Source organism: Garra rufa, chromosome 4 (assembly GCF_049309525.1).
Source record: "Garra rufa chromosome 4, GarRuf1.0, whole genome shotgun sequence".
NCBI classification, from domain to species: domain Eukaryota; kingdom Metazoa; phylum Chordata; class Actinopteri; order Cypriniformes; family Cyprinidae; genus Garra; species Garra rufa.
Window position 1 is genome coordinate 15,223,077 of NC_133364.1, and position 72,089 is coordinate 15,295,165.

The 72,089-nt window shown below is 40.0% G+C and overlaps 3 protein-coding genes across 3 annotated transcripts in view; all 3 read left to right on the forward strand.

The window, feature by feature from the left end:
• Positions 1 to 17,248: 17,248 nt before the first annotated feature.
• Positions 17,249 to 34,304, forward strand: cand1 (cullin-associated and neddylation-dissociated 1). Its single transcript, XM_073838720.1, has 15 exons — positions 17,249 to 17,541; positions 19,574 to 19,717; positions 22,382 to 22,536; positions 22,715 to 22,838; positions 24,169 to 24,425; positions 25,599 to 25,704; positions 26,578 to 26,723; positions 27,893 to 28,185; positions 29,164 to 29,305; positions 29,504 to 30,997; positions 31,080 to 31,175; positions 31,255 to 31,424; positions 31,506 to 31,670; positions 32,106 to 32,213; positions 32,850 to 34,304. The coding sequence occupies exons 1-15, from the start codon at positions 17,474 to 17,476 to the stop codon at positions 33,072 to 33,074; spliced, it is 3,693 nt and encodes a 1,230-aa protein (XP_073694821.1). The 5' UTR covers positions 17,249 to 17,473; the 3' UTR covers positions 33,075 to 34,304.
• A 3,358-nt stretch (positions 34,305 to 37,662) lies between these two features.
• LOC141332789 (uncharacterized) lies at positions 37,663 to 50,588 on the forward strand. The gene is made up of 5 exons (XM_073837748.1): positions 37,663 to 37,709; positions 38,301 to 38,403; positions 39,281 to 39,477; positions 40,332 to 40,454; positions 48,846 to 50,588. The coding sequence occupies exons 1-5, from the start codon at positions 37,663 to 37,665 to the stop codon at positions 49,432 to 49,434; spliced, it is 1,059 nt and encodes a 352-aa protein (XP_073693849.1). The 3' UTR covers positions 49,435 to 50,588.
• An 11,453-nt stretch (positions 50,589 to 62,041) lies between these two features.
• dyrk2 (dual-specificity tyrosine-(Y)-phosphorylation regulated kinase 2) overlaps positions 62,042 to 72,089 on the forward strand; it is a 25,755-nt gene continuing 15,707 nt past the window's right edge. The window contains exons 1-2 of the mRNA XM_073838724.1: positions 62,042 to 62,272; positions 63,555 to 63,709. The gene's annotated coding sequence lies outside the window, so the exon portion shown is untranslated. The remainder of the gene's footprint in view (positions 62,273 to 63,554; positions 63,710 to 72,089) is intronic.

A 72,089-nucleotide genomic window follows, 5' to 3' on the forward strand; every position in this document is an offset into this window, starting at 1 on the left:
ACAGCTCTAGAGGAGCAAACAGTGTTAAAACAATTATTAGTGTTATATTTTTAAAGTGTTCAGTTTTACCGAAAAACAATTTCTGCCATATTATGCGTTCTTGTAGTTAACCCTGCTGTGTTGGTGGTCTGCAATAAAGCAACATGGCACTCCATGCTTCCTCCATTATGTATACACATCCACTAAGAAAAAGCGTCTAGATAAATGTAGGTTAGGTGACGCTGCTTCTTAGTGGGCATTGTGACACATCACCGGCCTACTTTTTCCTCAGCCCCTGCTGTTTTTTTTTATTCCTTATGTGTTCCCTCCCCTTTCTCATCCCCTGTCTATCCATCCGCCGGGGTGCCCTGGCGGCTTCACGCGCACTGAAGCGTAGACTACGGGGGAAGGCCAGTCTGTAATGAGTCGGGTCGGGCAGAGCTCATCCTCATTCTGAGGCCTTTCTTCCATCCTTCTATTTTGCCATCCATCCATCCATTCGTCCCTCGGGCTGCATACAGAGTAGCACATCATCCACTGAGATGATACAGCAGACAGGAAGTGGAAAAGGGAAGGGGGGTTAGCATGAGGGAATACAGTGCCCTTACTTAGTGGTTTCCAAGTCCTAATGGTTTTTACTGGTAGGTGTAGAGGTCAAGATGTTTAGAGGCAGGATAGAAGTGGGAATGGAATTGTATTACACTTGGGAGGGATACTTGGAAATACAGGTGCAACCCATGCTTGATGTTCTTTATAGTTAATAGGTATTAATAGGAACTATAAGGGTTAAGCACATTGTGCCATAGGATGATGACTCAAGGCTGCGTATAAAATGCGGTTTTGTGACCTCAATTATTAAGGGGTGGTGAGGGGAGTCCAGAAAACTACTTTAGAGGTCTTCTCAAGGCCATTCTTTGTTTTCATTTTTGCACTATTACAGCACTTGAACAAAAATGTAAGATTTTTTTAGTCTTCACTGTCCCAGCTAACAGGGAATGTTCCCTCAACTTTCATTAAAGTTTTTTCAAAGGTATTTAAAGGTTAGGACAAAACATTCATAAAATAGTGTTTATAGGATGTTCTAATTATGTTATAAGTGATTGATTTACATTTCCTTTCCGCAACATTAAGAGAAAACATTCTTATAACAGCATTCTCCGAATATTCTTTAAATGTCATTTGTACACGACTGAGGTTCTCGTAAGGGTAAGTGAAAACAGTCTTAGAGCGACATTCTCGGAATGTTCTATTGATGTTATTTACACGATTGAGGTTTTTGTAAAGTTAAGAGAAAACGGTCTTAGAACAACATTCTTGGAACCTTTTTTTGATGTTATTTGTACAGGATTGAGGTTCTCATAATGGTAAGTGAAAACGGTCTTAGAACAACATTCTCGTAACGTTTTTGTGATGTTATTTGTACACGATTAAGGTTCTCATCATGGTAAGCAAAAACAATCTTAGAACAACATTTTTGGGAACGTTCTTTTGATGTTATTTGTACACAATTAAGGTTCTCATAATGGTAAGTGAAATCAGTCTTAGAACAACATTTTTGGGAACATTCTTTTGATGTTATTTGTACACGACTGTGGTTCTTGTAATGGTAAGTGAAATAAGCTTAAAACAACATTCTCTGAACATTCTTTTGATGTTATTTGTACACAACTGAGGTTCTTGTAATGGTAAGCGAAAAAAGCTTAAAACAACATTCTTTGAACATTCTTTTGATGTTATTTGTACACAATTGAAGTTCACATAATGGTAAAAGAAAACAATTCTTAGAACAACATTCGGAATGTTCTTTTGATGTTACACAGTTGAGGTTCTTGTAATGTTCAAAGAAAACATTCTTATAACAACATTCTCAGAACATTCTTTTGATGTTATTTGTACACAATTGTGGTTCTTGTAATGGTAAAAACAGTCTTAGAACAACATTCTTGGAATGTTCTTTTTATGAAATTTGTATCTCTGAATGTCATTTTGTTTATTTTTTCGCATCTATGACTATGGCGAGAACAAGTTAATCTATACACAAGTTAATCCACACAAGCTGATCTACACATGAACACACATGCTGGGGAAGGGCAATTTCATATCTTCAATTAACCTCACCTGCATGTTTTTTTTGGACTGTGGGAGGAAACCAGAGTAAACCCACGCTAACACGGGGAGAACATGCAAACTTTACATAGAAAGACCTCCTGAGCCAGTCTCAAAGGGACCTTCTCAGAACATCCTTGTAATGTAATTTGTACTTGATTGTTCTCGTCATGTTAAAAGGAAACTGTTTGTTTTGCTGCTTGATCGCACATGGGTGTGTCTTACCATATTACTAAATGAGATTATCTTAATTATGAACACAGTGATATGTAGTGCAAACAGTTTTACCGTTTACTTCACATTGTTATTCTCCTCATTATTTCTTTTTTGGTGTGCCTCCTCAAATGCCTCCTCAAGACAAAATAGAGAGTAAAGGTATTTCTGGATAAAATGGATGGTTTGTTTTCAAGTCCATCCCTTGTTTAGATTGGACAATCACTCCTAATCTCTTCTGTTAATGAAGCATGATGCTAAATGTGGCCTTTGTGGGCTTTCATATGGTGGCTATATAAAATTGCTGAGGCGTAGCAATTATTTGACCCATCCTATCTCTCATTACAAACCAGTTTTCATTATAATTTGGGACAAAACCCCAAAATTATTATCAAGTTCAATAACATAGCAGTTCATAACAAGATACAGTTTTATGCATTGAATCTTAGTCTCTCAATTGCTATTTTATATTAGAATAGTAATAATGAGAAAGTCATAACTGGAAAGGGAATAGCTGTTCTCTTTATAGAAATAGCTTCATAATTGAAAAGTGTTTCTCATTCTGCTGCTGAATAACAATTTCCCAAAAGTTGCAAACATTTCACAGTTTTTCCATCATGGTCCAAACGTTCCAGCTTTTACCTTCCAGGCAATTGAACTTGTCATCCACCTTGTCCATAATATGCTTTCATTTAACCGCAGAGGAAGACAGCAACACAATTATTGTCACATTTTGATGGATATTAATGCGAACGTGTTTCTGAGAGACTTTGATGTGATAAATCACAGAGCTGCTATTCAGCTGTGACGAAGGATGCTTGACGCATGCAAGTGTGTATTTTAAATAAACTTTCACCATTCAACCTGTTTAGCAATGATTAGAACGCTCTGTAATTATCATGCACTTGTTATGAAATAACAATCAGCGGGCATTGATCGTCACGTCTCGTCTAAGTATTGGCGTGCTTGCATACCGAATGATGGACTGCCTCATTTGAAGGTGTAATCAAAAGACAAGCAAACCACCATTACTGCTCTTAACTGTCAATGCTAATAACAGTCATTCACCCAACTGTGATTCATGAGATGACCTTTCAGGCAGGACACACGGTTATACCCAACTCTAAATACACACCCAGCATGCCTTGAGCTGAATTCCCATTCACTCTCAGCAGTGCTGGAGATAGCAGTTGGCACCACCTGGGTTCAAGGCCAGTGAAGCTCTCTGTACTGTACGTCTGTGGAGTCGAGCAGATGGAGTCTAAAGAGAGGGAGCATAAATAAAGAATACAGGAGAGATGGTGAATGTACAGATGGAAAGAAAGCGAATTTCTTTGCTCCCGAGGAGGTACCCGAAGGTCTGTCGAGGGAGCTAAAAACGCAAATTCGCATGCAGGTCTTGCAGTAGAGACCAACTCCCACCACTGCTGAGAAAGGCCAGGCTTCGCACCACGTCTGCCTGTGCACAATGTAATCACGGCCCCATGGCAGCGCTTCAAGTCTCACGGGGCAATCAAAGGCAATATGATTTCTGCTTCAATCAGAGCGCTTTAGTGCCCATTACACTTCTTGTATGCATGGCCAAATAAAAATCCAGTGGCGGTGTACTTCCTCTTAGCAGCCAATAAGCTGCCAAGGGACAGATATTGAAAAGCCAAGATGAAGCCAAGGAGAAAATCAGGAAAATGTGAAAACCAACAAAAGGGATATGTTCACAACAAAGTATTCAAAAGAAATTCAGGATCACCATGGCTAGACGAGGCTATTGACTTTCTATGACGGTCCTTGGAGTTTATGAACAATACTGCAGCTCTTGGAAGACGTCCCTGAATCATGCACCGTTCTGCCTTAGTAGGAACAAAAGCATATAGAGGACATCCTCTGTCCTACAAACTGTGGATTCTGAAGCACTTTTGATCAAGGTGAAGCTTGTATGCTGAGTTTTTATAGCATAGACCCTTTCTTTTGGGCAAGCAAGAAGATAATAATTGTAAATTATGACGTTATCTTAAAGAACAAGTCATATGTGACCTAGGACTACATTTTTGAAATTAAGGTTAATATACATAATACATATACATAACAATGAGCTTTCCATTGATATATGGTTTGTTAGGATAGGACCGTATTTAGCCGAGATACAACTATTTGAAAATGTGGAATCTGAGAGTGCAAAAAATCTAAATATTGAGAAAATTGTTGTCCAAATGAGGCTCTTATCAATGCATATTACTAATAAAAACGTTTTGATATATTTACGTTAGGAAATATCTTCATGGAACATGATTTTTACTTAATATCCTAATGATTTTTGGCATAAAAGAAAAAATTATCATTTTGACCCATACAATGCTACTTAATACTTGTTTTGTGGTCCAGGGTCACATATGGGTTTTCGAAAAATATTTTTTTTGCAGATGGTACCATAGCAATCCTTCAATGTAAACAGCCTGGAAAGTTGTAAATGCAAAAGTGCATGATAAATCAAGATATTGTCTCTTAAAAGAAAGAGTCGACTCTTAAGCACCATAACTAGTCGGCATATTTTCGAGTCTTCTTCCTGTTACTTACTGTATATACATCACTCGGTAACACATTAGCATAATTACAAGAAATACATACACTTCCGCAAGTTAGTGTGTTTACATCATGTCGAGAAGATGCTGCGTTCTGGACTGTGAAAGCAAGTTTGTTTTGTTTTCATTGCCGAGCGATTATAATGTGAAGAATCAGTGGTTAAATTTTTTTTTTTTTTCCACAATACCACAGCAATACAACTCAAACCTTTTGTTATGTGCTTGTCATTTTACTGAGGACTGCTTTTCTAATCTTAGCGAGTGCAACGCGGGATTCGCTAAACACTTGTCAATGAAAGATAAGTCCTTCTTTGTTTGGACCAACAAGTGTCTCCAAACCACAACCTATAAGTAAGATTAATATGTTATCTGTACATTTTCAATTGAGTGCAAAATATCACGGTTTTTTTGTGCTAATATATGATGTACTCACTCTTAAAAACAAAGGTGCTTCACGATGCCATAGAAGAACCTTTATTGTCTAAAAATTGGTTTCATAAAGAACCTTTAACATCTGAAGAACCATACAAGGTTCTTTATGGCAAAAGAAGGTTCTTCAGATTATAAAAAGGTAAAAAAGAGATGGTTCTTTAAAGAACCTTTGACTGAATGGTTCTTTGTGGAACCAAAAGTGGTTCTTCTATGGCACTGCTGTGAAGAACCTTTTAAAGCACTTTTATTTTTAAGAGTGTACCTAGTGCAGCTTTAGGTTTCCAGGTAAACCACGATATTACTGTCTTACTGAAATAGTTCTGAAAATTCGCTGTGAACCCACTATTTCCTAAGAATGTGTTAATGAATGTAGACTGTCGTTGTTCTAATTACTAAAAACTGTATTGTTTAATGATAATTGTTTTGTAAAGTGTTTACAGTTTAGCAGCTCAACTTTAGCTGTGGGCACGATTTGCTTGCATTGTATATGGAAAGACCAATCACAACAGACTTGTCCAGCTGACCAATCAGAGCAGAGCAGGCTTATGGAAGGGAGGAGTTTACAGACCTTAGGCTCAGAAATCATTGCAAAATGACTCTAATATCTAAATGTATATTCTGCAAATTGTTTGACTTTAGATGCATTTAAATCTGTTGTAGGGGAATCTTAGGGCACTTTAAAATACCATATGACCTGCTCTTTATAAAAAAAAATCCTAGAGAAGACACTCAAACACTGTCAAATTTTGTAATGAGAGTAGTTCTGTCAACAGTGACAACAGTGTTCACAAAGATAAATAAAACAGTCAGTATTTTCACTCTTGTTTGGCACTGCTGGAGTGTAGAGAACAGTCCCTGTGAGACCCACCGCTCTAGACAGTGTAGTCACGCATCCTCTGCTGTGTCAGAAATGGCCGGCAATAATTTTGTCTTTATTTGGCTTCCCCGTCTAAGGCTTGTCAAGTACCCTGATGCTCAATGAATCAAAATGACAACTAGCGGCAACTGCAAAACTTGGAGGCACAGCAGGGTTTTGTGCTGCGTTCTGCTGTAAGGCCTAGAAACATCCACTGCAGAGTCAGCCAGTAATCCAAACCCATCATGACAACTCATGACATCCCTGTGTGCTTCTGTACCTTTTAGCCTCTGAAAGTTTTAAATGCGCTGTCGGCGATGACTCAAAGTAATCTCCCAAAGGCCTTGGATCCATTAATGAACGCTCCATGTGAATCATGTTTGGTAGGATGAAATCACCTGAAAATGAAATTCTGTCATCATTTACTCATCCTCTTTTCGTTCCAAGCCTGTATGGCTTTTGTAAAATACAAAATGAGAAATTTTGTTAGTCTTTTTCATGCAATTATATGAAATTGGACTAAAGCTTTAAAACCTTAAAGGCACAGTTTAGGCAAAAATGTCATTAATTACTCACCATCATGACCTTCGTTCATCTTTGGAATACAAATTAAGATATTTTGGATGAAATTCAAGAGTGTTCTGGCCCTGTTTGGAATGTGGTAGTTGCGTTGCTGTCTATGCAGGGTCAGAAAGCTCTTGGATTTCATCAAAAATATCTTCATTTGTGTTCCGAAGATGAACGAAGGTCTTGCGGGTTTGGAACGACATGAGGGTGAGTTATTATTGACAGGATTTTAATTTTGGGGTAAACTAATGCTTTAAAATAGGATGTAAAAACTCATATGTGTCATTCACATGTCTTATGATAGCTTTGGGTGAAGAACAGACAAAAATCTTAAGAGTCACTGAGTTAAGAATGAAAGTAGATCAGTGGAATAATCGAATCATTCTGACAGGTCTTGTGAACTGATTCATTGAAATAATCTAATTTGAGAATGATTCATACATTATTCCCATGAACTTGGGCATGAAATGCGAAAACTGTTGATGACTAAAATTTAAGTCGGTTTGTCACACAAGCCTATTGCACAACATGGAATACAGCACTTAAGTCATACGGACACTTTTATGACGTGATGGAGCTTGTATTATTTTAAAACTGAGTGTCCATGATGTTCAATAACTCACCTGAAGTTATTATAAGAATCATACGTTTAGAAACAAGACTCCTTGCAATGTTTGCTTCTGTGCTGAAATGGACAATGGAGTAAAGAACACAAAGGCCCCAAGCATCTGAATCAATAAATGTATCAGTAGAACCTCTGATAGAGAGGAGACAAAGGCCTGATGTTATGCAAGAACAGTGCAGCAATTCGTTCAGTGAATAAGCAATTGTTGAGAAAAAAAATTATTGTTTAGAAAGTTTAAAAAAAAAGAAAAAATCAAAAACATTATGTGCTAAAACTGCCTTAGTAACAGCCAGTAAATTCTAATCAAGGCAACTGATCAATTATCAATGCATTTATCATTTCACTCTCTTATGGTTTCTTATTATTCTTTTTATTAATTAAACTCATTAAAACTCATTGCCTTTTGATCTTTATGGCTTCGTTATGCATTAGATAATTCAGTAACCTTTATTTTAGAACTTACTGCTCACACGAAAACCCAGAGCTCTCTTTGATATTCTTTATAGATGAATCCTTTGTGGATCCTTTACATGCTCTGTGTGACTTTGTGCAAGTATGTGATTGTTTTAGCAAACAAGGGATGCAGAGAGAGCACTTTTTAATAAGACACAGTTGTTATGCAAGTGCTACAAACATCAATTCTCAGAAGACCACCTGAATACAAAATGGTTGTTTGTGTCCCTGTGACAAACAGAGAACAGTGCTGTGCTTTAAAATAAGGAAAGTGTTAAACAGTACAGTCACATATTGCTTTGATTCTTAGATATTCATTGAGACTTAGTCTGCATTTTTTAGCTTAGAATCTGCTTCAAATACAGAATAAATATTCACTTCAACATATTTTTCCTCAAAATAGCTGTCAGCCAGAGGCATTGCTATCAGTTTTGAAAACACTAAAGACCAAATTATGAAATAAAATATGATCACACATGGCCTGTGGTCCTTAAATTTCAAACCCAATTAAATCACCAGCTTTGGAAAACAGCTTTCTCTGAGGTCTTGCTGTCAACATTAAGGCTTCATTGGGTGCTTGGTTAATCAAATGTGAATTAGATTAAGCTCTTTAATTAGCTAAATGTGTTGAGAATAAGAGTGGGTTGGCCAAGAATGAGTCTAATTAGGCAAGGCCAAAATCTGCTGGAAAGGACATGACAATGTCAAGTGATGAATTACAGAGAACATGACTTTCTCCCACCTCTGTTTATAGCGTGACGCTAAATTCGTGGCGGCATCTTGAATCTGAAAGCATAAATTATTAAAGCAGATGTTTTGTTCACTTCTCAATTATGTTTAAATTAGTGGTCTCTATTTAGCCATTATTTAGCCATCCACTAAGCCATTGCTCTATGGTTTAACAGAAAGTCTCATAACTAAAAACTGGTCAGTTACCCGGATGCGCAGCCATATTGCCAATACTCGAAAGTAAACAACAGCATGGATTGCAAATGTTGTCAAAATTGTTGCCCTCGAAATCCTGGTTCAGTATGGCCAACCACAAACGCCTTTTGTTCCTCAGACAGTTTTTTTGCACTCTTGTCCTTGATTTGTTCTAACTTTTGGCGGAAGTGCTCCTAATCTCAGCTTGTTACCTGTATAAAACACACCTGTCCACAGAAGCAATCAATCAATCAGATTCCAAACTCTCCACCATGGCCAAGACCAAAGAGCTGTCCAAGGATGTCAGGGACAAGATTGTAGACCTACACAAGGCTGGAATGAGCTACAAGACTATCGTCAAGCTACTTGGTGAGAAGGTGACAACAGTTGGAAGAAACACAAAATAACTGTCAATCTCCCTCGTTCTGGGGCTCCATGCAAGATCTAACCTTGTGGAGTTTCAGTAATCATGAGAACGGTGAGGAATCATCCCAGAACTACATGGGAGGATCTTGTCAATGATCTCAAGGCAGCTCTGACCATAGTCACCAAGAAAACAATTGGTAACACACTACGCCATGAAGGACTGAAATCCTGCAATTAGGACTGAAATCAATCAATTAGATTCCAAACTCTCCACCATGGCCAAGACCAAAGAGCTGTCCAAGGATGTCAGGGACAAAATTGTAGACCTTCACAAGGCTGGTGACAACAAATGGAAGAAACACAAAATAACTGTCAGTCTCCCTCGGTCTGGGGCTCCATGCAAGATCTAACCTCGTGGAGTTTCAATAATCATGAAAACGGTGAGGAATCAGCCCAGAACTACACAGGAGGATCTTGTCAATGATCTCAAGGCAGCTCGGACCATAGTCACCAAGAAAACAATTGGTAACACACTACGCCATGAAGGACTGAAATCCTGCAATTAGATTCCAAACTCTCCACCATGGCCAAGACCAAAGAGCTGTCCAAGGATGTCAGGGACAAAATTGAAGACCTTCACAAGGCTGGTGACAACAAATGGAAGAAACACAAAATAACTGTCAGTCTCCCTCGGTCTGGGGCTCCATGCAAGATCTAACCTCGTGGAGTTTCAATAATCATGAAAACGGTGAGGAATCAGCCCAGAACTACACAGGAGGATCCTCGGACCATAGTCACCAAGAAAACAATTGGTAACATACCGTACGCCATGAAGGACTGAAATCTTGCAGTGTCCGCAAGGTCTGAAGCACATGTACCCGTCTGAAGTTTGCCAGTGAACATCTGAATGATTCAGAGGAGAACTGGGTGAACGTTTTGTGGTCAGATGAGACCAAAGTCAAGCTCTTTGGCATAAACTCAACTCGCCATGTTTGGAGGAGGAGGAATTCTGCCTATGACCCCAAGAACACCATCCCAACCATCAAACATGGAGGTGGAAACATTATGCTTTGGGAGTGTTTTTTCTGCTAAGGGGACAGGACAACTGCACCTCATCAAATCTTGGGTGAGAACTTCCCTCAGCCAGGGCATTGAAAATGGATGGGTATTCCAGCATGATAATCACCCAAAACACATGGCCAAGGCAACAAAGGAGTGGCTCAAGAAGAAGCACATTAAGGTCCTGGAGTGGCCAAGCCAGTCTCCACTCTCCAGACCTTAGTTCCATAGAAAATCTGTGGAGGGAGCTGAAGGTTCGAGTTGCCAAACATCAGCTTCAAAACCTTAATAACTTGGAGAGGATCGGCAAAGAGGAGTGGGACAAAATCCCTCCTGAGATGTGACCTCTGTGATTGCCAACAAGGGTTTTGCCACCAAGTCTTAAGTCATGTTTTGCGAAGGGGTCAAATACCTATTTCACTCATTAAAATGCAAATTAATTTATAACTTTTTTGGAAAAGTTATATTTTCTGGATTTTTTTGTTGTTATTCTGTCTCTCACTGTTCAAATAAACCTACCATCAAAATTATAGACCGATAATTTCTATGTCAGTGGGCAAATGTATAAAATCAGCAGAGGATCAAATAATTTTTTCCCTCACTGTTTATTTAGCTATCTTACCCCATTCAGGGCTCTGTACTTTTTGAGAATCGTTAATCAGTGACATGTATATGTTCTCTATCAACTTGAGGTCTCGGAGCAGGTGGTGAGGTCAAAGAGGTTGTGCTGGAAGGTGCTTTATACCTTGCATTACATCCCCTTTGGGAGCCTTTGGGTTATTCCGCTGTGCTCTGTGTTTACGGCATTGATTAATCAGAGAGCACACACACTCATACACCTATACCCTCGCACTCACTCCTGCGGGCAACCTCCCTTGAGGGCTCTGAGCTATTTCTCACTGTGAATCAGGAGGCGGAGAGAGAGAGAGCGCACCAGTGATGAAGAGCTAGATCAGACATTGTGATAGACAGACTCAAGGAGGATGATGGAGAAGTGTCTAAGAATACATGACCTTGTTTAAACGCCCTTTGCAGTTCATTTAGCTGCTGTTGACCAATCAGGAATTGAGTGGCTCTTGACAAGTACATGGTGATGGGTCAAATATTAAGGACATATACGCCACATGTAGTGGCCTTGTAAAAGTAAATATAAACGGGATGAGCGTTTTAGGTCACTGCCGTATATCAGTTTGATTAATGCTGCTGTAACAATGACTCTAATAATGGTAGTAATTCAGACGTGGATATAAAATACTTTGACTAAGCAGCTGTCGGAAGCAACATGGTGTCCATATTAAAAAGCTGAGTTTGAGGCTGTGGAGGAAATATGAAGACAAACACTTCCGATGAGTCATTGTAGCACAGTATGAATTGTCTCTCGCTCCAGTTATCTGTCTTTCCTTCATAAAGTCAGCTGAGGTAAACAGTTTCATAAAGGTGAAGTGTGCAATAATGAGAATGTTATATATTCTCTTTAGTCCAGCTTAAATGAATATTTAAAGAAAAAAAATGATGAAAATAACTTTTCTGAAATGTGAAAGCACACTTCACATTTAATAAACCAGAATGAGCGGTGATGAAATGAGCCATGTTGCTATTTCACAGTCACCCGTGTGCTTTTTTGATAGTGAGAATGAAGTAGAAGATAATGTTTGAATGTACAGAAGCCTGTAGTAATGAAGTGCTCTCCTGAGAGTTTGCCTTGAAGCTCTTTATATTGAGCAAATAACGTCTTGCCATTGCCATGTATTCACGGCTGACATCCATTGTGGTCCATGAATTCCAATGTGTTTTTTTTTTTTACGTTAATGCATCTGTTACTTGACTAGCAATTTATGTGGAGTGTTGGGCCAGGAAATTAAATTTAATTTTAATGTTAAGTGCAACAAGGGGTGGCCATTGCTTGAGTAGAACGCAATTACCTCAATTCAATAAGTCATTAATGCTCCATAGATTGCAGCACTTTCAAAACAAGAGGTCATTTGTAATTTTCAAACTGCACGTAGCAGAAAATTGGGGGAAAAGTTTGAGAAAGCAATTGAGAGCGGAAAAGGGGAGAGGATTTATGTTGTAGAACAGAATGCTGGCTGACTTTTTAATACCGAAAATAAAAAGAACAAAAAGGACAATTTGATAATCGATTACGGCTCCCCTGGGTTCATTGTAAACAGAAGGTTCATCATTAAATTCCCTTTATGCCTATTCAGCCTTGTTGGCATTCAACTCCACAGCGCCATCGCTGCCTGTGTAATTAAATGATTTTTGAGCTTCAAATTGCAATTAACCCAATTTAAAGGACATATTTTATCGAACCTTACATTTTTTAAATCATAATTGGAGTTTTTTGTGTTTTTTAGTCTACAAGTGTTAGCTTTCATGAAATCTTTTTTGCAAAAAGTGAGAAATCCGTGAGAAATACTGATGACTTTCATCCTCAGGTCATCAACCAGTTTTGAGGTAAAGTTACTTTTCAAAAGTGATGCTTTATAATATTGCATTACTCAGAAAAATTATTTTTTATAGAAAGTAATCCATTATGATACTTTGATACTTTTGTGTTACTTACTTTTGAGTTACAAAAACCCTAAAGTTATTATTTTTGCCACCTGTAGAGGCCCTTTCACACCAAAAGGGAAATTAATGACTCTGAAAGAAAGAAAAGAAGTAAAGAAGTACCTCAATCCCAATATCTCTCAGCACTAGGACAGGAGAGGTGTTAACAAACGGTAAAAGAAAGTAACTTGGATTACTTATTTGAAAAAGAAACTCAGATAATTTGTCATAAATTTGAAAGCAATCCATTACTTTAGTAGTTACTTGCAATGCTTTACTTCTAACACTGCTACAAACAACAAGTAAATATTATAGTGGCTGTGCCTTGGCTATTTACAGTTAAAGTCAAAAGTTTACATAAACCTTGCAGTATCTAAATCTGTGTGCATTTTTTTTTTTTTTTATTCTGTCTAAATATCATACTTTTTTTAAATTTAGTACTACCCTTCAGAAGCTACAGAAGATACTTACATGTTTCCCAGATTACAAAATAAGTTACATTTACCCTGATCTGTCACATTTTCATTAACCTATTTGCTTTATGTAATGCATTTTATGTCACAACAGAAACTTTTTTCAGGTACAGACTAGGAAATGAGGCCACAACAGTCTTTTCTTCCCCTTGCCCCTGTTTTGCTTGGAGCATCTGAGCGTTAATGCCTACAGAAGGAGGCATGCCATTATAGGAAAGCTATGGGCATGCTTTTCTGCTTCCATCACACATCAATGCCTCCATGAGGTAACATAATTGGGACATCATTTCCAGAAAAAGCCTTGGATAATCTTAGGCAATAGCATCAAGGTTTATTTCAGGGCAAGGAGATGTTTCTCCGCAATGACAGGACGTCTTTCTCTATCATTTCAGTTCAATGTCTTCTCAAAGCACACACACACAAACACACATGCTAATGCCCCCACTCTCATGACACCTACTGGAGCCATGTCCCACTACAACAGAGATCAATCAAACGGCAGTTGAATCCAGTACATACTCCAAAAAATGACATCTTATAACACTTAAAGAAAATTTAATATCTTTCTAAAAGAATTCAGTTTTCTGCATAATAATTATGTATCACTGACATGTTTAAAATCTCAATCTGTGTGCTATATAAAAGAAATGGAAAAGAAATGTACTCCCTTAATGAGTCTGGAATGAAATTGCTTTATTTCGCCTCTCATCTGTGCTTTTGCATGCAGACACACACTTGCTATCTCTTTTTTATTTCCTGTCTATGCCTTAGCCACCTGGTGTCCATCCAAGAGCCATTTTCCACACAGCTGTTGAGGGTATTCTGAGAAATCATAACTGATTTCATGGTGAATTGATTTGCCGTTGTGCTTCAAAATAAACTGAGAGATCGACAAGCATGAAATCGAAGCCAGATTTATATATACATTACTTTTAGTCTGTGAAAATGCAAACCTATTTTAAGTTTTATGTATACTGTTATGTTTGAATGATACACATTAATTATTTCTAGCGCTTTTTTAATCTTTGGTTATTCTGTGATTCATATATTTGCACGCATGTGGAGGCGCAAGGGTGCATTTCACTGCATGACCGCGCTTTGCACCGCCAACAGTGCGATGATTGTAATCCTAATTATATTTGACCTCCTGTCTACTACTGAGTCAAAAACAATGTGTAGTGCATCTAACCATACCACATTCGATCTCGGAGACAAATTAAAAAAGACATTGCAATGCTGAATGTGGATTTTAGGACTGTGAGAGTGGGTCAGACAATGCTGGAAGGTCTTCTGCAAAGACGTCAGAAGACAGAAAAACACATACTGTATCTTTATATGGCATCCAGCCCCTTACATAATCCAAGAACTACCAGTCTTCTAAGTCTAGAATTTTAAATCACTATGTGAAATATAATATGCATTTCTATCTTATAGAAAAGGTGTAAAATACAAAAAACATGGAAAGAAGAGTACTGCATGGGGTCAAAATGATGACAACTGCATAAATCTCTCTATCTATTCCTTTCTATTTCACGGTCTTACTAAGAGCATTTCAGAGGAGAAAATGAGGGAGGTGTGCTGCATTTCCTCTTTGGGAACAGGGAAGGCTTTGAACAGAGACTTTGAATGAAGACACATTGAAGGACAGGATGAATGTATCATAGGGTTCACCTAACCGTGGGTCCAGAAGTCAAATCTGTCTTAGAGAATACAGAGTAAAGGATAATTGCTAGCGTTTTCTCTCTTGTTCTCTTTCCCTCTCTTTTATGCACCAGGTCATTTCAGAGATTGAAATGAAATAATAGACACCCATTTATTTAATGTGTCACTAGAGGTTGTAGACAATATATCATTTTCAAGCGACCTCTCATTACTGAGCCAAATAGTCAGGATGGATCTGATCTTAATAGTTTCTGTGAAGTATTGACTGTAATTTATGTATAAATATATATATATATATATATACATACTGATTCTAATAAAAAAGGTTGTTTAATAAAAAAAACACAGTTTCATAAAAAGGTCCTTGCAGAACCTGCAAAAAGTTAATTATTTTACCAGAATAAGAGGGATCATACAAAATGCATGTTACTGACCTGAAAAAATATTTCACATAAAAGACGTTTACATATAGTCCACAAGAGAGTTGAAATTATAAAAATGAACCTGTTCAAATGTTTACATACAACTGATTCTTAATAGTGTGTTGATACCTGAATGATCCATAGCTGTGTTTTTTGTGTTTAGTGATAGTTGGTCATTAGTCCCTTGTTTGTCCTTAACAGTTAAACTGCTGGCTGTTCTTCAGAAAAGTCCTTCAGGTCCCACCGGTTCTTTGGTTTTTCAACATTTTTGTATATTTGAACCATTTCCAACAATGACTGTATTATTTTGAGATCCATCTTTTCACACTGACAACAACTGAGGGACTCATATGCAACTATTACAGAAGGTTCAAACCCTCACTGATGCTTCAGAAGGAAAAACGATGCATTAAGAGCTGGGGGGTGAAAACTTTTGAACAGAATGAAGATGTGTAAATTTTTCTTATTTTGACGAAAGATCTTTTTTTTTTCATTTAGTACTGCCCTTCAGAAGCTACAAAATATTCTTACATGTTCCCCAGATGACAAAATAAGTTAGATTTACCCTGATCCTCAGTGTGAAAAGATCTCAAAATCATACAGTCATTGTTGGAAAGGGTTCAACTACACAAAAATGCTTACAAACCAAATAATCTGTGGAACCTAAAGGATTTTTCTAATAAACAGTGGGCAGTTTAACTGTTCAGGACAAACAAGGGACTCATGAACAACTATGACTAAAAAAAAAAAAAAAGCTGTGGATCAATCAGGTAACAACACAGTATTAAGAATCAAGTGTATGTAAACTTTTGAACAGGGTCATTTTTATAAATTCAACTATTATTTTCTCTTGTGGACTATTATGTAAGCATATTTTATGTGAAATATCTTATTTAGGTGAGCATTAAATAAAAAAACAGTTACATGCATTTTGCATGATCCCTCTTATTTTGGTAAAATAATTAACATTTAGCAGATTCTGAAAACTGTATGTAAACTTTTGACTTCAACAGTGGAGATCAAAATTAGCGAACAACCTTTAATTTTAAGGTCACTGCTTAGACACATTTTAAGTTAGCCTAGCAGTTTAAGCATATTTGTTAAATTAATTGTATTTTGACACACAGTATGCAAAACTTAAATAAGATATTTGAAAAATAAAGAACTGGGCTGCGTTTCCCAAAAGCATCGTAAGCTTAAGTACATCGTAGACACATTGAAACCAATGGAGCTACGATCAACTTAAGCTTACGATGCTTTTGGGAAACGCAGCCCTGATCGAAATTAGAGAACACTTACATTTGTGCCCAAATTAGTTTTAATCTGGCACCTGGTGCTAATTTCTTAAATTATATGACGAATCCTATTTAACTGGCACCATTTCTCCAATTTTCACTGAGATTGCAAGATGGCGAGCTGCTTTAAGGTGACTGAAGCCCTGCGACAGGAGGTTGTCAAGATGAAGGCCAAAAGAATGACCCTTTTAGCCATTGCAAGATAATTTAGTCATTCCAAATCTGTGATTTCTCAAATATTGCAGGTTTACAATGACACTAATTCATTCAAGTTTCCCAAAAAGGCTGGTCATCCATGTAAGACAAATGCACGGGAAGACAGGATAATGCAGACACTCTTAATGGGGAATTGGTTCAGCACTGCAGCCGGAATTGCTTGCCAGTTCAGCCCTGAACAGGTAAGAATCTGTCTCAGCATGTTTATAAGAAGTCAAACTGAAAGTGACAATTTTGGGACAGATAACAGCACATGTATTAATTCTGAGCACAAAACAATAAAGGATGGTGTTCAATTATTTGAGTACAATCAAATAACATTCATAAGAATACCTTTACCTGTCAACACCACAAAAATGATACCCAAAAGACAGATTATAATGCTATCCAACTAGAAAGCTAACTAGGTTTTGCAACACAGCCTCACTCTCACTCTTGTTTTCTCATAGACGGCAGTGTCTGTCTAGCCTGAGCTCCTCCCTCCTGCAGAAGCGAGCAGCACCTCCATTCAAACCCATCCAAACTCAAGGCATGAGCGTCTGCTCTTCCCCGCACAGCTGCTGCTGATCACCTACCTGCACAACAAACTCTGGATATTCGTCTTGTACTTTACAACCCCTTCGAACCCCCGGAAAGAGGCGAACTAAATCATTCTGGCCCTAAACGTACACACAAGTGGTTTTCCAGACTGCAAACATGGCGAGTGCCTCGTACCACATCTCTAATCTTTTGGAGAAAATGACATCCAGCGACAAGGATTTCAGGTCAGTCTTAGTGCACATGACTAGATCGAGTGTTAAAGAGCATGCATGTGTATTTCCACCGCTTGTGATGGCGTTTAAATGTCTTTGTAAATAACGAAGCGATCGCAGAAAGTTTTAGGCCGCGAATAGCGCGACTGTTGTTGTTTAGATAGCAGCTTAGCTTAGCATGTCAAACTCATACTAGGTGATTTCTGCTATGCACAATTATGTCTGGGTCATATATTCACGATTAAAACTGACAATTTGAATTGTTACTTTGACATCGCTTGTTGGAATCGAAGCTGTCAAAAGAGTTGGTTTTAGTATGGATGTTAGCCAGCTAGCCGCTAGTATTAGCCGATTAGCTTTAGCATATCTTTTAGGTGCCACCGCACTCGAACTGTCATCATTTGTAACGAGTAACAGTCATTTACAACAAAGCATGGGCGCAATGTGCAGAACATTGATGAGTCAATGCAATATCTCGTATTTGATGTAATTTATTCCACTTGGGTTTATATAAGTTGGCTAACGTTAGCACGTCCATGATATGTGCATAGAATGAAACTAACTTACCTAGAGCTAACTGTACTTTTCAGAGAAGTTTATGTAGTGTGCAATGGATATTTCACATTTTTCTTTCTAGCACGTTATCTGCATTCATGTCTTTTCTAAATTTAAATAACAATACTCTGACAGGTTTGACAGGTCATGCTTTTATTATTTTAATCTCTTATTCACTTATATTTGCTCATATGTGCTTATACATAAAGGCATTTGTTGACTTTTGTCCTTTATAAGTCACACCCTGCGGAGAATTGATTCATTTAAATGATTAAGGCATTTGGAAAAGAATCAATACTTTAAAATTATACTTACAATGTTATACTTGCAAGCAAAAACTGCATGGCTGTTCCTCATAGTCGATGCTGTCAAGGTCAGAAGCATGTAAACATGTTGATAACAATTGAAAAGCATACTGATTAGCATAAGTTTGTAGTCTAAACGGACTACACAGTTAAGATTTGTATTTTAGGCTGTCATGCTGTTCTTGCTTTTGGGGATTCCCTGTTAATGATGTTAGTATATTCAGCAGTGGCCACCAGGAGGTTAATGGTTTGTGAGTTTAATACATATCCGATAGGAGTTCTCAAATAAATGCTAATGCAGTCATCGGATCATATTCTCAGTCTTTCCCGCCTGTCATCCCCGTCAAGCCGTTTGCTGTTCTCATTCCGGCTCTTTCAGAATTTCACAAGATTTCACCCCCTGGGAACATTTTGCTTACACACCATTCTAGGTCTCCTCTGTTGGTGCGTGCTGGCGTTCCCTCACTCGCCCCACTGCTGGAGTGTGTGCGCCTCATGCATTATTCATTCTTACTTAGGCTCTCTAGAGTAAGAGATTCCATGCCATCAAATATATGCCAAAGCAGACGCACTTGGGTCTTTGTGTGTGTCTGTGTGCGCGAGAGATGGCATGTAATAGGCTATGCAGAAGGTTTTCGCATCACATATGAGGTTCTGTGCCGAGGCTTTGATGTTGGCACCCAAAGACAAGATTTCATTTTAATCCACTCCGGTTTCAGCTCAGAAGTGGATTATGAATTTAGCAAACCATGACAAGTGAGATGAAAAGGTGAAAATGCTTCAGTCAGCCCCTTTGCTTTGACATAACGCCAGGAGCCTTGCCATACAGGTGGCTCTCACCTCACAGCCATGGATGACTTTACATTAACCAATCTGTTAGTGTCGAAGTCACATGAAACCCTCTAAGTGTGTCAGTGTGTCTGAACCATTGGGAACACCTCTGGAAATAAAGCTTTGCAGCTGCTTGGGTAAAATGTTGGATTTTTTTTTTTTGAGTAAAACAGGATATGCGATTGTCCATTGGGAATTTTTGTGAAGACATTGGATGGTAGGGATTGCTAACATCAAAGTCGTTTCAAGGCAGTATATTTTATGAAATTTTGATGGAAGAAACCTCTTTTCTTTTTCTTTTTTTTTTTATAAGAGAATAAAGTGTACTGACAAGTCCTTGTTTATTCCCTCAGGTTCATGGCCACCAATGATTTGATGTCCGAACTGCAGAAGGATTCGATAAAGCTGGATGATGATAGTGAACGGAAGGTGGTCAAAATGATCTTGAAGCTCCTGGAGGACAAGAACGGAGAAGTTCAGAATCTAGCTGTAAAATGGTAAGAATTTAGTAGCTGTTAAAGGGATACTTCACTCAAAACTGAAAATTCTGTCGTCAATTTCTCACCCTCATGTTGTTCCAAGCTTTTAAGACCTTTGTTTATCTTCAGAACACAAATTAAGATATTTTGGATGGAATCCAAGAGCTTTCTGACCCTGAATAGACTGCAAGGGTTCGTCCACGTTCAGAAAGGTAGTAAGGGCATCATTAAAATTAAGAATTTATGAATAAAGTTTTTATTTTTGTTTTATTTGTGCACAAAAAGTATTCTCGTAGCTTCATAAAATTACATTTGAACCACGTCACATGGACTTAAACGTGGAAGGACCCTTGTTGTCTATGGAGGGTCAGAAAGCTCTTGGATTTCTTGAAATATATCTTAATTTGTCTTTCGAAGATGAACAAAGGTCTTACAGGTTTGTAACGACATGAGGATAAATAATTAATGACAGAATTACATTTTTTGGTGAACTATTCCTTTAATTCCTTCCAGTTAGTGTTGGGCGATATGTGACCCTGGACCACAAAACCAGTCTTAAGTCGCTGGGGTATATTTGTAGCAATAGCCAAAAATACATTGTATGGGTCAAAATTCTAGATTTTTCTTTTATGCCAAAAATCATTAGGATATTAAGTAAAGATCATGTTCCATGAAGATTTTTTTGTAAAATTCCTACTATAAATATATCAAAATGTGATTTTTGATTAGTAATATGCATTAAGAACTTAATTTGGAGAACTTTAAAGGTGATTTTTTTTTTTTTTTGTCAGTATTTTGATTTTTTTGCACCCTCAGATTCCAGATTTTCAAATAGATGTATCTCGGCCAAATATTGTCATCCTAACAAACCATACATCAATAGAAAGCTCATTTATTAAGCTTTCATATGTTGTATACATCTCAGTTTTGTAAAATTTAACCTTATGACTGGTTTTGTGGTCCAGGGTCACATATGCTCAATTTTCATATCGTCAGCCTTTGAGATCGCCGATATACGATACTATCGTGCTAATTTATTTAATATGTAAATGTGTCAATATGTAATAAATTGCTTATTCGTTTTGTGAGGGTAGTGCATGTGACTTGTGACACAGTTGTGCGTGTACAGAGCGCTGACGGTAGTTCTGTCGGAGATGTTCAAGTTTACTTTCGGTTTCATTCTCTGCTATCTTCAGGGAGCGGTAAATGTGTGTGCCTGAATGTAAATGAATGTATCTTTCTATACCCGTCATATTGCGATAATGCTACCGCTATATGTCTGATCTTTGTCATCAGCTCATGTTGTAGTTCAGTTCATATTGATTGTGAAGAAGCGATGTGCGTGTAATTCACATGCATATGTTTAGCGCCATTTTATCGCATCGTAATTCTAGTTAACGCATATAGATGTTACTGAGGTGAATGTTTATGTTTACTATATACAGATGGATTCTGATATATCACATTTATTTCAGCCTAAACCACATTTTACTACCTCTGTTATCCTAATGACTGTCTACACTTAATCTATGTACACTGTAGGATGAATAAATCTCTTACCCATTTTCACTGCACACATCTGCGGTGCTATCTACTCTATGCGTGTTTATACCGCGGCAAGTTTCTGGGGCATCCTAGAACCGACTCTCCGCGCTGCATCGCTAAAGTTAGGTGCCTTTTTGACGGATAATAATAATAATCGTCTTACTATCGTCAAAGGCATCAGCAACAGGCGATATCTCTGACTATCGTCGAAACACGATTCTATCGTCTATCGGCACAACCCTACTTCCAGTCCCTCTACGCTTAAAAGATGATTTTAAAAGCTTCTCTTGGTTGGGTATTTTCCATTTGTCCTTCATGAATTGGCTTCGGGTTGTCCTCTGAAGATGTTTTAATGTGAAATTGATTTGTGCCACAGTGATTTAGGGAGAAGTATTGCAGGTTTTTACATCGATTTTTCTCGGTTATTAGCCTCTTAAGATTCGCCTTAATTTTTTTTCCCCTAGATATTTTTGAAGGGATTGCATAAATCTCTCCATTTTATTTTGGTCTTTGTGTTTAGCAGTACAAGCTTGTTTACAAAGACATTTTTAAACTCTAGGAAAGATAAAGCAGTCTTGCAGGGTTAGTTCAGCCAAAAATTACTCTCCCTTATGTCCTTCCAAACCTGCGAGACCTTTGTTCATCTTCGGAACACAAATTAAGGTATTTTTGATGAAATCCGAGAGCTCCATAGACAGCAAGGGTCCTTCCACGTTTAATGTCCAACAAGGGTTAAGAATATTGTTAAAACAGTCCATGTGAAATCAGTGGTTTAATTGCACTTTCCTCGCTTGTAAATAACACACGCTGTTGACAGAATTGAGTTATTTTAGTTTTCTTTGCACACAAAAAGTATTCTCATAGCTTCGTGAAATTACGATTGAACCACTGTTGTCACATTAAAACGTCTGTTTTAACAAAGTTGTTATTACTTTTTTGGACATTGAATGTGGAAGGACCCTTGCTGAATGAACGAAGGTCTTACAGGTTTGGAATGAGGGTGAGAAATTGACAGAATTTTCATTTTTGGGTAAACTGTTCCTTTAATACTGACTTGAATGTTGAATAGAATCAATTTGCAATGTATTTTTCATAGCATTTCAGACGTCGCACTAAAAGTCCTTGTGTTTTTTGCAGTTTGGGCCCACTTGTCAGCAAAGTGAAGGAGTACCAGGTCGAAACCATTGTTGATACATTGTGTACAAACATGTTATCAGATAAGGAGCAGCTTCGAGATATTTCCAGCATCGGCCTCAAGACGGTGATTGGAGAGCTCCCGCCAGCGTCCAGCGGTAAAACGAGTTTATCCTGCGTAATGCTATAAATGCAGTTGCTTCCAGAGTATTCGACGACTGCTTTTCCTCTCTATCATGTGCTAAAAGGATAGAGAATTCATTCACATGTCTTCATCTATATTTAGTTGTTTTCCTGCACTGTCTTGCCTGCTAAGTCCATTTCCCTTTGCTTTAGGCTCGGCTCTTGCTGCTAGCGTTTGCAAAAAGATTACAGGCCGCCTCACAAGTGCCATTGCCAAGCAGGAGGACGTCTCAGTTCAGCTGGAAGCATTGGACATCATGGCAGACATGCTGTGCAGGTATGTCAGATGAGCCATGTGATGGCTGCTGCTTTTGTTTAGGCCAATTGTGCTTTTGAGTGCACATAGGCTCCTGCCAGGTAATTTCTGGAGGTGTTTGTCCACATGTGTCTCCCCTCTGACAGTTCTCAGTTATCTTTTTCCACAGTTCAGTGAGCTGAATATACTTGTAGATCTTTCAGTTTAGAGGCAGACTCTCAGCTCTGTTGTAGCACACTTTGAATTTGTCTTGGGTGATTGCATTTTGCATTTATACATTCATGCATTAGGCAGAAGCTTTTATCCTGCTTGTGTGTTCCATGGGAATTTGAATCCACAAGCGTGGCATTGCTAAGGTTATTCACTACTAGAATTATTTAAGCACAAAACATGCATTTCCCACAATTAAAGCCTTAGAATGGAAACTATAATAACCATATTAGTATCAACATTAATGGAAAGCAACATTGGTTTGACTTGGGTCTTAAATGTTAGATATAATCCACAGTAAAACTTGTTGTTTTACAAAAAGTTCACCCAAAACTTAAATTTTAATTCTGTCATTTAATTACTCACCCTCATGTCGTTCCAAACCCAGACCTAAGACCTTCATTATTTTTTGGAACAAAAATTAAGATATTTTTGATGAAATCCAAGAGGTTTTTGCCATGCATAGACAGCAACGTAACTGACACATTTAAGGTAGTAAGGACTTTGTTAAAATAGTTCATGTGACATCAGTGGTTCAACCGTAATTTTATGAAGCTATTAGAATTTTGGTGCGCAAGGAAAACAAAAATAACAGTCTTTGACGTGCCCTCACGGGAGTACCAAGAAGTATAATAAGAGTATGGATAAGGGTATTTTTTTAATGTGTAATTGTGATTTACACATTATCTGAACGCTGAATAAATAAGCTTTCCATTATTGATGCATGGTTTGTTAGGATAATATTTGATAGAGATACAACTATTAGAAAATAGTAGTCTAAATATTGAGAAGTTGTGCAAATGAATATCTTGAATGCATATTACTTATCAAAAATTAAGTTTTGATATATTTACAGTAGGAAATTTACAAAAGAGTTTCATAGAACATGGTCTTTACTTAATATCCTAATGATTATAAAAGAAAAGAATAGAAAAAGAAAAAGAAAAAGAAAAATCGATCATTTTGACCCATGCAGTTTATTTTTGGCTATTGCTACAAATATACCCATGCTACTTATGACTGGGTTACATATATGCTATATTTTCAGTCTAATAAAGAGGCAAAATTAGTGGTCGTTATGTATTTTCTACAACAAATTCTTCTTTTAAATGTCTTGCATTGTTTGTGTTCATTCATCCAGACAAGGAGGCCTCTTAGTGAATTTCCACCCTTCCATTCTGAGCTGTCTGCTGCCTCAATTGACGAGCCCTCGCCTGGCAGTGAGAAAGAGGACCATCATAGCCCTGGGACACCTGGTCATGAGCTGCGGAAACCTGGTCTTCGTGGACCTCATCGAGCACTTATTATCCGAGCTCTCACGCAACGAGTCCATGTCAACCACGCGCACTTACATCCAGTGTATTGCTGCCATCAGCAGACAAGCTGGCCACAGAATCGGTGAGCCTCCCCCGTTGTTGCAGACCTCAGTTAACTTAATGTCTTCGGGGTTCAAGACCTCATCTCAGTTACTCTTTAAGTGCTGAAAGCAATTTTAGTGTGCACTTATTGAAGCCATCAACTGTGATCTTCTCACACAGCTATTAGTTTCAAAACTGATGCTGTAATTTAGCCTTTTGCTGGAATGAGTCTAAAGCAGACCAACGCTGAAGATCTTTAAAATGATCTAATTATTACAATAGCTGCCTTTTTGCAGAAAGCATGGTGTAAATATGCTTTCATTTGTGGCATGATCTCCTCCCCTTCTAGTTTTTTTTTTTTGTACTGCAGTTCTGCATGGCTTGATCTTGAAGTCCAGAGTCCTTTCTTATGATGGAAAATGTTTCACTCAAGATTGAGGTCACCAGCATTGACACTGAATCTTGATTACATTTCACTTTATGATTGCTCAGGTTGATGAGCAGTAGTCTTTCCCCTCCGTTGGTTTTGCATTGACAAGACAGATTTTGACGTCATTCACGGATGTTTTCCAGTTCTGTTTTCCACAAACTGATAAAACAATAGAATGTTAAAGTCCTTAATTATTCAAAAGTTTGACTGATTTATACAATTCCAACCTCAGTGCGCTATTATATAGAGAGTATGAGCTTGAAGGCAACTCTCCTTGGAATTTGACCGAACAAATTGCCAGAGTGTTATTTTGTGACAAGCGATGGAACAATCTCCAGTATGGTCGTTATTACCCGTCACCTTGTCATCAACATTGTTCCATTGGTGTGCAGCTAAGGCAGGCCATTTGGCACAAATGAAATGAAGTGAAAAGTCATTTAGGTTTGCTGCTGTGGTGCGCCATTCCCCCATCAGCCAATTACCGCCTACGTTTGATGAAACAAAGACAGCTGCGATTAAGATGCGCAAGATTACTTCAGTGGGATGCACTCAAAGTTGTTTTGTAGCTATCTCTTGCGCTACTGTTTTAATTAAGTCTTTTTGTCATCCTCAGATTGTTTCTTTGATTGTGCTGAACACAGCAAGACCTTTATCTTGCAGCTCTCTCAACTCATTTATATTTCTCAATGAATTATTGCAGTTTGATGTTAAGTGCAGCCCAACAAATCTGACTGATGTATGTTTAATGATGGTAAATGTCAACATGTTGGGTTTATTTTGCAGGTGAGTACTTAGAGAAGATCATCCCATTGGTGGTAAAGTTCTGCAATGTTGATGACGATGAACTGAGGGAATATTGCATACAAGCTTTCGAGTCTTTTGTAAGGAGGTAAGTCTACATCTCCTTCCAAGTATCTTTGTGAACACTGTAATTTACATCTTAAATGAAAGCAAACAGCTGAGAAGGAAAACAACAAAGACTGTATTAATATGAGGTCCATCTTTTCACACTGTGGACAACTGAGGTACTCATATGCAACTATCCCACATAAGGTTTAAATGCTTCATAAGTAAACGTGATGCATTAAGAGTTTTTGGAATTTGAAGATTTTTGTGTTTTGGGAAACTAATTATCTTTTTTAGCTTCTGAAGGGCAGTACTAAATGACAAAAATATGACATTTAGGAAAATGTAAAAAAAAAATGTACACATCCTCATTCTGTTCAAAAGTTTACACCCTGGCTCTTAAGCCATAGTTTTTCCTTCTGGAGCATCAGTGAGTGTTTGAACCTTCTGTAATAGTTTCTTATGAGTCCTTCAGTTGTCCTCAGTGTGAACAAATGGATCTCAAAATCTTACAGTTATTGTTGGAAAGGGATCAAAAGCACAAAAAAATGCTGAAAAACCAAAGAATTTGTGGAGCCTGAAGGATTTTTTCTGAAGCACAGCAGGCAGTTTAACTGTTCAGAACAAACAAGGGATTTATGAACAACTATCACTAAACAAAAAAACTGCTGTGGGTCATTCAGGTAACAACACAGCATTAAGAGTCAAGTGTATGTAAACTTTGAAAAGTGGTCATTTTTATAAATTCAACTATTGTTTTCTCTTATGGACTTCATGTAAACGTCTTTTATGTGAAATATCTTATTCAGGTCCGTATTAAAAAAAAAAATAACGTACACTCTGTATGATCCCTCTTATTTTGATAAAATAATTAATTTGTGAAATAAAAAAAACTCTAATTGCCTTTGATTCCCAGGTGTCCAAAGGAAGTCTACCCACATGTCCCAACAGTCATTAGCATCTGTCTTAAGTATCTGACCTACGATCCCAACTACAACTATGACGACGAGGATGAAGATGAGAATGCAATGGATGCTGATGGTGTAGACGAAGATTATCAAGGTACGAGGCGGGGCTCATTTCTCCTCTCTGTCTGAGGGAAGAAGGATTTATTCTCTCTCCTGAACCAAAAGTCTGTTTAGCTGTAAGTTACCAGCTCAGTTTGTTGGTTCTGGTGTGTGTTAGCCTCTGCTGGCCGCATAACAATTATAAAAACCCTAGGGTTTAATTCTCCACACCATTGATAACACAACAGTCAGAGAGGCATTCTGTCCATGTATGAGGACTGAAAAGTTGGACATCTGCAGAGACTGTTTGCCAGGCCATCAGAAATCAGCTTGTTATGGGCATGAATGGTCAATGGCGACTTGTCCGATCTAGCAGCTTTGAATAATGCTTAAGCCTTTACAGCCGATGAAATTGGCTCTGAGATTGGTTTGGGGGGGTGGGGGGGGTACTGATTGTCCTGTAATGTCCAGACAGGCTTAAACGTTTGCCACCATTTCTCTGTTGCCTTAGAGATTGTGAAGCAAATGTTTACCCTCCTAAATGCATGTGCTCAGCATGTCATGCCACTTTCTCTGACAGAGGCTTGCATTTTTGAAATGAAAATGCTTTTTAACCTTTAGTGCTCTGAAGCACAACTGAGTTTGGATGTGCTCGGTGTTGCATGTTGGAATGAAGTGTTTCATGTGGAAGTATGGTTGAAGAAATGCCAGTTGCTACACTCCAAAATTTGACAGGAGCCGGCCGTAACGACAAGCCCCTGTCCAAAAGCTTGAGTTAGACATTCACTGCCTTCATGAATGCCTTTGGTCTCCTTGATCTTTTCTGGCATCAATGATTTTTATTCTCAGCCCCTACTGGAATGCTGTTTTCATCTATAAATCATATTCGTACCTATTTGTTGTTTTCTATTCAATAATTGATTGTGCTGACTGCGCACTAGCTTGTAAGCAGCCTTGGGAGGCACATACAGTTTGGCAGCAGATTTGAGGGTACGTTTGTTTTCTTCTCAGGAGCCCAGGCTTCAGAATTCCACGCGCTTTGGAATGAAACAGAGGGTTCAGGGGACAAACTTGTTGCCCTGTATGTTCAACAGTGTCTGAGTGTTCAAAGAAATTATTTTTGGGGCTGCCATCTGTTGTGAACAATATGGATTGTAGTAAGATGTGATTATTCAAATAAGCGACTGTGATTATGATATCATCCAACTCTTGTGATCCCAACAGGAAGTGATGATGAGTACAGCGATGATGATGACATGAGTTGGAAAGTAAGGAGAGCGGCAGCAAAGTGCTTGGACGCCGTGGTGAGCACACGACATGAGATGTTACCGGAGTTCTACCGCACTGTTTCTCCAGCGCTCATTGCACGCTTTAAAGAGCGGGAAGAAAACGTCAAGGCGGATGTGTTCCATGCCTACCTGTCCTTACTCAAGCAAACACGGCCTGCCCAGAGCTGGCTCTGTGACCCGGATGCCATGGAACAGGGAGAAACTCCTCTTACAATGCTTCAAAGTCAGGTAGGGAAAGTACACTATATTGCCAAAAATATTGGGATACCTTCTTCTAATAAAGGGGTTTGATTACTTTAATTTCCATGAGTACAAATCTTAATGTTTAAGCATATAATGATATTCTAGGGGATTGTGTGCTTCTAATTTTAAGGCAATATAGTGTATGTCTAGTTTATATAGATACATAAATAACATTCTTCCTATTATTACTATATAATGCGAAACGTACAACATTACATCATACTCTTAAGGTGCGTTCACACCGGACGCGAATGAAGCGGCAAGCGCGAGTGATTTACATGTTAAGTCAATGCAAAGACGCGAATAGCCATCCTGCGGCGCGAAACGCGCGGCGCGCATTGAGCGTTCAAGCGATTGCCGCGCCATTCGCGCGAAACGCGCGAGTTCAAAAATCTGAACTTCGGCGGAATTCCGCGCCGCGGTAACCAATCAGGAGCTTGCTCTAGTAGTGACGGAGGCAGAAATCCGAAACAACAATGGCGGACAAAATCACCGTTGCTGTCTGTGGTTCCTCGGAGCTGTACGATACATCTTTGGACTTTTGTAGAAACAGGAATAAAAGGGATCTTGCTAAGAATAAAGTGAGTGAAGAGGTCGGACAATCTGGTTAGTTTTAAAAAACGCTCTTTACTCAATTTAACCTACATATACATACATATTGAGACTACAAGCAAGCTAAAGCTGGCAAATTGAGCTCATTCACCTATTTTACAACTACTTTCCCGCTGACGAGTGGCAGAAGCCCCTCCCTTGACGCGAATTCGCGTCTGTTGTGAAGAAAATGTCACGCGCGAATGACGCGAATTTTACCGCGCGAATGGCGCGAGTAAACTCAAATGTTCAAGCGTTCAACTACGCGCGAATAGCGCGTTTTTTCCGCGCAAGTCGCGTCCGGTGTGAACGCACCATTAGGCTTTCTAACTATTTGTTTATTTATAAGGGTGACATTGTTTGACTTTGCAGGTGTCCATGATAGTAAAAGCACTGCACAAACAGATGAAGGAGAAGAGTGTTAAGACCCGGCAGTGCTGCTTCAACATGCTGACAGAACTAGTAAACGTGCTGCCAGGGGCCCTGACGCAGCATATTCCTGTTCTCATCCCAGGTATGTGCCGCAGGCAAGCTCAGACATGTTAAAGAGAGTAGAGTCATTCCTTCCATGATCATATGCTTAATTCTTGACAAGTTTGATCAGCATTTCTAAAAGCTCTTTAGGGTAAACCTTGAAATGTTTTTTTTTTAGCAATTTCTTTTTTTTTTTTTTTGTATTTGTAGTGACGTTTCTCTATTTTGTTCCATCTAGGAATCATATTTTCTCTCAATGATAAATCAAGCTCTTCAAATCTGAAGATAGATGCCCTGTCTTGCTTGTATGTGATTCTGTGCAACCATCAGCCTCAAGTCTTCCACCCCCATGTTCAGGCTATAGTGCCTCCTGTAGTTGCTTGTGTGGGTGATCCCTTTTATAAGATCACCTCTGAAGCACTGCTGGTCACCCAGCAGTTGGTCAAAGTCATTAGGCCCCTGGATCAAACTGATGCTTTTGATGCCTCACCCTACATTTCTGACCTTTTCGCTTGCACCATTAAAAGGCTGAAGGCAGCAGATATCGACCAGGAAGTCAAAGAGCGAGCTATTTCTTGTATGGGGCAAATTATCTGCAACCTTGGTGATAGCCTTGGTGCGGACCTGCCGGGCACTCTCCACATCTTCCTAGAGCGACTAAAGAACGAGATAACAAGGCTGACCACCGTTAAAGCTCTTACGCTGATCGCAGGGTCGCCGCTGAAGATCAACCTGAGGCCCATCTTGGGTGAGGCTGTTCCCATTCTTGCCTCCTTCCTACGTAAGAACCAACGAGCGTTGAAACTAAGCACACTGGCTGCACTGGACATTCTGGTCAAGAACTACAGCGATAGTGTAACACCGGCCATGATTGACGCTGTGCTGGCTGAGCTGCCGTCTCTTATCAATGAAAGCGATATGCATGTCTCCCAGATGGCTATCAGCTTCCTCACCACGCTTGCACGAGTCCACCCTGACTCGCTGTCTAAGATAAGTGGCTCGATTTTAGCTGAACTCATAGCTTTGGTTCGCTCCCCGTTGCTGCAAGGTGGGGCTCTTAGCGCCATGCTGGAATTCTTCCAGGCTCTTGTAGCTACGGGAACTGCCAGCTTGGGCTACATGGACCTGCTACGTATGCTAACAGGTCCTGTGTATGCCCAGAGTGCAGCGCTCACCCATAAGCAATCCTACTACTCCATCGCCAAGTGCGTGGCCGCTCTTACCCGAGCTTGTCCTAAAGAGGGCCCTGCAGTGGTGGGACAGTTCATTCAAGATGTGAAGAACTCACGCTCCACTGACTCCATCCGATTGCTGGCTCTGCTTTCCCTTGGAGAGGTCGGCCATCATGTTGATCTGAGCGGTCAGCCCGAGCTGAAAACGGTCATTTTGGATGCCTTCTCCTCAGCCAGCGAAGAGGTCAAATCAGCAGCTTCATACGCGTTAGGAAGCATCAGCGTGGGGAACCTCCCGGAGTACCTGCCCTTTGTCCTTCAAGAGATCTCTGGCCAACCCAAGCGACAGTACCTGCTGTTGCACTCTCTCAAGGAAATCATCAGCTCTGCCTCTGTGGCAGGGCTTAAACCATATGTCGAAAGTGTGTGGGCGCTGTTGCTGAAACACTGCGAGTGTACAGAAGAGGGCACAAGGAATGTGGTAGCTGAATGTCTGGGGAAGTTAACACTCATCGACCCAGAGACTCTTCTGCCCAGGCTAAAAGGCTATCTCTTATCGGGTAATTGTTAAACTCTGGCTGTTAATTCTCTTTTAGAAGATTTTGTTGAATTGTTTGATTGAATTTTTCTCTTTCTCCCCAGGATCATCTTATGCTAGGAGCTCCGTCGTCACAGCTGTTAAATTCACGATTTCTGATCACCCACAGACAATTGACCCCCTTCTTAAAAACTGCATAGGCAAGTGCTAATAACAGTTTTGAATTTTGTCCAGAACACATTTTAGAACTGGTTTTAATTGTAGTTTTTTCACTTCTAGGTGATTTCTTGAAAACATTGGAAGATCCTGACCTCAATGTACGAAGAGTGGCTCTAGTTACCTTTAACTCTGCAGCTCATAACAAACCTTCTCTTATTCGAGATCTATTGGATACAGTTCTCCCTCATTTGTACAATGAGACCAAAGTGCGCAAGGATTTAATCAGAGAGGTAACCCATCCTTTTTTCTAGAGCTTTTGCTTAACTCTCTTTTAAAAACCTCAAAGCTCAATGACACCTGTCTCTTTTTAGGTTGAGATGGGTCCTTTCAAACACACAGTGGACGATGGTCTGGACATCCGGAAGGCTGCGTTTGAATGCATGTACACTCTGTTAGACAGTTGCCTTGATAGACTTGACATCTTTGAATTCTTAAACCATGTTGAAGACGGGCTTAAGGACCATTACGATATCAAGGTAAGCCATCGGACTCGACTCCATGAATCTTTCATGAGACACAGGCCTTTTGCCATGCAGATCATTTAGTGACCACAGAAGATGAAAGAGTGAATTGATTAGCAAAGATTCAGTGTGCGGTCATCAAAGGCATAAATGCATAATGCATTGACGACAGACGTGGTCCAACTTTATTTTAAATGTCCTTATTACCAGGTGCACTTTTGCTTCATAATTAGGCAGGAGGGTTAAGTACTATTTTAATTTTATTGAGTGCTTTGTACTAGAACGTGTAGTTTTTATCTTTCAGTTGTTTACCTACACACTTTAAATGGGAATTATGAAATTAATTATATACAGTATTTACTTGGCGTGCTCTACTAGGATGCTAGAAACTTTGTGGGACCAAAAATATAAAGGTTTATAGCTCTTTTTGCTCTGTTAATGTGTTTACAGATGCTGACATTCCTCATGCTGGCCAGATTGTCTAGCCTGTGTCCCAGTGCAGTGTTACAGAGGTTGGACAGACTTGTAGAGCCACTTAGGGCAACATGTACCACAAAGGTAAGCAAAATATTCAGCAAAATCAGAAAAATAGAGAAAATCTGAATTAAGCTGCATCTAGCACATAAGCTCGAACCATAGGGAGCGAAAGTTTGAATTGAAACGAGTGATGGAAATGCCAAATTTTGACAAAATCCCTTAATTCGCAAAAAAAGTTTGAAAACTCACTTGAGGTGGTTTTTGAATTACCGAAAGTCATGACTTCGTGCTATGGGATGATATAACCTGACTAACCAGTGGACGGATCTCATTGCACAGCATCTGAAATGTTACGGTCATTTTTAAATGCCCATGCAAAGCCTTTGTGTTATTGTCACAACTGCATTCCCAAGCAGCAGGCATCCAGCCCCGAAAGCAATGGCCACATATATTGCTTCGTCTGAGGCGCAAGTCATTTAATATATATGAAAATTATTATATTCAGTGGCTTCTCCTACTTTTAGTGATTTATGGAGCCAGTTTATCTGGGAGTGACTATTTTGTTCTCATCGTTGGATGTAAGCGGTGCTTATTCGCAAATGTTTTATGCGAGTTAAAAGTTAAATTCACAACTTTGGATGAAAACGCAGCTACAGACTACTGGAAAGGTCATGAAAAAGTGAGAGCCCTTTGATTTCTACTTATGTTCTTCCTCAGGTAAAAGCCAACTCTGTGAAGCAGGAGTTTGAAAAGCAAGACGAGCTCAAACGATCTGCCATGCGGGCCGTAGTGGCCCTGCTGACCATCCCAGAGGCCGAGAAGAGCCCCCTAATGAGCGAGTTCCAATCTCAGATCAGCTCCAACCCTGAGCTGGCCGCCATCTTTGACAGCATCCAGAGGGACTCCTCCAGCGCCAACATGGAATCCATGGACACCAGTTAAACGACTGAGACGGCGTACCCGTTTCCGTCGCTCCCGAGAAAATCCACAAAGAAAACCAACCCTGGGGGACCCTTGTATTGTTCCATGCATTGCACTGAATCAAAAAATAGGAGGAAAACAAAATCTAAAATTAAGAAAAGAAAAAAAACTAATGAAAGACAAGACATTCGTTCTCTTAAGCTTCAAAGCTTATTACCACATTCTTTGTTTTTCTATAAACAACAGGAAGTTGCTTCAGTTGTTCATTGTTCTCCATTCTTCTTAATTTTTTTTTCTTGTTCATTTTCATAATTCCTGAGGTTCTGTAGATGCCTCCACTCACAGAGGTGCAGAGGGACTTACTAGGTTACCTGAAAATGAATTGACCACAGTATTTGTGTTACCATGGGAGATTTGTTCTTTACATTCTAGGCTGCTGACGACTTAAATCGGGATCTACAGGGGTAAACGATAGCGCTCAGCGAGTTTGAATCATTTCAGGACCATATATTTTTTCCCCCTCATGTTTCTTATCAGACAAGTTTTATTAGGTTTTTGTACGATTTGAATGTCATCTCTCCTCTTTTTACTGTTGACAACTTAAGTACAGAGCGAGATAAGTCTTAGAAATATTATCCCGAAGAGGTGTGGCATAGTTAGGGTATTTCATTGGATGAGTGACTGCTTATTTTTCCTTCACTGCATTTCATTACATTCCCACTGTCTGCAGGATTGCGAGTCATCAGCATGTGTCACACATCCAGAGAAATGAGCATTCAGCTGCACACGTTTTGCATAATAGTTTTCTTTTTCTATTTGACGACAGTTTTGTTTGGCTCCAGCATATAGGTGAAATATGACATCAACCATTGTTATGAGAAAATATTGCCCTGTATGGAACGCACATATGTGAATAAAATGCGTGAAGAATATTCTCTCAGGTGCTCGACTGTATTCTGAAACCATAAGGGTCTTCTTACGGTTTATTTCCACAATTTTTTTTCTCCTGCTGAGCTGGTTTAATTTACCACAATACTCTCTTAGATCTCTTTTTCAGGATGTCTGTATGTTCTGGGAAAGAAAGACCATCTGAAGTTTAAATCAGATGCCCTGGAAACCACAGTGTGTAGAAAACACACTCTAGGTTTATTTGTGTGGACATGTATGCACTGCATTCTACATCCATTGAAGTATGACAGTATGGCAATTTTCCTCCATAAGAAATCAATAAAAGGTCCATTGCTGCCTGCATCCAAATGTCATTTTATGGTCCTTCAAGTGTAGTTAGAACTATTGCAAAAATCAGAAGATCAGTTGTCAGTCCACCTGGAACTAAAGGTTCAGTGAGCACATTTGAAGAAGAACTACTCTGGATTGACAAAGGTTAGTAGCATCACTGTTTTGTTTGAGACTCTGTGCCTCATCTATATTTCATGTAAGTTGTCTCTGCAATAATACATTTGGACGCAGATAAATTCTGATCACAAGTCCATACACGTTTTCCATTATCTTTCAGTGTCTTATATACAGCTGTTCTTATAGACGCACTGTTATCTGAATTTATTGACCAGAATAATCTGCAGTATGGAGCAGATTGTTCTACACTGTTGAATCGAGCACAGCTTGGAGATGTTTTTCCATTGAGTCAAAGAATTTCTTATATTAACTGGCTAAGAATTTTCGCTTTTTTTCTTAGAAATGAGTAGTTGTAGTTAACTTGACATTTATTTAGTTTAATGTGTTCTGCAAAATGTTAATTGCTTTACCAAAATAAGAGGGATCATACAAAATGCATGTTATTTTTTTATTTAGTATTGACCTGAATAAGAGATTTCACATAAAAGACATTAACCTATAGTCCACAAGAAAAAAAATAATAGTTGAATTTATAAAAATCACCCTGTTCAAAAGTTTACATACACTTGATTCTTAATACTGTGTTGTTACCTGAATGATCCACAGCTTTTTTGTTGTTGTTGTTGTTTAGTGATAGTTGTTCCTGAGTCCCTAGTTTGTCCTGAACCGTTAAACTGCCTGCTGTTCTTCAGAAAAATCCTTCAGGTCCCTCAAGCATTTTCGTGAATTTAAACCCTTTCCAACAACGACTTTAAGATTCTGAGATCCATCTTTTCACACTAAAGATAACTCAGGCACTTATATGCAACTATTACAGAAGGTTCAAACGCTTACTGATGCTCCAGAAGGAAAAACTATGCATTAAGAGCCAGGGGTGTAAACTTTTGAACAGAACAAAGATGTGTACATTTTTCTTATTTTGCCTGAATATCTTTTTTTTTCTTTTCTTTTTTTGTTGTCCTTCAGAAGCTACAGAAGATACTTGCATGTTTCCAAGATGACAAAAAAATCTTCCAATTCAATAAGTTTTCACCCCCATGCTCTAAATGCATAGTGTTTCCTTCTGAAGCATCAGTGAGCGTTTGAAACTTCTGTAATAATTGCATATGAGTCCCTCATTTGTCCTCAGTTTGAAAAGATGGATCTCAAGCAAATATATTCAATTCATTGTTATTAGCAACATGAAGTGTGTTAAACATTTCATTACGTCAAGGTTTGGCCATTTCGAATTTTAGGGGGTGGAATTGTCGCCCTCAATGTCTATAGTGGTTACGACCCTACAAAGTATCACTTAGAAGCAAGCCGGAAATTATTTTATGATTAACGATAATGTAAAGACCTGGTGAGCTCTAATGTCTGTCCTCACTCAGTCCGTGTTGTACATTAGTAAAACAAAGCAGCAATGCAAAGGTCATCGACTCGACTCATGCATGGCTGACAAGCCCTGGCAATTCATTTTTATAAGCTCACAAAAACATCAGCATTTTAACATGCCGTGGTAGACAAACAGGCTAATCTGAGAACAGAAGCGTTCTAAACAGGGGTTTGATCTGCTTCTGCTAGGCTGCTGGAAGCATGAAAAAGTACATTAGCAGTTTGTCGTCGCTTAAATGAACCCACTTCCAATTTGCACGCTAATGAGTCACGCAAATGCTATTAAAGGCCAATTTACAGTGGCCTGATTTGCATCAGAGGTGTGAGGGCTAATGCACAGGCGTGATCATTGGCTCATCAGGACAGATGTAGGCCAAAAGGTGTCCTCTATGTTAATGAGTATTCCATGAGAAGAAAGTTGTCGACTTTTCAACCAAAGCTTTCTTTCGAAAAAAGCCCACAGCCTCTCTCTTCCAAACTGTTTATATATGATTGTATCATTGTGAGCAAGCCAAAAAAGGCTAATCATCATTATAGATGAAATGTGTTTTGTAATGATGACGAAGTGTTTGTCTGCACTGCCCTATGGGAAATCGCAGCAGGAGTCCGTAAAAAGCACACTGCAGATTAATGCTTCCCCACTGCTGACAGATCCTCCATGGCCTGCTGAGCAGCTGCTTGTAGCTGCTTTAAAGCCTGAAGCTTAATGTTTCACCTCTAAGCCGGATTTAAACAATGCAAGGAGACCTCACCCCCTAAAGGGGAATATAACTCATATCATCTCACTAATGACGCTTACACTAGCTATGTGCCAGAGAAAAGTCTCTGCGCCGACAAATGTCTGTATTCTGAAGCGGTTTCTCAGAACTGGAACATGATTATAAAGTGCTTGTTGATTTAAGGCGGATGAAATGCTTTTTTAGGGCACGTCATGAGCTCATTCTTTGGCCAGGTAACTAACTTCAAAAGCTAAGTGAGTCTTAGTCTAGTTCTATAATATGTGTTGTTTGCTTCTGTTCTGATATTAATGAACCTTTGCAAATCATTTCACAAAAAGGGGTTGTTCTGAACTGTGTGTGTGGGGTTCTGGGACACAACCATCCAATCAGCAGCTGAGAGTTTTGTTGTCTTTAATTTTGACTGGTTGGTTGGGGTGGTCATGGTAATGTCCTGATTTCAGTAGTTTGGATTGTCCTCAGTATGCGGTGGCAGCTAGTCTTTCCACTGAGTTGAGTTGTTGATATTCTGCATGTCCGTGGTAAGTTTTAGAAGGTTTTTCTTTATCAGAGGTTATGTTCAGTTGACAATTGAGAGGTGCTTTAAATCTGTACTAAACAGTGTGTATTTTATTACAACATTATATTGTTTTATCTATTGTTGGCTGCGATGCCAGAAAACATTAATTTCTTTAGTTACCATGCTAAATCATCTTTCATCTGTCAGTGACCAATTTCAAATGGAGAAAAGGGAAATTTGAGGTTTATGTGAAGGGAAATGGGTAGGTGACATGCTTTATATTTCATGGTGGATTGTGTGTTTGATTAATATCTGAAAGCATGAGATTGATTTAAAACAATCCTGATGTATCAGAAGACGAATTAGCTCCACTGTGGCTGAAAATATATTTTCAGTGCACATGCATTGAATTTATGCAATGAAACACCTATTTATATGTTAATGGACTTCTTGAAGACTAATGGAATTCTTGAAATCCTGTTGGTAAAGATAACAGCGGAATTACTGCTGAAGAGTATCTTTAATTAAACAATTATTTATAGAAGGGAGAGGTTTAGTAATATTAATTAGTAAAAAAGTTTATTTGCTAATTATGAATCTTTTTTGGATATCTTGTTCTTTTTAAGGGTAAATAAGAATCAAGATGGGCTTTTCTGGCAAAGGCTTTCCTATGGATGGGAATGGAGACTGGTAATATTTTTTTGTGCTGTTAATATGCAAGAAGAATGAAAATATTTGTGACCCTGGACCACAAAACCAGTCTTAAGTCGCTGGGGTATATTTGTAGCAATAGCCAAAAATACATTGCATGGGTCAAAATTTTTGATTTTTCTTTTATGCCAAAAATCATTAAGAAATTAAGTAAAGTTCATGTTCCATGAAGATTTTTTGTAAAATTCCTACCATAAACATATCAAAATGTAATTTTTGATTTGTAATATGCATTGTTAAGAACCTAATTTGGACAACTTTAAAGGTGATTTTCTCAGTCTTTTTGATTTTTTTGCACCCTCAGATTTCTGATTTCAAATAGATGTATCTCAGCCAAATATTGTCCTATCCTAACAAACCATACATCAATAGAAAGCTTATTTATTGAGCTTTATGATGCATAAATCTCAGTTTTGTCAAATTTAACCTTATGACTGGTTTTGTGGTCCAGGGTCACATTTGGTTATAGAGATCTCTAGTATGGCAAGAACAACCATTCATAGCTAGCAGTTAAAGGTACTTTCAATGTAAATGTATCATTTTTTTTTATTTTACTTGATCTGTCAACAGGCCCTCTAAAAAAATCAGGAAACACAGAAGCCAGTCCCCTTTTCGTGATGTTTCACCTGTACCATCGCATTTCTCAGAACCGGCCTCATTCCTTCAACACAGGGTAACACTGCAGATTTTTCATTTTTGAAAATATCAACTTTATTCAACAATTTCTTCTCTTTAATGTCAGTCTTCGATGCACCTTCAGGTCTTAAAGGTTTGGAACGACAGGTTTAAAACGACATGAGGATGATTAATTAATAACAGAATTTAAATTTTTGGGTGAACTATACTTTTAAGACCACTCACCATTATACTGTATATTTAACAGTTGTCCTACCTGATCTCATGACGAAAACGTACCTGTGGGAAATATGTACCGTTTCCAACAGAAATAAACACTAGAGGTGGTAAAACAATTGTTTTTGTACAGAGTTATGATTACAGTTTCACTTTCCAGACATAACAAGATTGCTTAGTTGGCATGGAATTGGAGTTAAGATGCGGAATCCTTGGGTACGAATCCTGTGAAAAACATGACTCACAATGAAAGAGCTGAAAGATGAGAGATCGAAAAACAAACTAAAATGACATGCTTGTGTTTTTATGCCACATTCGCTTTTGTTCATACTATAGGTAGGTTTAGGTGTAGTACACATAACGTCACATAAAACGTATCATATGTATGTTCATCTGTTTGAAAAACGAACACTCTTTTAGCACCACTCAGTGGACATTTCACATCAAATATGTCATGAAACGCACATGGTGGTATATATTTTGCATCTTGCGAAAAAGCTCCCACAGGTACGTTTTCGTCTTGAGATCAGGTTGAAATTGTCCCTAGTAGCCATCTCCTATAATAAACGTATGTCCATTTACTTGGAAAGTAGGTATGTAATAAGTGGGATAATGACCAGCTAACTACATAATCACACATTATATGGAAGTTAGAACATCCCATGGACTTAAGCCCCATCTCTGCTTGTTTTGCATAGGATGTAATTGCCAGCCTTCCCTGTCTACCTGGTGTGAAGGGGCCACTCAGGGATGAAGAAGACGACGACGATGTTCAAAGTCACAAGAGCTTGCCAGTGGTAATGACTGGATTAACCCTCCAACCCAGAGACAAGAGGTCATACAGACATTCTAAGAATCACAACATATCCGGTTTACCCCCTCTTATAAGTGCCAGGTACTAAATACAATCCTTTCCAAATATATAAATGCCAAGTTCTGTCATGAAACTCTAGAAGCTTTGATTGCATTTTTTACGTCACATTCGCTTGTTCATACTATCGGATAGGTTTAGGTGTAGTGCAGATAGTATGTTATTTTAAAACGTCACAGAGCATTAGAGTTATAGCGCCACTCAATGGACATTTCAAGTGTCAAGCGAACTGCGGTGACACGTACAAAATCAACATTACATAAAACTAATCATATGTAGGTTCATCTGTTCTGGGGGAAAAAACGAACACCCTTTTTTGCACCACTCAGTGGACATTTCACATTGAATATGTCATGAAATGTACATAGTGCTATGTATTTCATGTGAAAAGTTCCCAAAAGTACATTTTCGTCATGAGACCAGGCTGGTTAACATTCACCAAATCATTTCGCAACATACTTTCAGAACACCTCTGAAACCCTCCACCTCCCCAGCTCCACCTGTATAGATCTGCTATGGGTTATTATACTGTATATTCAATTTGTGCAGCAGCAGTATGTCTTATATACTCACAGCACCATATTGGCGTATGCATTAGCAGTTACAAGTTCCTATACTTACTCTGCAGCCGCAATAATCTACAACAAAAGCAATAACCAACAGCCAAGACCAAATACATTAACATTGTCATATCCATTACCATGCTAAAATCTTCCAAGAGTTGTCATGATAGAACTGGTTCCCTTTGTAAGTAATGTTTTAACGAAAAAAGGAACCCTCAAGTTCTAAATCTGAACTATGTCTGTAATACAGACACCACAGATTAATTACCAATGCCAATATTCAATGAATAATATGCTGAGTGCTGGTTTTACCAGATGCAGTTTAATTGTAAAAGGCACCGGATGCAAAACTGTCCTCAAACTCCCACCAATCAACAAATCCAGGAATACTTGGAAGGAAATAGACCCCCCAAGACCACCTTGTAGGTCTGGATGCAGGTATTGCCACTTTTCATTTCAAGTACCATGCCAAGTACATTTCAAATACATTTTATTTTACTTTATAAAAATTAAAACCACACCACTGTGGGCTTAAAACCATGAGCTCATCGATCAAATCAACCATCTATTGAGTGACCATCTAAACCCTGGTAATAAGAACAAGACTTTGCAGCAGAATTCAGCGCCTTTAGCTTTTTGGCTAGAGGAATGTAAAGTTCCCCTTCGGGAACGTCGAGCTGCGTCACTCCGCTTTGGGAACGCCTCCAGCGAGCCCACGCTCTGAATCACGTGTGAAATCAGTCCAATAGAGAGTTACGTATGACGTCACGGACGGGGTGACGTCAGGAGCCAGGAAGCTATAAAGCACATGCGGTGAATGCAGCCGGCAGCTTCTGTCTTTCAGTCGCGCTCTGTGTGAATTGTTTGTCTGTTAACACTGTTTTTGAGGCCAGTTTGCTTCACTTTTATTTGAGTGTTAACATAGATAGAGATGGGCGATAGCAAGCGTTTTAAGAAGTGTATTCCTCCGTGCCAACGTTACATCACGGCCGAGGATACACACGCTATGTGTGTTGCTTGCTTGGGAGTGAGGCATGCCCAGTCAGCCTTTGAGGAGGCTGACTGTGTGCATTGTTTGCGGCTTCCCCTCCGCACGCTTCGCTCCCGGAGGGCTCTTTTTGAGGAAGGAGCCCTCACCAGCATTCCTCGCGGATCAGGTCCCGCTTCGGCTGAGTCTGAGCGGCGCCTGCATTCGTGGGGATCGCAACTGGATCTGGTATCGAGTTTGGAGACGGGCGAGCCCCTTTCTCCATCCTCCTCTGCCAGATCCATGCCTCTCTCTGGCGTAGAAGCCCGCTCGTCGGTTTCTTCTCGCCAGGAGGAGCACTCGCCGCTGCGTCTATCTTCCTCTGAGGAGGGAGATATGGATGTAGGCGAGCAGGCTGGAACCACGCCCGCCCAGCCACTCGAGTACGAGGAATTAATGGAGGTGATCACCCGTGCTGTTGCCAAGCTCAACATCAGCTGGCCAGACGTGGTGACTGGTGAGCAGAAACCGACAAAGTTAAATGAGCGGTTTCTGCGCCCAAAAGCCCCACCTCCACGCCGAGGTCTGCCAATTTTCCCCGACCTCCACACTGAGGTGTCGAAGTCGTGGGGAAAGCCATTTTCGGCCCGTGTTCACGCTCAGTCTGCCTTCACATATTCCAACGTGGTGGGGGCTCGTGAGCACGGTTACGGGACGATGCCTCAAATCGAACAGACGCTTTCTAGCTATCTGTCCCCGAGTTCAGCATCGTCCCTAAAGACCTCGGCACTCCCCAGCAAGCCTTTAAGAACAACATCTTCCTTGCTGGGGAAGGGCTACTCGGCAGCAGGTCAGGCCACAGCCTGCCTTCACACCATGGCAGTGCTGCAGGCATACCAGGCTGACCTGCTGAAAGAGTTCGATGAGGGCGAGGACGGGGCGGCGGTCGATGTCAGCGAGCTGCGTCGTACCGCCGACCTTGCTCTGCGAGCCACCAAAGAGACCGCCCGTGCCATTGGGCGGTCTATGGCAGCCATGGTGGTCGCAGAGAGACACCTCTGGTTGACCCTGTCGGATATGAGAGACCACGACAGGGCCGTCCTGCTTGATGCCCCGCTTGTGCAGTCTGGCCTGTTCGGCGACGCGGTTCCCTCCGTCGTCGACAGGTTTCAGCAGGCTCGTCAACAAGCGGCGGCATTCCAGAGGTTTCTTCCTCGCCGCTCGAGCTCTGGGGCTGCTGGACGGGAGCAGCCCCGCCCGAGTGCCCGCTCCTCGTACCGAGAGGAACAAAAGCGGAGCGTTGCTACGCGGACTCCTCCTCGACATCAGGGGTCCCGTAGGCGCTCTAAGTCGGGGGCTTCTAAGCCTAAGGACGACCTGAGGGCCGTCCTTCAGGCGAAGAGGTCCTCGGCAAAGAAGCCCTGACGCCAGTGGCTCTGGGCTTCAGAGGGCAGGCCCCCCTGGGCTAGTAACATCTCCCCAGTGCCCTCTGGAGATCCGTTTGCTAACCCTGCCACCTCAGGTGCTTCAGGGCGCAGCGGTCTCCCGCGGTTTGTCCCCCCTGCATCCGCCCGTTCGCGTAGCGGGACAGGGGGACTCGCAAGCTCTAGTACCACCAGAGGTCAGCCTCGAGAGGCTGATTCCCTTAGTAAAGCATTTGGCAGCGTGGCAACTTCTGCCAAACGTGTCTCAATGGGTCCTGCAAACAGTAAAAAGAGGTTACAAAATTCAGTTCGGCGCTCGGCCGCCGCCCTTTCAGGGGATCACCACTACGGTCGTGGCCCCTCAGCAGGCTCTGGTGTTGGAACAAGAAGTAGAAACCCTTCTGAGGAAGGAGGCCATCGAGGTGGTCCCTCCTCATCTTACAGAGAGCGGCTTTTACAGCCGCTACTTCATAGTTCCAAAGAAGGATGGAGGGTTACGTCCTATTCTAGACCTCAGGCTGCTCAATCACGCAGTGCTGAGACTCAAATTCAAGATGCTTACTATAAAGCAAGTCATCTCTCAAATCAGGTCCGAGGACTGGTTTGTCACGATAGACCTCAAGGACGCTTATTTCCATATCTCCATCCTTCCACAACACAGGAAGTTCCTCAGGTTCGCTTTTGGGGGCAAAGCTTACCAATACAGAGTTCTTCCTTTCGGTCTAGCACTCTCACCCCGGACTTTCACCAAGTGTGTAGATGCTGCGCTGGCTCCTCTGCGACTCCAGGGCATCCGCATATTAAACTACATAGACGACTGGCTCATACTAGCGAAGTCGAGAGAACTGGCGGTTCGACATCGAGATGTCGTTCTCGCCCATATGAAGTCTCTGGGGTTAAGACTGAACGCCAAGAAAAGTGTTCTTTCTCCAGTTCAGAGAACCACTTATCTCGGTGTAGTTTGGGATTCAACCACGATGCGGGCACAAATGTCTCCCGCTCGGGTAAAGTCAATCCTCCATGCAGTCATGAGAGTCAAAGAAGGCCGATCACTCACTGTAAAGCAGTTTCAAGTACTGCTCGGTCTCATGGCAGCTGCGTCCAACGTGATCCCTTTTGGCCTGCTGCATATGAGACCATTACAGTGGTGGCTCAGAACCAAAGGGTTCTCCCCGAGGGGCAACCCATTCCGTTTGATCAAGGTCACGCGGCGCTGCCTTCGTGCCCTGAACATTTGGAAGAAAGTTTGGTTTCTGTCCCAAGGCCCGGTGCTGGGAACTCCTTGTCGTCGTGTAACACTAACGACAGATGCTTCGCTCACCGGGTGGGGAGCGGTCATGAGTGGCCACTCAGCCCAAGGTCTGTGGAGCGAGCACCATCTCAATTGGCACATCAATTGCCTGGAAATGCGTGCTGTGTTTTTAGCTCTAAAACACTTCCTACCAGACCTCACAGGGCACCACGTGTTAGTTCGCACCGACAACACATCAGTGGTCGCCTACATCAATCATCAGGGAGGTCTGCGTTCGCGCCCCTTGAACAAGCTGGCGCGCCAGATCCTCCTGTGGTCCCAAGGGAAGCTCCTCTCACTCAGAGCAGTTTATATCCCTGGACATCTCAATGTGGGAGCAGACGTCCTGTCGAGACAGGGGCTGAGGCCCGGGGAATGGAGACTCCACCCAGACGTGGTGGAAGTCCTCTGGAAGAAGTTTGGGAAAGCCCAAGTGGATCTTTTTGCGAGCCAGGAGACAACACATTGTCCCCTTTGGTTCTCTCTGTGCCATCCAGCTCCCCTGGGTCTGGATGCTATGGTACAGGCGTGGCCGAGGCTTCGCCTGTACGCATTTCCCCCGATCGCTCTGCTCCCGGGAGTTCTGGAAAGAGTGCGCCAGGACGGGATTCGCCTCCTGCTGGTGGCCCCGTTCTGGCCGGGTCGAGCCTGGTTCTCAGACCTGAGGTCTCTCCTAGACGGCCCGCCATGGGAAATCCCAGTCAGGAGAGATCTCCTCTCACAGGCAGGAGGGGCAATTCTGCACCCTCGCCCAGAGTTGTGGAAACTGTGGGCGTGGCCCCTGAGGGGGCACGACTCCTAGATTCCGGTCTCTCGACTGAGGTCGTTGAGACCATCCTTCAATCCAGAGCTCCCTCTACGAGAAAGACGTACACCAGGAAGTGGAATATGTTTGTCGCCTGGTGCAGGCAGCACCAAATCGAACCAGTTCACTGCCCGTTGGCTTCAGTGCTGGACTTCTTGCAAGCCTGCCTCTCGGCTGGCAATGCTCATTCTACTTTGAAGGGCTACGTGGCGGCCATAGATGCCTTCCACGCTCCCTTCGGTACTACTTCCCTTGGAAGACTTCCCCTGGTGTCACGATTTCTCCGTGGTGCACTGAGGCTGAGGCCCCCGTTGCGCTCACGTGTCCCTACGTGGGACCTGGCCGTGGTACTTGAGGCTCTTTGCAACCCTCCGTTTGAGCCTATGGAAGCAATTTCGGACAGGTTGTTGTCCTTTAAGACTGCCTTTCTGCTGGCGATCTCCTCTCTCAAGAGAGTGGGTGATCTACAGGCCCTTTCAGTGGCCCCCTCCTTTATCGACTTTGCCCCTGGAATGGTCAAAGCGTTTCTGCACCCTAAGCCGGGCTACTTACCCAAGGTGCCGTCAGCAGTGCCACGGCCCGTAGTGCTTCAGGCCTTCTGTCCTCCCCCATACACGGAGCCGGAACAGCAGAAGCTTAACTGTATGTGTCCAGTGCGAGCACTGGACACATATGTCCACAGAGCTGCCCTGTGGAGGAAGACGGACCAATTATTTGTGTGTTTTGGTCCTCGCAATAGAGGTCTTCCAGCTTCTAAGCTGACTCTAAGTCGGTGGATCACGGATGCCATCTCAACTGCTTACAAGTCCTCTGGCCTTCCCTCCCCTTTGGAAGCCAAGGCGCACTCGACCCGCAAAGTTGCGGCGTCCAAAGCATTCATGTCAGGGGTTCCCCTGCAAGATATCTGTAACGCTGCGGGATGGTCCACGCCGCTTACTTTTGCCAGGTTCTACGAACTGGATCTCCCCTATACTCCGGGCTCTATGGCCCTCCTCTCTGACGCTCCCTCTACGAGCAGAGCTGTCTAATTGTGTTTTACTCCAGCAGACTCCTCATGCTTTATAGCAACAACTACACTGGGCTACTTTCGCCCTTCCCTACGGGGGCTGGAGATATCTTCTTAGGCTACTTTCGCCTTTTAAATACGGGCTACTTTCGCCCTCTACCCCGGGCTACTTTCGCCCTTTTCGCCACGGGCTACTTTCGTCCGTTGGCAAGTGAGACCCTCGTTTCACTCGGGCCACTTTGGCCCTTCAGACAAGCTGACACTATCTGCTCTGGGCTACTTCCGCCCATATATTCAGGTGGGCTAAGGCCCCCTCGTCTACCAGGGGCTACTGTCACCCCCTTTTAACACGGGCTACTGTCGCCCTCTACCTCGGGCTACTTCCGCCCTATTTCTAGCACGGCTGAGGCCGCAGTGTCATGCTTGGCAGCATTTATACTCTGGGCTACTTTCGCCCCTTACTCTGGGCTACTTTCGCCCTTTTCCACGGGCTACTTTCGCCCGCTTGCGAGTGAGGCTGAGGCCCTCGCATCACTCGGGCTACTTCTGCCCTGCTGATATCCATTCACGGCTGAGGCCGCTTTATGCTTGAGAGCAACTATACTCAGGGCTACTTTCGCCCTTTTTGACGGGAGAGGCTGAGGCCCTCGCTCCATTCGGGCTACTTTCGCCCTTCTTCTAAGACGGCTAGGGCCGCACATTACTCAGGGCTACTTTCGCCCTTTTTTCATGGGCTACTTTCGCCCTTCTCTCTCCACCCGCTCCACACAGAGCAGGGCTTGGAATTCTGGCGGCGTGGGCATATCGTTCCCAAAGCGGAGTGACGCAGCTCGACGTTCCCGAAGGGGAACGCCTCGGGTTTCGTATGAAACCCTAGTTCCTCTAGGGAACGAGACGCTGCGTCGCTTACCACAATTCTGGCATCCCTGCAGCGCTCCTGGTGGCAGAAGCTGCCGGCTGCATTCACCGCATGTGCTTTATAGCTTCCTGGCTCCTGACGTCACCCCGTCCGTGACGTCATACGTAACTCTCTATTGGACTGATTTCACACGTGATTCAGAGCGTGGGCACGCTGGAGGCGTTCCCAAAGCGGAGTGACGCAGCGTCTCGTTCCCTAGAGGAACTAGGGTTTCATACGAAACCCGAGGCGTTCTTTCATATTTGTCACTGAGTAGGCAGGAGACTCTTTTTTGCATGGTTTGACTTCGTTCTGCATTTAGGGCGCTGTTAAATTCACAGAACAAAAATGAAAAGGCACAGTTGATATCTTGCCCGGCAGATATGTGCGGAGTCATTTTCTGCTTATTAATGATTTAAAGCCTGGTTAGTCTCGGCGTCACATGGGCACGTATTTTTCTGCTTTCCTCATTTATTTGAGGCTGTGTGGTGCGAAGGAGAAAGAGAGAGAGCAGAGTTCAGCGCTGAGAACTGAGAGGGAGGGCATGTAGATTTCTATTCACTTACTATCAGCCCCCACAGCTGGGCTAATAAACTGAAATTAAAGTGTCTCAATAAAGTGGAATTACGCACTGCAACCAACAGCACAGTCAGGTGCTTATAAAGTGCAGAGAGTATGTTTAAATGCCTCACTTTGGTAAGGACGTAAGTGGTTTAAGAGCAATGAGGTTCAGATATATCTGCGGTTGCGAGTTTCGAATGTCTCCACTTGCCAGGACCATCGCTGATAAATACGATTAGTAACAGAAATGGTAATTGGATCTTAATGTAATTGAAAACCTGATAATCTTTGCTGTACTGAAACTTTCTGCGGCCAACTATGCAGACAAGGTTCTGCAATATACGTGATAATGATATCATTTCAGAAAAAAAGAAAGCTTTAGCTAAATAAATATGTGATGAATCATTCTGGAACATTTTCATTGATTTCCTCTTGAAGCTATAGACTTTGTGTTTGTGTTATAGATTTGTGTTGCTTGCATCTGACTCGAGCTGCTCACATTCATACTAAAAAGGCAGACTCTGCCACTAGACCTTTCTCTCTTTAATCAGTAAATTTAAAGTTTTCAGTGCACTGGTTAGTTAACTAACAACAATTAACTAACAATTGTTAGTATTTCTATGCAGATACTAGAGTGTTCTGAACCATTGTTAGGCATTGTCAGGCAATGTTAGGTGGTTCAGTCATTAGACACTGTATAAGACATTAGTTATAAGTGAAAAGTAATGGCACAACTTCTTGAGCCACTCAATTTGATAGGGATAATTCACCCAAAAATGAAAATTCTGTCATTCTGTCTTACCCTCATGTTGTTTCAAATCTGTAAGACCTTAGTTCATCTTTGGAGCACAAATTAAGATATTCTTGATGAAATCCCAGAAAGGTAGTAAGGACAAGTCCATGTGACTTCATCAGTGGTTTAACCTTGATTATATAAAGCTACGAGAATACTACAGGAATTTTGTGCGCAAAGAAAATAACAACTTTATACAACACGTTAATATGGAAGCTTGTTTCCGCCACTGAATAAAAAAGGTAATTGCAACTGTCTATCTCACAAACTTTTTTCTCTCGCAGATTTCGAGTTTACATCTTGCAATTCTGACTTTTTTTCTCACAATTGCGAGATATAAACTTGCAATTGCGAGTTATAAAGTTCTGAAGATAAAAAAGACCGATATGCTGACAGAATTGCGAGTTTATATCACAATTCTGACTTGATTTCTCAGAACTGCGAGTTTATATCTCGGAATTCTGACTTTATAACTTACAACTGCAAGTTTATATCATGCAATTCTGACTTTACAACTCACAATTGTGACTTTATATCACACAATTGCGACTTTATCAGAATTGTGAGATAAGTCACAGTTTTGACTCAAACAACCTTTTTTATTTTTTATTCAGTGGCGGAAACGGGCTTCCATATGTTGAAGAGAAAAAAATTGTTGAATAAAGTAGTTTTTTTCTTCGCGCACAAAAAAAAAGTATTCTTGTAGCTTCATAAAATTACAGTTGAACCATTAATGTCACGTGGACTATTTTATCGATGTCCTTACCACCTTTTTGGGCCTTGAACATGATAGTTGCGTTGCTGTTTATCCAGGCCAGGGTCAAAAAGCTTTTAGATTTAATCAAAAATATCTTAATTTGTGTTCTGAAGATGAACAAAGGTCTTATGAGTTTGGAACAACACGAGGGTGAGCATTTAATGACAGAATTTTCATTTTTGGCTGAACTTTAACTTTTTAAGTCACTAATTACGTAGCTGGTACCTATCAAAGTGTGTATGCCTGTTAGTATTATGCAAATACCTCCTGGTTTTGAAAGATTATAGTATTTATATGTCTAATTATTCCCTTTTTTATATAAAAAAGGCCGGACAAAATGGAATTCAGTTTCGCTAAACCTGTTCATGCATTGATGCATCCAAAAATTGTACCTGTCGGCCAGACGTCTCTCTCTGTCAAGATGCACAGTGTTCAAGGAAATGGGCCCTGCTTGCTTCCTGCCAAAGCCTCTGGAGTGTCCCCGAGATCTCGACTCACTTTCCAAAGTCCTGTAGTGCAGGCAGTGTACCCTATCAGTCCTGACACTGTGCAACAGATGAGGCAGACTGACAGAGCGTGCCAGCCCCTGAGGTCTGTGCTGAAAAAAGGACCAAACGGAGGAGTATTTAACTGCCCACTGGCGGCCCACCTGCTGGAGCCATTTTCTGGCTTCCAGGAGCATCTGTGCCGCCAGATCCTACACTCTCCACTGCCTTATCGTGCAGCTCTGCCACAGCTCCACATTCCTTGTCACCAGGACCAGGTAGATCTGTTGCCTGCACACAGGGGTCCATATGGTTCCCTGATGGAACGCACTGTGGAGCTCTGCAACTCCCAAGGACAGAAACTTCCCAAAATCACCATGACTTGCCCGACGCCTTCTCCAAAATACACAGAATTTCGCCATGTGGCTTGAAGGACAAAGCAAGATTGCTGCCATGCTTAAAGGGACTTTAGTGCTGCTCAGGTTGGTTCAAAAAGTTAATATTGCTCTGTGCACAAAGGATTACAAAAAGCTCACCAATTCATTTTGTCCATGTTAAGGGACAATAAAGCCAAAACGGACGTCTGCACAATCTCTTGGCACTTTTCCTGATTGCTCAGCGATTATTGGACTCACATTCGTAATGCTCTCCTGTGCACAGCTCAGGTTATTGCTGTATAGCCAATCATCTTTCATCTAGTTGCCATGGAAGCTCTAAGGATCATTAAACCATCAGAACTGGACCCTGGGGGCTGCACTGTTCCAGAGGTGCAGGAAGTGCCTCCGAGGAGCTTTATAAAGCCATGCTGTACAATTTCCTGGGTGTTAAGATCCCCGGGTGTAGTCTGTCTTACTGAGGAGGAATGTAATCATTTTTCTTTGCCCCGCTTTCCATGGCCTCTCTTTTCTTTTTAAAATCAATACAATTTTCTCAGTTGAGCAGAATCTACAGTGAGATACAGGGCCAAGGGCAATTTTTACATTTTCTATCATAGACTGCTACAGATATATCTGCCATCTTTTGGTATAGGAATGTGTGTTTGTGTGTATGTATACATGTGTATTTGATAGACGTAACTGTTAAAAGACCTATGAAAGAGTAATACTCATCATCTATTGTGGCATTGCTCTAACCTCATTGCCATCTATCTTGTATAGTGAATATAATAGGCATGAAAATAAATTGGTTTCTTAACAGTGAATTGATTTTACTTTTTCTAAGGCGTAAAGACAATTTAACTGAGTTGAATATGTGTGTTTGCTTCAGTCTATTTGCAATCTAAAGGCATTTTGTGTTTTACAATTGCCCTCGGTCCAACCCTTTAATCATTTACCATTTAAATCTGGCGTGTCATTAAAAAATCAGTTCTAAACAGAATGCTGCCATGATTCTAATATTTTACTTTTATTGAGACAAGTACTGTTGAAGACGAGAGTGTGTAAGTGATTTCTAATGATCATTCAGCGACAAATCATTCAGAGGATAAATTCTAATTGTGCATTTAATAATGATTAAAGTGGTGTGGGAACATTACTTGTTCACATTATTGCTAAACATAAAACAATCGTCTGATGACCAGCTTCAGTTTTTGACCCAGCACCGTGTTTGTCATGCAGAAATAAAACACATATTTAAATGAAATGTGCTTTTTTAAATATTGGTGTCATTGTCCTTATTAATGCCAATGAAAATGTTAAAGTTATAGATTGTTTTAAAAAATGCCTAGAATTGACAAAAGGGTTAGTTCACCCAAAAATGAAAATTCTGTCATTAATTACTGACCCTCATGTTGTTCCAAACCTATAAGACCTTGGTTCATCTTCAAAACACGAATTAATATATTTTCGATGAAATCCGAGAGATTCTGACTCTGCATAGACAGCAATGCAACTGACATGTTCAAGGCCCAGAAAGGTAGATAAGATGTGGAAGAGATTAAATAGTTGAATACAGTCATTATTTTTATTTTCTTTGTGCACAAAAAGTATTTTTGTAGCTTCATAAAATTAAGGTTGAACCACTGATGTCACATGGACTATTTTATTGATGTCCGTACTACCTTTCTAGCCATTGAACATGTCAGTTGCATTGATGTCTATGGAGGGTCAGAAAGCTGTTGGATTTCATTAAAAATATCTTAATTTGTGTTTCGAAGATGAACCAAGGTCTTACAGTTTTGGAACGACACAAGGGTAATAAATGACCGAATTTAAATTTTTGGGTGAACTGACCCTTTAAACTGAAATATGTTTGCATTCCCCCATCCATGTGGTCAGCCCACGGTGGACCAAGCTCCTGATTGGGTGGAGCAGGCCCCCCTGCGGAGCCGAGTCTGTCTCACAGCGCTGTCAGGATGACTTCCAAGTGCACAGTCTGGAACGGCGAGGCAAAAATTTCACAAACGGTGAATTGCAAAGCATGCCTGTGATCTCCCCTGCCACCTCACCAATGACTTCAGAGCAGAATTTTCACATTTTTCATTCTTCAGTCATAGCGCATGAAATAGAGTGGCACGGAGGTGTTGCGAGGTGAGGAATGGGACCTTGATACTGAAAAGGACAGAAGTGCTTTCCAACATTGCTTCACCGAGCTCAACATGTGTAACAACCTTAGCACGCTCATCGCTTTTCCCAGTAGTAAGCAAACGTGTCACAACCTAGGTCTTCAGCGGCCCAGGCTTAGCTTCATTGCTGAGTCAGTGTGTGTCTCTGTATGTGTGTGTGTGTGTGTGTGTGTGTGTGTGTGTGTGTGTGTGTGAGTGAGTGAGAGAGCAAGCGAGCATGTGGCCTGTTTCTCAGGTCCTGTTTCTCCTGCTGTGCTCGTGTATGGGAGTAACAGCTCCCTGGTTTCACGCTCCGATTATCTGGTCAGATATTACCCACAGCTCCGTCCCCCCCACAGCCTTGTCCCGGTACTGCCTGACCTTTTCTCTGTCCAACTGACAGGCATTCCTCTCATTCCTGCTGGGAATAATGCCCAGATGGGCCCCATGGTGAACGCACTGACCCAACTGCCAAATGGCCATAGAATTTTTTTGTAAATAGGTACAATAATAACACTTTCTCAGAAAATCTATAAGCGAACATAGCCTACACCAATGTAAAAAGTCTCACTGGGGGAAAATATTGCGACCATGTACTAGAATAGATTTACCACTAGAGGGCATAACAAGGCTGTTCCTGGCAAACCTCAAGGATTATATTGTGCAATGTTACTTCTCAACCACATGATGACAGCATAAATCATGTATTTGATTAGCATATCAAAATAATGAGAAGAATAATCTATACCATCAGAACAACTCCATGGCATAATTACTAATCAAATATATGATTAACCAAATCCAGAGTTCTTTTTTTATTTTTTAGAGGCTTGTGTCTGACTATGTTAGCTGGTGTCTCTGATTTCATAAATTAGGGAGCATTTTAATAGACTTTAGAGGAACCACTTAAGATTTTTTCAATTTAGTTTCAAGAATAATTGTGAACATGGACCACAAAACCAGCCATGGGTCAGTTTTTCAAAACTGAAATTTATACATTATCTGAAAGCTGAATAAATAAGCTTTCCATTGATGTATGGTTTGTTCGGATAGGACAATATTTGGCTGAGATTTGAAAATCTAGAATGTGAGGGTGCAAAAAAATCTAAATATTGAGAAAATCGCCTTTGAAGTTGTCCAAATGAAGTTCTTAGCAATGCATATTACTAATCAAAAATTATATTTTTATATATTTACGGTAGGGAATTTACAACAAGTCTTAATGAAACATGATCTTTACCTAATATCCTAATGATTTTTAGCATAAATCAATCATTTTGACCCATACAATGTATTGTTGGCTATCACTACAAATATACCCGTGCTACTTTAAAAAGACATTAATTTCTCAATCTTCTGATCTTCATAAGACAAGTTCAGCTGTAAGAAAAACAGCCTCTGCACCCTTAGATGAGCGTTAAACAACCCTGATTAATAAGCCCTTGTTTAGGACACAACCCAAGAGACGATTATCCATGCTTGTTACTTCTGACGCAAACGACAGCTTGCCTCAATAGTTTGAGATAAGCTACCTGAAAGTTCACTTGAAACATAAAAGGAAAGGACAAACAAGTTCTAGCCCTCAGAAAGCGTTAAATGTTGATGCAAAGATAATGCTTAAGGAGGAAGCACAAAGGAGTTCAACCAAAACAGGGGGAGAGGAAGTTAAACCAAAGCAAACTTACCTTACGAAAAACCTGACAGTTCTAACCCTACATTTAGACTGTACGAGCTGTGTTTTTAAAAAGGCTGCATTACTGTTCCACCTCACCGCATTGCTTAGCACCATATTACAAAATCTAACATTAAAAAGTGTATCGAGCCCATTGAGTTTTAACAGATCCCCTAAAGCGTGCGGTGGGTTTGGTGGGGGGTAATTAAATCTGAATAGAGAAAACTCACTTGAGAGGAGGCAATGTCTCCATCGCGATATGATTAGATTCATGCGATAAATCCCACCTCTTTGTGTTTGTTTGTGTTCCCTGTTCGCAATATAATGCTGTTAATGGGAAGACTAATTTTAAAAAGTAAGTTAACAACTCGCACACTTAGATATAACCACTTTGTTAGATTAAAATACTACAAACTTAAAATGGCCTGTGGGAGTTTTTAGTAGGTAATCAGCTTGGTGAAATTTAAAGTAAATTGTTAAAGTGATTTTTAGGCACAGTGCACAGCAGTGCATCTAAAACCTGTTTACCCATGGTAAAATCACTGTAGGCCCTCTAGTGGCTTATTTTTGTATTAACCCTTAAATGCATTAATGTTTCACCAATCATTATTACATATTCTGGTCTTCAGCGACCCAGACCTATATATCCAGCACAGATGTATCTCTAACTTCTGCAACAGTAAAAAACTCTCTTGATATTTTAAGAACAATTACAGAAGAATAAAATAAAGCATATATTACCTTTTGAAACTTAGAAGGGTTCAGTTTAGGCAGATGGTTTTACCATCGCCATGCACTTTCACACACTGCAAAAAAATGTTTTTCTTACTTTGATTTTTTGTCTTGTTTCCAGCCAAAATATAAAAAATTCTTAAATCAAGAAGAATTTTCTAGACAAGTAAAATGATTTCCTCATTTTCAGAAAAAAACAAGTCAAAATTAAGAGAGTTTTTTCTCAGAACAAGCTAAATAATCTGCCAATGGGGTAAGCAAAAAAAATCTTATTTCAAACAGAAGACAAGATTGTTTTTCTTACCCCAGACTATTTAGCTTGTTTCAAGCAAAAACACGCTTAATTTTGACTTGTTTTTTCTGAAAACTAGACAATAATTTTTACTAATCCTTCTTGATTTAGAATTTTTAGATATTTTGGCTGGAAACAAGACAAAAAATCTAAGTAAGAAAAGCATTTTGTTGCAGTGCAGTACATTCAGCATGTGGCTCATATTCGCAAAACGATCGTTTTCAATGACTTCAAAGTCAATCATTTTAATCTCTGGCAGTTTATTCAACACATCCACCATTAAATAACAGTGACATTTATATTTTATTATGTACAGTAATTGCTCTGCGGTAATGCCATTCAAACCAGTTCAATTTCTGCTGATGATATTCTTTTGTTTTATGCCTGCGATAATTATGAGTGAAACATCACGTCATTATTGTCCATTAAACAGTGCCACCTCAAGGTGAATTGCACGTATTAAGTCACATGAAAAATATACTTACACTATTACACACCTCGGGCCTCTAGCCCTATACACTTTTTACAAAAAATGAATCAGAAAAACTGATATTCTGTTACATTTTAATATTTTTTTCTTGTTCTATTGTTTATAATGAATAGACTGAGGAATACTAAGAAAGCTGACTTCAAACTTAAAAAAATGAAAGAGGGAGAGGGTAGTGAATGACGCCTCAGGTCGCTAAAGACCTGAGGTATGCATTTAAGGTTTAAACACAACGTTGTGATTATCTGATGAAATATTATAAAATCTTCTGGTTTGATTGTTAGTGCGAGAAAGCAACATATATGGGCAACAGCTGCAGTGCTTTTACAGACAGCTCTCTTATGTGGAGGTCATTCATCTGCCTATCAGATTTCCAGTGAAATGTTAGGCTTACAGCCCCAGTTGCTACTTCAGCATCAGACCCCCCCTCCGAAACTGGAAGGCCACCAGTATAGTCACTAGGGCACACGCTCCAATTCACTTACAATGAGGTGTCAATCCTGCGCGTATGTAAGCCGTTTGCTCAATGTCATAGGATCTCGACCAAAGCATGTGCGTATGTGTTTATACACTAACTCCTACAAATTATTGCCTGTCTAAGATTATCTAAGGCCACGGTGAAGCTTTCACCACTAGTCTGTTTTTGCTCCGCTGTTTGTAATCTATAGTTTGAGCTCCATCCTAAAGTGACATGCAGCCTCGTGCAGGAACACCTGTTCACGAAATACTGCATCATGCGATCTTTATCTCTCAGAGGGTCCGGCACCTTCTTTTTGTGCATAGTGAGATTTTGCACTGTGCCGATGTGTCCACGTAACTTTCTATATTTGACTGCAAGCACAGCAGTGACACAAATTACCACCTCAGCAGTCGGTATCAATTCATGAAGATTACGACAGTGTCAAATCTGTAACCAGAAGACCTCTCATCAGCAATAACCAGAGAAAGGGTTACAGATGTTGCTAAAAGTAGCTGTTCTTCTTTCAATCATTGTATTCAGTGTCCATCAGTGGCCCTTTCTGTTGCACATGGCAAATACTTTGCATCAGTCCAAACCTGTAAATGACAGTTTGAATGTGCTTTGAATATTTTATGGGGTGAAGAACAAATGCATGAAACCAGAGAACCTCTGGCATCAGTATACTACTCAGCACTAGTAATATAGATGCATTGGTAGTTATTGTACTTGTAAAACCATATAAACTCCAAACTCTTCAAAGCTTACCACGGGAAACTTGATTCCCATCAAAACACAATAAGAGAAAGTGTTGTCTATGCAAATCTGCTCTTTGCTCTTTGCTGATAAGGTTTGTTTGCATCATAAAAATTCACAGATCATAAATTGAGACTATAAATGTATATAAATCCTGTTTTGAAAGCACAGGATCACTTTGGTGGCTTAGAGAGTGCAGGTCTGGGTGAACGGGTTCATTTGGATCGCTCTCTGGATGGGGCCTGTTTTTGGAACCGCATCATTCAATAAGTTTCATAAAAGCTTTTGCCAAGACTGCCAGAGCAGATCCCCCCGTGTCTGTCAGCACATGCCAGGCGCTTGTCTTTAAACGGCTGCGTCCTCTATGACTTCCGCAGGGGCCTGGTGCACCGCGGGCCAGAGAGAGCTGACCAAGCCATTTATTTAGGGACTCTGTTTAAACGCATCTCCAAGTGTGCATGCTAGTTCATTTCCACCATATGAATTTAACTTAGCACTTTGGGCAGTGGTGGTCTAATCAGTGGCTGTGTAAGGTGAGAAATCACGTGGACTTGGCAAGACAAACACCAGTAATGTTGAGCAGATGTCCTTTATGACCTCTTAAACAAAGGACTTGATTTTATGTACATTACTGACAATAAAAGATCTATTTTGACTGTAGTATGCTATATACTAATAAAGACATTATCTAAAGTGAGGTCTTGAGTAGTACCTCCTGTAAATTCTTTATGGTTGAATCGTCTCATAGTATTTGTGCATCCATTGTGCATCCACAATTTTCACTTTCAGCTTAGCTTAATGGCATGGATTCCTTTCACTCTTGATATCTTGCTTTTGATCCTGTAATATGTGGAGACTATAAGTAAGCCATTTGTAGGTTGATAGCCATTAAGGGTGAACACCATGGCCCTTTTAATATATCTGTGTTTGGTCGAACAGCCTGACATTGTGCAAAATTGGAATATCGCATTAAACCATTTCCATCTAAGAAGTCAAGAGAACGAAATTGTCACTCCCTCATAAACTGGCACTAAATATCACTAAGAAAGGTAGGAGAAGCCACTGAATAGAATCATCTTCATATATAATAAATTGCTTGTGCCTCAGAGCAAGCAGATGAAACACAATAAAGGCAGTCATTACTTTCAGAGGTGGATGCCTGCTGTTTGGGAATGCAGTCATGTAAGACAGTTCGGGGAGGCAATTATACAGAAATACTTTGATGACAGACTTAAGAATAACTATAACAAGATGTGCAACAAGATCAGTCCGCTGGTAAATCAGGTTATGCCGTCCCCTAGAGCAAAGTCACGTGGCTTTTTGATGCGCATAGAAGAATTTATTTGGCAAATGCGTTTCCATCTTCTATTATTTACATTATCTCTTTTTAAAAGTCAAAAACCACCTCAAGTGAGCGTAAAAACTTTCTTTGAATTAAGCGATTTTTCCACCCAAAATTATTCAGCAAATGCATTTCCATCTCCTATTTTTCAAAAACCACCTCAAGTGAGCGTAAAAACTTTTTTTTTTCCAAATTAAGGGATTTTTTTTTTTCTAAATTTGGCATTCACATTACTAGTTTCTGATGCAATACATCAAAATGTGCATTAAAACTGGTGCATTTCAGATGCTGTGCAATGAGATCGGTCCACTGGTTAGTCAGGTTATGCCATAGCTTCCCAACTCAAGCAAGTGTGAAAACTTTTGAATTAAGCAATTTTTTCCCCCGAAATTATTTGTCAAATGCATTTTCATCCCCCATTATTTGCATTAAACCTATTTCGCACAAGTCAAAAACCACCTCAGGTAAGCATAAAAATGTTTTTGTGAATTAAGGGATTTTATTTTTAAAAATTTGTCATTTCCATCACTCGTTTCTGATGTGATAATTCAAAATGTGAATAAAAACAGGCCAGACTTTCTGTGTCCAAACTGAACAATAGGGACAGTATTTGTGAAAACGCTTTGAAAGTCATTACTTTTGCAATTCCATTTGGCAACTAGTGGTACAGAAGTGACATTGCCACTTTAGAAAGTACAGTATGTGGCTTCACAATGTCTCAAATTTCCAGCAAACTGTCTTGTACAAATCATAAGATCCGTTGAATCTATCCGCAGAAGTTCATTCTGACATCATTCAAATGCAACAGATTTTGTCAATTAATTAGACTATATTGAGAACACAGCTAAACATCTGTCAAGGACTCAAGGCCGCGTGTGACGTGATTGTATCACCAGCTCACGTATGAAGTCATTGCACTGCAGACTCAAAGCCCCTTGGGAGTCAGCGTAACTAATGGAATTATTCTCCGAGCCTCAGGATAAACAAACATTAAAGAACAGTGATAGAATGAGCAGGAAAGAGAGTGGAATACAGATTAGCCTCCTACTGGGAAAAGCCTGCTGCTTAAAAGAAGACACAAGAGGTCTTGTCACCACTCCGTGAACGTCATGAAGAAACTTTATGGACCAGATATTTGCATGATACTCAACATTGTCATGACACCACTGTAGAGCTTTCTAAATTCTGTGGTTTAGCCTAAAAACCAGCTTTGAGACTAAGCTGAGAGTGTTTTCATATAGTTTGCTGATTGGGTAACTGTGACCCATCCCAATGCATTTTTCCCTGTTAAATACAGTGACAGCAAAAACCCTGTTTCAGTGATATCAGTTTGGAAGTAGGGACAAGTTACAGTGCATAATGCATGCTAATTTAAGTCCAACTGAAACACTTGTTAACTCAAATCTGCACTATTTTGTAGGTCAGTCAGTTTTTTAACGACCACTGGAGTGTTGCGTCAACAACAAAAGGTGTTTGCCCTAAAGAGCTATTTCAGGACGGGCAGTATTCAGAGAATGGCTGCACTGTTGATTCACCTGCATCTACTGTGAGTCAGCTTTATAAAGGCCAGTAAGGAGCCCCGTACAGCCTTTCAACCTGTCACTCTCTTTGAGTGTGTGTATGTGTGTGTGTGAGATCACTCCTGCAGAGGTAAACTAATCCTGCCCTAAAGAAAGCCTTGCACCCAGAGTAAAGAGCAGAGGGGACAGCTGGTACGGGGTTAGCGAGTGTCTCGCCGTGCCACGAAATGACTGCCAAAAATAAAATGATTTGTTTCTGGAGGTTAAGTTAGATAGGTTGCTCCTTTAAGGGTGTTAATAGACGCGCAGCGGAGCTGAAGGATAGTTTGTCGGCTAAAAAGGCAGGTGAAAAATTGTCTTCTTTTTTAAATTCTCCCTCTAACTTTCCGAAGCAGCTCAGGGGGACAAAGATAAAAGGTTTCTGGGAATTGCATGGTATTTGCGGGGCAACATGGGGCAGGGCATGGGAGGGGACAGTACAATGTAGCTGGAGGTATTTCTCAGCTGATCTGTACTGTCTGGGAAACAGGTCACGGTTATAACCTCTGACCTCATGAGGGTGGACACCTAACCTGTCAATCAACCAGGCAACACCACACCCCTAAGTCTTAAAGGGATAGTTATATTTGATGAAATCCGAAAGCTTTCTGACCCTGCATAGACAGCAACTCAACTGACACGTTCAAGGTCCAGAAAGGTAGCAAGGACATTTTTGTTTTCTTTGCGCACAAAAAGTATTCTCATAGCTTCATACCATTATGGTTGAACCACTGATGTCACATGGACTATTGAGGGCAGACTATACTCTTTACATGTAGCTAAGCAACAAAACAGTGGTTGCTCATGGGAGCTCATGTCGCACGGGAGAACGGTTTGGTGAAAATAGGTTGTGTCATCTTTAAATGTGAGCCGCTTCTCATTTGACTACATTGTGCAGTCTGTGATCAGTGTAATGAGTGTAACCGTATAATTGCTCTGTGTGACTTAGTTATATTAAGCCTAGGGACACACCTGAGGTTAGTGTGACAGCTCGTATGTCAGTAAGGGTACTTCATGATACTGTGAGGTCAACACATGGTTGGGGCACAAAGCGTGGATTAGTTTAAGCTGAATTACTGGACTCCTCACTGTGCAGGGCATACACTTGGGTGCATGAGGAAAACTTTGGCCTGAGGATCACGGGGGGTATCCATCTGGGCCGTGAGAATGACGTGCTACTATATACGTGTGGTTTTACAGACACCATGATCCCCCATAATCGCACTGTGCCATCACGCTAGAAACCATCAGCCTTTATGATTTCATAGTAACGACAGCACAGATGGTCACAGATGGCAGGGTGGCATGGAAAGACGCAGACCCTACCAACTTTCAGATTATTTTGGCTTTGGACATCAAACATTGTACATAAGTGCACATATTCAGTTGGTTTCCCTTTGTAGTTTTGAGATTAAATGGATAGTTCAATCAAAAATTAAAATACTTACCCTCATGCCGTTCCAAAACCGCAAGGCCTTCATCTTTGTAATACAAATTAAGATGTTTTTGATGAAATTCAAGAGCTTCCTGACCCTGCATAGACAGCAACGCAACTAGCACGTTCAAGGCCCAGAAAGGTAGTAAGGACATTGTTAAAATAGTCCATGTGACGTCAGCAATGTAAATAAAAACAATTTCCTCATATTTGGACTGTTTTTTGGCTGAGAGTTTTGTATAGTACTGTCAGGCGACATTCTTGTAACTCAAGAGGTAGTTTGTGCACTTCTGTGAACTTTACAAACCAAGTGTCTTGGGTTTGAACACAATGCTCTTATATGCGCAAGTCTCCAGCATTTAGTGGTGTAACTTGAGAAGCAAAGAGCAGCTCGGGTGGCATGCATGAAAACCGTCCATTCCTCTCATGGGATTTCTGCAGTCACCAAATATGTTATGGTGAATAAAGTGTATACGGTGTGGAAGTTATTCGTTTCATTTACCACAATATGGCCACCAGGCTGGATAGACCACCTGATTATAGATTTATGTCTATTTGGTGTGAAGGAGCATCAGTACCACACACAACTGGCCTCTGGGGAGCTCTCATAATTTCCGTAAATCACATTTCGCCCAAACATTTAATGTTTATTTTAAAGCTGCTCCATAATCAGCCAGTATAAGCCCAGATATTCAGGTCTATCTGACCGTTTTGCTGTAGAGTGAAACGAATGTAAAGAAAATAATCTAAGAAGACGTTGAATTGAGAGGCAGGAACACCCTCAACCATGTTATTTTAAACCGGTCCAGTGTTTGTTTTATGGGGCAGTAAGGAAAGTAGTTTGGGTTTAATTTCTGTCTCTGACTGCAACGTCATTTTTAATTGCATCTAGTTGTTTATATAAGCGAGTGTGAACCTCTTCCTGTGGCAATGTGATATAACCTGAGTTTGATTGAGCATTAAAAAATGCTCAGTGATAACGAATAAGATGATAGTTTACAGAAACTGAAAAGCGTCATAATGATAATGAGGGTCATAATGATAAGGAGTAACCGGCAGCAGTGACTTAATACTGATATGGTGATCAATGTCTGGAGACTGAGGTAAAGTAGTGGAGTTCAATATCTCTAATCAATTTATATGGCACTTGTATATACGATTTTGCTTGTAACAGTCATTAGGTAAGTTTTATGTTACATCATCACATATAGGACCACAACCTGTCCTATTGACCAATTACAAAATTGGTCTTCATAATACATACTGGAAGAGTTCTCACCAGATAAATTATCTTTATAACTTTTGTCTGTAGCCTAGTTTTTTTCTTTGCTTTGCTATCATTTATAAGTAAACAGATACATTTCTCTTGACTGAAAGAGTGCTGATGGAGAGACTGTTAATCCTGTTGTTGAACCAGTGTGATATAGAGAAGGTCTGTTCATGCATTGTCAAAATATAACTGAGTTTTGAGTAGAAGCTCAAGCCTAGAAAAGGGTGATCCATACAGTGGATCAATTACAGAGTGACAGTACTCATTACTTTGGAAGGAGGAGTCAAGTTGAGCGTCTTTCTCTTTCTAGCACACACACACACACACACACACACACACACACACACACACACACATTTTCGTTTTCAACTCCATCAATTATTAAGCAGTGTAATTTTACTTTGTCACACATCTACTCTGTACTCATGCCCTGGCCTTTTGTGCTTGGCTAACAGAAGGCTTGGGTGATTCTGTGTGAGGTAACAAGTCTCAAGCTCCTCATAATTACAGAGATCTGAAAGCCAATGGGTCCCGACCGCATCAGCTGCTGTATATGTGTCTTTTTCGTTTTCTCATCCATTTTAACCAACAGAATTGAAGAATGAATAGGAAACCGGTTGGATTGTTAGCTTGCTAGAGACGGTCGATGTCCATCAGTGAGGAATGCGACGAGCTGTGTTTAAAGCCTTCGCTAATGATACCGCATCTAAGGCACATCTTTTAAGGTAAGCGAAAGACAGTTTTAAACAGAATTGGAACATAACAGAGATGGTTTTAATAAATGGACTTGGTGTCAATATGTGAATTCCAAATCAGGCAGCGCTGAATAAGAAATCAATAGGAGTCTCTAGGGAAAATGCAAGAGCCTTGATTACAAGCACTGTCCCTAAGATCGCATTAACCATTAAGATCGAGGGTTCTGTCACACTGGAACTCACAAAGGCAGAACTCTTTACCTTTACTGGCAATGAGCGAGACATTAAGTATCCCCTAATAAAGATAAAAATAATTAAAAGTTTTATTACTTAGCAATAGGATTAGCTCTATTTTAACACATAGGGAGTTGTCTAGCTGGCATTCTGGAGCAGCTCCTAACTGGTTTGGAGCAAGCTACACAGGCAATTATAGTCATCATACAAATGTGAACCTGGACCCAAAACCAGTTTTAAGTAGCACAGGTATATTTGTAGTAATAGCCAACAATACATTGTACAGGTCAAAATTATCGATTTTTCTTTTATGACAAAAATCATTCGGATATCAAGTAAAGATCATGTTTCATGGAGATATTTTGTATATTTCCTACCATAAATATATCAAAACTTAATTTTTGATTAGTAATATGCATTGCTACACTGTAAAAAGTTTCACCAGTTTTAACTTAAAAACTTAAGTTTAGCAGCTGCCTTAAAATTTTAAGTTAAATCAACTTAAGTCATTTCAACTCACAAGTTAAATCAACTCATTTTTTTGTAGTAAGTTAAAATGACGTAGTTTTAAGCTGATTTGACTTAAAATGTTAAGGCAGCTGCTGAACTTAAGTTTTTAAGTTGAAACTGGTGAAACTGTTTTTTAAGTAGAATCTGGTGAAAACATTTTACAGGGTAAGAACTTCATTTGGACAACTTTAAAGCCGATTTTCTCAATATATATATATATATATATATATATATATATATAATTTTTTTTTTTTTTTTTTTTTTTTTTTTGCACTCTCAGATTCCAGATTATCTCCAGATCTCAGCCAAATATTGTCCTATCCTAACAAATACATCACTGGAAACTGATGATCTGAATCTGAATTTCAAAATATTTACCCTTATTACTGGTTTTGTGGTCCTGGGTCACAAATAGTGCTTCAGAACATTCCATGAGAGAACATGAACATCACATACAATGTTTGATTAAAAATCAATTTTAACATTTTGAAATAATTTTCTTACACTTTAGTATTAAGTTTATTTAATTTAGTTGTTTCATTTGCTTGATTCTCTATTTTGTGTCCAGTGCATTTTGGGAAGACACATGTGATGCTGCCTTAGACTCCGGTGAAAACAAGGTATCTGAGGTGGCTTCACTTTTGGACCAGCGTTCGTGTTGGAAGCACAGCTACTGTTTGATGCGTGCAAATGCTGGCTAAGGAGACATCTCACTAAGTTTAGGTGAGTGATTATCTAGTCATCATATTTCAGTGTAATTTTCAGTCTTACTTTATAATAGGTGGCCTTTACTACTATGTACTTACAACAAAAAATAAGTACAATGTACTTATTGTGTTCATATTGTATTGCAAAACACATTTGCTGCTATTGAGGTGGGATACCAGTAAAGTTAGGGAACAGTTTGGTGGTATGGGTAGGTTTAAAGGTGGGTTAAGGATAAGAGATGGGTCAGCAGTGTAATTATAAATGCAATATTTCAGAAATTAATTACAGATGAAATTACATGCATTTTTTGATGTCACTTTTTGTGCCTGATGTTAAATATTTGCCTGCATTTTTGTTTGCTAAAAACTGAGCATCAGATAAGACTCAGACTGAAAAGAAAATAATGACATAACCAAAAAGCAAAAGGGCGCCACACCTCATGCTTATCTCCAGTTGATTATACCGTGATCACATCATCATTGTGACCAAAACTGCACATTATGCTCCATTATGGTTACTCTGGTGGAATGAATGAGAGTGTAAACACAGCTGAAGGAAATTCAAAACTCTTTTTACCCCAGCAGGAATGGCTGTGGTAGTTCATGGCCTTGCAGTATCAATTCGTTTGCTTCATTGAAGCATTTCAGCGGCTTCCCACCTGACACCAAAGCACAGAGTTTGTAGTCAGCTAGGTTGTTCTTTTGCTTTGGTGCCAAAGGAAGTCAGTTTGATGGATGCCACTTTGTGTTTTCCCTCAGGCTTGAGAAAATTTGCTTATTATTTTATGAATGGATGGATTTATACAAGGCTCCGTGCAGTGAATGGCAATTTCGATGTGTGCCGTATGTCAGCCTCCTAGCTGCTGCCTCTCTGTAGGTTATAAATATTTAAACATGTTCATATTTTTGTTAATAAACACACTTTCTATTAAGGGTTTTGGACTTTTTGTTCGTTTGCTATTCCCAATAGCCACTCACAGTCAATATGACTAAAGAGTGACAGTTAACCACCAGTGGGAGATATTTAAAAAGTGATGCGCCATCTCAGGTTGGGGGTCTGGTGTCTCTTTTCAATTGTGCAGATGGCACTTTCATGTTAGCTCCACCCCCCACAGTGAGAGATAATGTGATTGGACGCTATAGTTTATAGTCCAATAAGCTCATTGGTCCACAGGTCTGTAGTTAACCTTGTTTGTAGGACAACATTTTGGATAATTGAGACTTCAACATCATCAATCAAATAGACGTGCCAAGAGCCGCTTCAGCTCAAGCTTCTTTTGTGTTAGCTATGCCGCTGTAGCTATGCCAAAGAAGGTGGCGTGCTACCAGCCACCGGCATGACTACAATAGCCCTGAATTTAAATATGAAAAACAAATTGTAATTTGAGCTAGACCTGTTCTCGTCTTGTAAACTCTGGCTGTTGTGGGATGTAAACAAGGCCTGTGATAATCGAGATTCACTGTTGCCAGGCAACACATTATTTGCACAGTCCTGGACTGGTCTCTGTAGTTTGTGTAGCCGGTGTAAACAATATTACAGACAGGCTCAATGATGGCTCTTTGAACATGCACAATGCTATCGTGTGCCCAGAGAACATATGCGCAGCGTGTTGCGCTGAAATCCATCGTTCTGTACAAGTGGCTTACACTGGATTACTGCAACAGACTAGGACAAATGTATGCTTTGTTAGATAGTTCGCTCTGTAATCAATCCGTTTGGACACTTTATACAGAGCAGATGTTGCACTTGCACCCATGGTGACAATGAAGTGAATTTAGGACTTTGAATGTAGCCAAGGTTTCCAATGTGGCAACAACAATAATGAAAACCCCCTTCTTCAGCACTGTGCTGTTAATAGCCTTGCATCTGCATGCAAAACCATGCACCAGGGTTCTGGCCAGAAGGCTTTCCTGGGAATGTGGGGGTCAGAGGCAAGGAATACTGGGAATGAAAGATGCTTCCACCTTTAGCTCAAGGCACTGAACCATTCGAGCGTGGCTAATGTTGCCTGTGAGCTTTGAATCCAAAGCACAAATGAAGACAAATGTAAGTCACCCAAGCAGTGACAAATCATAACCCATAACCCTTATATTTGAAATGTCTTATTGCAGTGCAGAGGAAGATTTTTATATTCTTCTGGGTATTAATACATGTATGCAATACTCTGACATGTGTAAATTAGAAAACAGTGTGAAGTAGCATGTGAAAAACTGATTTATAGCACGATTAGATTTTGTAGTGTGAATCACTACCTCTCGTCTTATATACTGTATGTATCATATTTGATTCACTGCTACTGTGAATAGCTAAAGCGGATGATTTTTCACAGGCGTTTCCAAGCTTTTCTGTACAAGAATCTACCAGATGGCTTTAAAAATAAACCCTGCTAAATATGTGCAGTGTGGGTGAATATATGACAGCGGAGCTGACAAAAATATGCTACATTGCCTGAGGCAACTTTCTTTGGGAGACAGATCTGTAATGTACACAGAAACACAATGTGAACGAGTAGAAAGTGAGCGTGTGTTTGTACATGTCAGTGTTAAGACTGGAATTATCTGCTTTTGGGGTGACAGACATAATCATATTTCAGCTACTGACATTTGTTTCAGGTTTCTTTGTGCTCATATAAACAGCTTACTTTTGAACAAGAATAATACCCACTGCCTTTCATGGTAATTCATGTGTACAGGTTGAGGTAGGTTGAGGTAATTTCCTTGCAAATAGTCCTGAAGTCGCTGTCTAAGATTATTTTCATAGATGTATATACATTTCCTGTCTTTTTTTTTGTGATTGCAAGTTTATATTTGCTCAGACATTCTGCGTGGGCAGGAAGTGTGAATGCAAATATAGTCTAACGTGTGAACATGACTCATTTATTACGTAACCTGCCACCATTTTGTTGAGTCTCTCATCAGTCAAGCTGTGTGTCGGGAGTGCTGATTTGCAAGACAGCTCTCCGGGCCAGTATCTATTGATTTTTTTGCCATTGATGTGAGGGGATGACAACAGGTCGAATCACTAAACAGAACACAGGCTCATTTCATAAACCTGACTGTCTTATTAACCAGATGGAAATAGCACTTCGGCCATCTGTGCTTTTGTTTTTGCCCAAAATCCTAATTGGCCAAAAGAGTCTGTAGGCTCTGAGATACACCTGTCACCTGCTTTGAGCTTCATGCAAATATTTATATGATTATTATAGTTTTTATTAACTGTTTCTGCTCTGGTACTGACTGGTACCAATTATTTATTGTGTTATATATTACGTAAGACCTTCGTTCGTCTTCAGAACACAAATTTAGATATTTTCGATTAAATCCAAGAGCTTTCTGGCCCTGCATAGAGAGCAACGTAACTAGCACATTCAAGGCCTATGAATTGTGGCGCTTTCGTGAATGCATGTCGACGACTGGAGCAATAGAGAAGAAATTGTTGCATAAAGTTATTATTGTTTTCTTTGCACAAAAAAAGTATTCTTGTAGCTTCATAACATTATGTCCTTACTATCTTTCTGGGCCTTGAACCTGTCAGTTGTGTTGCTGTCTATGCAGGGTCAAAAAGCTCTTGGATTTCATCAAAAATATCTTAATTTGAGGTCCTGAAGATGAACGAAGGTCTTACAGGTTTGGAACTAGTAATTAATGACAGAATTTTCATATTTGGGTAAGCTATCTCTTTAATTAAATGCTGTACATCTGTTGTCAATACAAGGAAATTGTAGCTCTGTTCCAAGATCTAGTGAACTGACTTGGTGTCTACTGTCTATATAGACAGCTAGCTTCAAAAGCAGCCTTCTTAATGTCAAGTAACCTAATAAGTTACCGTTTTAATGCTTTACATGGGCACCAACCACATGTGCCACAAAAATAACGAAGTGCACAAGAGGCTCAACTCCTGACAATTGATTCCAATAGAGTTTGATGTTAGCATGCTGCTAAGCTACTGATATGATACTCGAATAAACAGCTCATAATAATACTTTAATATGCTTATATCAGTTAACATTTCCTTTGCCTCCTCTGCCATCTTGTATCTTCCTTTTTTCCTGAGCTTTCTCTTGGATTTGGAACAAAGCATGTGTGTACAGAACTGGCAACATGCTTTTTATAGTCTATTGTTGAGTTATGGAACATGATGGAAACAGTAAAAACTCTCAGGTGTGTGGGTGCTTTTAAAAAGCTCTCAAGTGTATACTACTCCTATCTGTCCCCAGGACTGGATATCATTATGAAGTGTTTCGTCTGCAGGGTTCATTATTGTTACAGCCGAGCAGGTGAGGTTATACACGCTTTAATTAATCACCAGGGGGAATCTTTGGTTCACTGAGATCTTTGCTTCATTCAGGCTTTTGGGAAACCACTTTTGTGGTTCTTTTATCATTTTAGCAAGATGACTAGTAAAGAAAAGTTGTTTATATGGTGAACCTGGGTATTTTTTAAAGTATCTGTCAGATTATAGGTTGCTTCCTGAGAGGCCTACTGTATGCACAGTGCAAATCGAGCCTGATGTAAATTAAAACTTGACTTGATATAAAAAAGCATGCAAGAATCTTTGCATATGTGACCCTGGACCACAAAACATATGGGTCAACCTTTTGAAATCATCAATATTTCATAATATAAAATCTGGAATCTGTGCAAAAAAATGAACACATCTTTAAAGTTGTCCAAATGAAGTTCTTAGCAATGCATATTATTAATCAAAAAAGTTTTGATATATTTACAGTAGGAAATGTATAAAATATCTTGATGGAACATGATCTTTACTTAGTATCCTAATGAGTTTTGGCATAAAAGAAAAATCGATCATTTGGCTATTGCTACAAAACTACCCGTGCTACCTAAGACTGGTTTTGTGGTCCAAGGTCACATTTATTCCCAATATTCAGAAGCCTTTCACTTCATCCTTGTGCCTCAGTGAGCATGTTGCCAAGCGGAGAAAGCTCAGTCTGGAATCACCACACATTCCCAGAGCAGCGGTCTGATACCTGGATGCTCCAGCAGTTCTAAAAGCAAAGCAGCTAAATATAGACCAAGACTTGCATGTTGCATCCTCCCCCTAAGCTGATGGCGTAAGTACAACAAGACATCATCATACAAAGAAGGGACTACCATTTTATCAATGTATTTTCATAGCCGCAGTCTGTGCCTCAGACAGCCCTCCCACAATCTGTTTGCTAATCATCTAATGCATATTGCTTACAAAACTAGGAAGTACTTTCTCAATCTTGAGAGCTCTAATCTAATTGGCTGGCTTTACGCAACTTCCTGGAGTAAGGGGTCACAGCATTTTTTTAATCAGTCCACCAGGAAGCAAAGTTATGTTTACAAGGTACTGGAATGATACCTGGAGTGCTTTTGATGGTGAAATAATTACTGGATTTGCCAAGCGTTTGTCAGGTTAGTGGCTTAGGATATTTGAACAATTGATGATATTTGTGTCTGTGGCAGCAGTTAGTAAGAAGTTATGAAGATATCTATGAACTATGAAATGTCTATTTTCTGGTGTTTTGTATAAAACCATTTATAGATTGTTGCACCTTCATCCATCCATTCATTTGTTCTGTATTTGTTTGTTATTGTATGGTTTATCTTATGCATTTCAATATGCAAACATCATGGATTGGTTGAACCTCAACAGTGTAAAGCATGCAGATGTACTTTTACTGTACCTGGCACTAAAGGGAAGTGTCAGACAAAAGAAAGTGTGGAAAACAGCAACCTGTGATTGTGGTGTTTCTTAGAAAATTGCTCAGGAACTTTAAATAAGAAATACATAGTTGTTCTGGGTTATTTTAAAACAATTTAGCCAAACCCAAAACTAATGTTTATTTAAAAATCAGTGAATGAATGAAATGTATTTAATAATTAACACTCAGATAACACTTGAGTTTAAATGGCACATTAGAAAGTTTTCATATCCACTTTTTGATAATATAAAGATGTTTCTTTCTATATATAAATTAAAACATGAATATAAACATTTAAACAGTGACTATAATAAAAGCTAATTAAGAGATATATTAAATAACTAACACGCTAAGTAAAAATATAATAATACAGTGCATATATTTACCAAAATGCTTCTTTCTAGAGTTATTAACTAATGAGCTATGGACATTGAATGGATTTTTTTTTAGTTGAGCTGTTTTATTGTTTTATTGATGTCTTTCTGCAGTTAGGGTTGCCAGGTGTTTACAAAAAAAACTGCTTAATTGCTACTCAAAACTAGCCCAATTGCATTCCGGGGGTAAAATAAATAAAATATCAAGTTATTCGGGTCGCTTCAACTCATGGCAACCGTATTAAAGTAGCCCAATTCCACAGGAAAACTGCAGACTTGGCAACACTTTTTGCGGTTGAAACACTGATGGAATGATTACATGAGATATTATACATTACAGTAAGTTTTGTTTCTTTCTGCTTAATTTTCATTTATGTTTATTTTGTGCTATAACTTGTAGTTATGTTGTGCTGTACTAGTACTCAGAATGCCAAAACAGCATTTATAGTTTGAATTTTGTGAAAAAAGCTAAGACTTTTTTTCTTATCAAAAAAGCACAAAGCTTATTGCTATTAGTCTAAAAGACTGATCTTGGGACTTAAGCACCAATATCAGTTGTTGATATAAGCATTTTTTTAATTGAGAAACAAATATTTTCAACACAGCCCAATGCTGATGTTTACATGTTTACAAAGTCAAAACATACCTTTGGAAAAGTGCTAACAAAACATTTTGTAATGATTTCAACCCTCCAAAACCATTTAGGCATAACAAAAAATGCAATTGTATTCTATCTTGAGGCCCTCATGGACCTAGGCCCCATGGTTGAGAACCTCTGCCAAAAGAAATTGGCCACAAATATCAAAGTAGGTTTGACCTATTAAAGGTGGTGTCTCAGAACTGGGTTTATAGTCTCTTTGTTTGTTAATGGAAAGGAACGGCATGTCAGTATTTACATAAGCAGCGGAGAAACTCTGCTGCAAATAACGCCAGTGATTCCACTGCTATCACACTTCCACAGGTCCTTTCACAGCTTTTAGCCTCGAGAGCCATGCCTCAGTGAATGGGTTCCATGGCTATGCCTCAGCCCTTTGATATCCCACTAACAGAAACTAAAGGCAATGATGTGAGAATTAACACAACCTCTACATCAGCCCTTCTTGAACTCCCAGTTTAAAATGACCCAATCCTGTTATCAGAGGCCCAATTCCTTACATAGTGCTTACTGATGTTTCCCAGTAACCGCAGTGACAAATGCCATGACAGCCATCCCAGCATACCCTGCTCCCTTTTGACCACAGCCTGACATGTGACACTACATTAGCTTGCTTCCTGGGGGGATGGATGGAGGAGAAGATTGTGACTTGTTTTTATTTTGCATTTTACTTTTTTAGAGAGTGTACATTTTGTATGCTGCACCTTGCTTTTGAAGGCTGAAAGTTAAGCCAGATTCGATAGTAAATTCTTTATAATAACAGCCTCATATGTGCTGTGCAATAAGTATTTTTCTTTTTCTGTCAGGACTAGCAGATTCAGACTGAGATAATATTTTTATGCTTAAATGGTGAGTCTGAAACTGCTGACACTCTCAGACTGGGGTATGTGATCGTTATCAAAAACCTCAAATCACATCTTTTGGGAAATCAGATACCACTGAAATTTACGGTGACGCATTGCTGCCACACACTTATTTTTTTTCCCACTCAGCTATGTCGTTATAACGAGATCTTTTCTCGTAAAAACGACATCTTTTCTCGTTAAAACGACATATTTTCTCGTAAAAACGACATAATTTTCTCGTTAAAACGACATCTTTTCTCGTAATAACGAGATCTTTTCTCGTTAAAACGACATAATTTTCTCGTTAAAACGACATCTTTTTCTCGTAATAACGACATAATATGTCATACGATCTGACGTTCCTGTTATAGATGATATGATTATGTTATTGTGTATTATGCAAAGCGTTTGTCCACGCTGCCTTTTCCACAGTCCTGAAAATAAAGGAGGATGCACGCTGCTGGAGTTAGAATACACTAGCTATATATAGAAATAAACTGTTTTAATAATTTTAATGTATTGGTTTCAATTGTAGCTGCATGTTTATTAGGATTAATCTCCAATCTGCCCTCAGACCCAGAGGATTTAAGATGATCAGATCAAAACTGTTATTTCTGAATAATCGACTCTGAGCTTGGAATATTATTTGGATGAAAGTTTGATTTTACAGAAAATTTAAATACGATCATAAAGAAATAAAATAGAAATGACAAACGGTTTGGCTGCATTATGATAATAATAATTTCGTTCCTTTTCAAAAATGGACAAAATCAATGAAAAAAAAAAATCAGTTTAGTATTTTTGTCTGTGGGTAAAAAGAGAGCTTATG

Bases quoted from the DNA above. Each gene is read 5' to 3' on its own strand.
- cand1 (XM_073838720.1), top strand. From the start codon at position 17,474: ATGGCGAGTGCCTCGTACCACATCTCTAATCTTTTGGAGAAAATGACA. The intron at 24,426-25,598 runs GTGAGCCTCCCC...TTTATTTTGCAG, and splicing joins ACAAGCTGGCCACAGAATCG to GTGAGTACTTAGAGAAGATC. The intron at 25,705-26,577 runs GTAAGTCTACAT...TTTGATTCCCAG, and splicing joins TTCGAGTCTTTTGTAAGGAG to GTGTCCAAAGGAAGTCTACC.
- LOC141332789 (XM_073837748.1), top strand. From the start codon at position 37,663: ATGGGCTTTTCTGGCAAAGGCTTTCCTATGGATGGGAATGGAGACTG. The intron at 37,710-38,300 runs GTAATATTTTTT...ATCTGTCAACAG, and splicing joins ATGGATGGGAATGGAGACTG to GCCCTCTAAAAAAATCAGGA. The intron at 38,404-39,280 runs GTAACACTGCAG...TGTTTTGCATAG, and splicing joins CCTCATTCCTTCAACACAGG to GATGTAATTGCCAGCCTTCC.